Source organism: Vombatus ursinus, unplaced genomic scaffold (assembly GCF_900497805.2).
Source record: "Vombatus ursinus unplaced genomic scaffold, bare-nosed wombat genome assembly UNPS02009205.1, whole genome shotgun sequence".
Classification (NCBI taxonomy): domain Eukaryota; kingdom Metazoa; phylum Chordata; class Mammalia; order Diprotodontia; family Vombatidae; genus Vombatus; species Vombatus ursinus.
The window spans coordinates 36693789-36765877 of record NW_020948983.1 but is presented as its reverse complement, the minus strand read 5'-3'; the positions used below and the strand labels follow the sequence as shown (position 1 = coordinate 36765877).

The following is a 72089-nucleotide window of genomic DNA, read 5'->3' as shown; positions in this document are numbered from 1 at the left end:
TAATCTGCAAACTAAGGGCCATAACAGCGATGGATCATAGATGTAGCTGGAAGGCACTTCCGAGGTTATCACGTCAATTCCCTTCATTTTCCTATGACAAGATAAGGAATATAAGATACTGGTTATTCCTGTCTGATGCCAAAATAAACCAATGATTAAATTAATTCAGTCAACTAGCTATTACATTCTAAGAAAAACAGTCAAATTTATGATCTAGCATCAAGGTAGATCAAAAAGCCGGGCTGTTTCAGATATATTTTTCTCTTTCTCACCTTCCTTTCTTCTTTCCTTCCTTCCTCCCTCCCTCCCACCCACATTCCATTTCTTTCTTTCTTCCTTTTTTCCTTCCTTCTTTCTTTCTTTCCTTCCTTCCCTCCTTTCTTCTTTCTTTTCTTTCCTCTCCTTTCTTTTCCTTTCATCTAAAGACTACAGTTTGGATGCCACCATGCCTGGTCTGAATATTTTTTTAAATTGTTTGTGTTGTCATCAATTAAGCATACACAGCCTTTTAGAAGTCTAATGAATTGCAAGGGGTCAAAAACCACAAGCCAAGGACCAAACTGATTGACTGTAACTATATTTACAGATTGAACATAGGCCCACTAGGCCATAGTCTTCCTTACGGTAGTTACTATAAACAGGGCCTTTATTTCAGAAAGTCCAAAGTGTTTTCATTTAAGCTTTTAAAGTTATTGACTTCCAGTTGTTGTTTCAGTGTCTGGTCACAATACAGGAGGACATAGACAATCTCTCATGCATGAGCAAGGGTTATCCCAGACAGTTTAAAAAATATTTTTCTCCTTAGGAAGGAGGAAACCAACTTTTCCCTCTTTCTTAGCTAAATTGATCAGTAGACTGAAATGAGGTCAATTAGTCTTTCTGAGACCTTCTGATGGATGATCTGACATGAATATCATTCCAGGGCCTAATTTCAGTCAAATAATGAATTCTGTATTTCTAATCATTAAAGTTGAAATTATAATAGATAGTATTCTCTTCTACTGTTCATGTGACTTAACTCTTTGAAGGTCATAAGAGATACACTATTAAATAATGCAGACCAGACATTGCTAACTTAATAAAATTGAAATGTCACTTTGGCTTGAATTGATTTTCTTACCTAAGGGTCACTTTAGCTTGCAAATCAAAAATGCCTTGTGTTCACACATGCTAAAGAAGGCTGCCTTTTCCTGAGTTCTTTCAAAAGTGTAGATTGATGGGATTTGATTTGTATTGGGTCAGTATCTAATGGCCTCCTCTTTGGGACCTGAATTATTCATAAACATCAGGGTGCTTTACATGGTCTAACACTCCTGAAAGGTGAGTATGACCAAGAAAATTGCACCAGCTGCAAAGTCAAACCTCTTTCTTGACAATAGTTCCATGGAAAGAAATACTAAAACTTCACAAAAATAAACATGGGGAGACATATGAAGTGATGCAGAAATAAAAAAGCAGAACCAGATGAACTCTAAACTATTCTACAATAATGTAAATGAAAACGACTCAAAAACAACCAAATTCTGATGAAAAACAATGATGACCAATCTTGGTTCCAAAGGACCAATATTAAAAAACAATGCCTTTCTCTCAATAGAGAAGCAGGGTTCTATAGATAAAAATGTTTCATACTGTCAGATGTAGTCACTTTGTCAGTTAGTTTTGCTTAACTTTTTCTCTTTGTTATGGAGGTTAGGCAGGTAGAGAGATTAATAGATAGCAGTCAAATTGGAGTCAGGGAGACCTGAATTCAAATCCTCACTAAGACATTTAGAAGCTGGTGACTCTGGGAAAGTTATCTTCTCCAGTCTCAGTTTCCTTATCCATAAAATGGGGGTGATAAGAGCATCCACTTATATAAGTTTTGTGAAGCTATACATATTTAAAGTGTTTGACAAACTTTAAAACACTATATAAATGCTAGCCATTGTTAATAGAAAGAGTTCTACTTGTGTGAAGGTGTGTTGGGAACTTAATGTAGCATTAAGATAAAGGCATCAATAAAACATTTTTTAAAGCATCCAAGGACTGTCTGTATAATTTTGTTGTACAAGAATATGGCTATAACAATAGTGCTTGAAAAAAGTGAGACATGACCTGGGATTTGGCTGGGCTTTTTAAATTTATTTTGTTTTGTTCTGTTTCGTTTGTTTTTGTTTGTTTTGGGGTTTTTTGCATTTTATACAGAGATTTTAAGTGAATTTATAAACTTTTATAATAGGACTTCAAAGGGAATTATCCTCTTAAATTAAAATATTGTTTGGACATGAAATTTTACCTGCCTTTTCATATCTGGAATTAGTATACCTGCTACTAATAATTTAGTAGCTAATAGCTTTGCTTTTCACTACTTCTTGTCTGATGATTTCAAGCTAAGTGGTACCAAATACCTTCTCTCTAAAATGGTTGAAGATGTATTCTTATTCTGGGAGTCATCTTCATCTCTCTCTCTCTCTCTCTCTCTCCATATATGTGTGTGTGTGTGTATGTATGTAAGTGTATCTACATATATATATATATACATATATCTATCTATATAGATATAGATATATTCAATCAGATACCAAATCTTGTAATTTCTTCAGTCACATTTCTTGCGTACTCTTGGCTCCACTAACAAAGCCACCACACTAGTTCAAGTCTTCATCACCTTGCACCTGGATTATTATAATAACCTTCAAGTTTTTTCATTTTTCTTTGCCCAACTCATGTCTCTCTCCACTCAAACATCCTCCATTTGGCCATTAAGAAAATGATTTTCCTGAAGCATACATCTTCCCTCTCTATCTCTCCCTAATCACTGCACAGTAAATTTTAAAGGCTCCCTATTGACTCCAGAATCAAACATAATGTCCTTTGGTATTTAGTGCTTAATACAATGTGGTCCCTTCCTACTGTTCCAATCTTTTTACATTCTATCCCCTTCCATGTACTCTATGAGCCAGTCATACTGGTCTACTTGCTGTTCCTTGAACATATATGTGTCTGTGTGTGTGTACACATATATACATGCATATACACACACACACATATACATATATTCTCTTCCTTAATAGACCGAAAATTCCTTGTAGAATTTGGGGTTTTTTGTACATGTCAAACATTTAGCACAATGCAAGACACATGGTTAGCATTTAACAAATACTTATTGCTTGAATTATTGAAGGGGAAATGAAAATAAAATCACAAATGGCACTGCTCTAGGTCTACCCACAAAAGAAAGGGATTTAGAAGAGTTTAGTTATTCTTTCTTCATTCTTCTTTTCATATGTGAGGATTCCTTGCTCTGGCTTCTTCTCTCTAAGCTCAAATTATTTTTTTCTCCTTTTTTTCTAAAATGCTTTGTGATAAGAGACTTAGAATGAACCTCAAGAGAAGGCTAACCTTCCATGTTAATTAAAAAGTGGGGTACTGGAGACAGCCTTCTGTTCTAGGTGTGAAGTTATAAAGACCTGGGTTCATATCCCACCTGGCAGGTTATTCTAGTTGCTTTAAGAAGTGTATTATCTACTAAGTAATAGATGAACTGTGATCTGCTGCAGTAGAGATTTTCATGATAGGAGTTTCTCACTCTGCATAGTGTGTCTGTATAGGGGGAGAGAGGATGATTACAGCAAAATGAAACCACAAAGTTCATCTATACTATATAAATTAACAGAAAATATCATGGATAGAGGCAGCCCACAGACCTGCACCCACAAAATTAAAGGATCATATATAGAAGGGACTTCAAGGGTCATTAAGTCCAGCCCCCTTATTTGATAGATGAAAAATCTGAGTAAGGCTCAAAGACGTTAGGAGAATTGAGTGAGCACAGATAATATCTGAGGTAGGATTCAAACTTCCTTACTCCAAGTTCAACATTTTATCCACTAATCCATACTGTACCTCCCACTACTGATACTAGTGATATAATTTTCAGGAACTCTCTACTAAGTCATAGATGGCTTGAGAGCTGCTTTGGTGAAGGAAGTTTCATTTTGTATTACAAAAATGAAAGTGACACCAGATATTTGAAAAAGGAAAGCTTTAAAAAAAAACACTGTGATCTGGTCTCAAAATCACCATTTTGTTTTCAAATCATGGATCAATTAAATACACAATCCCCATAATGTTATGTTATGCCTATCGTACTGAGGTCCAATACTTAGTAATTAAATAGTCATTCATTTTTGTCTCATTGCAAAATTTAAAAAAGGGTGGGGGTTTAAATGTCTATGTTCCTAGAGTCATTAATATTCCACAGATGTTAGACTAGATTAGCAAGTGACAACACAGTGGGTTGGGATTATGATCTATTCAAAGCTCTCAGTAATGAATACAGAGCACTGTGATTTAAATGTCTAATATCAGTCTTTTAACAGGAAAGGGGGGCAGAGGAAACCTGCTGAGGTCCGACTTGGACCTGAGCTATTTATTTCTATTTATTTCTTTAAAATAGCTATTTATTTCTCTTACAATTCCAGTCATTTTTTGTTACAAGCAGTCACATAAATTGCTAACAAATATCTATCTAAGTGCACTTTTTTCTTTATTTTTAAGGAAAGCTAAAAAGTTTTTTAAACTAAATCTCAGATGGTGTCACAGGAATCTATATTTCTCTAGTTTTTCAACCACAAGGATCTAAAACATTCACAAAGTATAGGCTTCAGATACCACTATATGCCCTCAGCCCCACAGTCATCTCTCCCTAGTTTACAGCATACTAGATGTGATCATTTTGGGTCACCACTAGAAATGGCTAAGCATTCTAAATCATTTCACTTTTCTATCAATTTCTCATTGCCACTTGGTCTGAAAGAGGAATTTTGAAGAGTAATTACTGTTAAAAGTTTAATTTTCAAATTCTAAAAGAGAAAAGAAAAGAAAGGAGAGAAAAGGGAGAGAGTGAAGGAAGGAAAGAGGGAAGGAAGGAAAGAAGGAAGGAAGAAGAGAATGGAGGGAAGAAAGAATGGAGAGAGTGAGGAAGAAAGAGAGGAAGGGAGAAAGAAGAAAGAAGGAAAGAGAAAAAAAGGAATGAAGGAAGGAACCCAGAGGGAAAAAATAGAATATGATATAACCAGTAATAAATCAGAGAAAAAAATAGAAAATGAAAGGTGGGAATGATGGCTCTGAAGGACCCTCAGGGGACAGCAGCACATCAAAATACACTCATGCATATAGCTATGTATTGTATATATAGTAATGGAGAAATAGTGCTACAAGAAGAAACAAAAACTCCAAGAAGATGCAATAACTTCTGGAGAGGTGTCGAGAGATGGACTCCTCAAGGATATGATGGGACTTTAATTATAGTGAAACAAAAACAGCTTCATCAGCAATTCCATCTAAGATGATCTGAGAGGACTTGACAGCTTTCATCATTTCCTACCAAGTCAACACCAGGACACTCTGGGGAATATGAACACAGACTTTAGCTTAAAAAGCAAAACAACAAAAACAAACAAACAAAAACAAACTTAAGCCACACTGGCAAACCAAAGGTTTTTTGGTTTTTGGTTTTTTCCCCAAAAATGGACATATCCTATTTGGCATATTTCTATTCTTGTAGTCCTATAGCTAATAACTAAATAAAGTGCTTTTTCTTCTAAATCAAGTGCTTTTTACCAATTTCCTAAATTGTGTCATCAGTAAAGAACTCCTTTTCTATTAACCTCATGATTAACTCCCGAGGACATTTGGTCAAGAATTCACAAAGCATTCCTCAGTGAATGCTTTCTTGATGTGTGGGAATTCAATATACAAATTCAGCCAATGACATAGTAAATAAATCCTACTGAGTTATATGAAGCACATATAGCTTAAATCTTTGACAAACTACCAGTTTTGGCAAAAATCACACAATCCTAATAAATAGAGGCAGGATTTGAACTCAGAATTCAAGCTAAGCACTCTAGCCACTATACTATACTCTCTTCAGAATACTAATATCCATTAATAATAGGTATCAAACTTCAAAAATGATTTCTTCATATTTAATTTCATTGTCTATATCTTAACCAGCTTTTAACTGTGGTCATCTAGAACAACTTAATTTGTGACCCAGTCTCATAGATTTTTCCTGACCTACTATACAGAGATAATCCAATACTCAGTTAGGGACTGGTTAGCAAGAAAGCACTTTCATAACGCAAATTATTGCCCGCATGTTGAGGAAACATTCTATTACAGAAAGCTAGTTCTGCTTTTTTCAAAATGCTAATAATTTGGAATAGCTGAAATCCCCTTCTTTCCAGGCCAGCCAAATGAAGAGATTAGATATGCCAACAAGCCATCTTTCTCTCTTTGCCCGGCTTTGCCACTCACAAATTAATCTGTTAATATGCATCTCCTTTCTCCTTTTTAGTAAAAGAAAACTAATTCCTTTTCTCTATAAAATGTTTTGAAGATATTGAGGTGAATATGTCACAAAAATAAATACATCTAATGATTCTATTATTAATATCAGCTTTTAAAGCACTAATGAAAATTAAGCAACTTCAAAGAAAAATATTGTTGAGATTTTCCATTGCCATGAGTTTAGAGCAGGGATTCCTATCCTCAGGTCCATGAACCTGTATGCATGTGTTGTATGTATATATAATACATATATGTGTGTATGTGTGTGTAGGTATATGTGTGTATATATATATATGTACCTATATACACATACATATATAGGTGACTATATTTCACTGTAATTGATTTCCCTTATAATCTTGTATATTTGTTTTATGTATTTAAAAATATTATTTGAAGAAGGGAGCCATAGTCTTCCCCATAATAGCAAAGGGAATCAGGACGCAATAAAAATTTAAGACCTCTAATTCTTATCAAGAATATCAGAAATTGTAATACAAGGATCTAAGACATCTCTAAAGGCCTCATGAGGAAAATGCTATCCAAAAGAAAGAACTATGGAATTTGAATGCAGATCAAAGCATACTATTTGCTATTTTTTTTCTTCTATTGAGTTTTGTTTCCTCTTTCTGGTGGTTCCTCTTATTGGTTCTAATTCTTACTTATATCACTAATGTGAAAATAGGTTTAATAGGAATATATATGTATAGCCTATATCAGATTGTGTGCCATCTTGGAGAGGGAGGTGAGGAGGGAGGGGGAGAAAAATTTTAAATTCAAAAGTATATGAAGTGATTGTTGATAAATCAAAATAAATTAATAAACAAAGAATATCAGACATTATCAATACAGTGATGGACTGTGACATCAAGAGCAATGGAAAGGAGCTAATTCTCTTCCCTTCTAACCTTTTCCTTTTTTTTTTGGCTAGGCAATGGGGTTAAGTGACTTGCCCAGGGTCACACAGCTAGTAAGTGTCATGTGTCTGAGGTCAGATTTGAACTCAGGTCCCCCTGAATCCAGGGCCAGTGCTCTATCCACTGCTCCACCTAGCTGCCCCCTAACCTTTTCCCTTTTTAAAGAAGGAAAACAAATTTAACCTCTGGGGTCTTGGTTTCCTCATATGTAAGATAAGAGAGTTGTAATAGTCAACCTCAACATTTCCTTCCAACACTTAAAATTATATGTCTCCAATAGAAAAGCAAAGAAAAACAGAATGAAGCAAAGCATAGAGCACTTTTTACCCAGTCAGAAGTAATGGAAAGAAATGAAAGTTCTCTAAATAATAAGTGGAAAATCACACAGATCCCAGCTCTTGAATTAGTGACAGCTGGTAATTTTAGACAGGACAGTGGGAATCCCTTCTCTCCCTCCCCAAATGTAGGTTGACTGTGAGTGGGCTTATGTGACATTCAAATGTCAATTCAATATGGAAAGCAAAAAAGAAAAAAAATGTTGGAGGGAATTAAGAAAGGGATAGAACACCAAAAGTTAAACTATTCATTTTAAAATATGGTATATTGGTATTGGAAAGTTCCTTTCATCATCATAGACATCACCTGCTACAGTGCCCCTATTTTACAGGTAAAGAAAAAAAGGCTAGTAGCAGATGTAGGGTTAGAACCAAAGTTTCTTGCCAGACAGTTCATAATTCTTTCCATGATGTGAAGCTGCCAGTAGTAGAAAACAATAAGAAAAGAAGGAGAAAAAATCTGTGATTGACTGAATTTTTAACTTTTCCACAAGGAGGCAGAGACCATGCAAAAGACCAGCATCTAAGCTTTATGGATAAAGATCAAAACCAAATTGAAAAAAATATGTAGTTTGGCTCTCTGGAGACATGCTTCATTTTTTGCCTTTGAAGGATATCTGGATATGAAGTAGGTTTGTGGTCTATGTCTCTGTGAATTTCGTATTATTATTCATCTGCCTTTGACTTAAAGCAAACAGCTAAGCACAGCAGGGAGTAAAACTGCCTAACACTTTCTTCTACATGTAATACTGGTCAGGTCATTTCATATATTATTCACATCATAGCTTGCTGCAGCAATTTCAAGAAGTCCTTCGAAGAAATTTGTCCTGTGATTACAAGCAAAGTAGAAAAAGAAAAACAATAATAACTTTAGGTTTTTTTAATAAAGGAAGAAGGAAAAAGCTACCCAAAATCTTTGAGTTTCAGAGAATGAGGAGCCAAAGAATAGATGTCCATCAGTTTAATGAAAATGACAATTACAGTCACCTGAAAATAAGCAACTAAGAGAAAAGATTACCATCCAATTTAGAAAAAAAAAAAACTCAATTGAGCAAACATTTAACATTCATCTTACCAAGGATTGGCCTTATGCAATGCTAACACAAGCAACAATCTACATGGTATGACTTAGGAGCTTTGGGAATTGCCACTTTCCTTCCAAATGCCTTCTCCATCCCTTGGTTAATGTCTGGAAATCTACTAGTAGTGTTCTAATATTCTAAGTCCTGTGAAACTATTAAAAAAATAATTTAGACATGTGATGGTAGACATGTGATAAGTCAGTAGCGCATCAGTTTGAGTGAGTTCTAGATCCTTTCCTGGCCTTAGTTTTTGTATTAGCACAGTGGTCCTCAAACTTTTTGGTCTTAGGACTACTTCACACTCTTAAAAATAATTGAGGATCCTCCTTCCCACAAAGAGCTCTTGTTTATCTAGGTTATATCTACAAATATTTGCCATGTTAGAATTTAAAACAACAGTATTATTAGGAAAAGAATTTTGACCTCCACCTAGACCCACTGAAAAGCTCCTGGGGACCCCCAGGAGTATACAAACCACATTTTGAGAACTGCTGCCGGGCAGCTAGGTGGTGAAGTGGATAGAGTACCAGCCCTGGATTCAGGAGGAGCTGAGTTCAAATCCAGCCTTAGACACATAACACTTATTAGCTGTGTGACCCTGGGCAAGTCACTTAACCCCAATTGCCTAGCAAAAAAATAAGAGAGAGAACTGCTGCAACAGAGAACAGGATCACTGATAAGAGACAGCCACAAAAGAGAGGAGATGACAGAGATATTGAAAACAACCTATTTCACAATTTTGCCTCACGTTGATCCTGCCAGGTGTGACCAAAGGTTGGTTTCTTCCTTTTCTCCTTCCTTTCTTTATGCCTACCTTCCTTCCCTTCTTTCATCCTTCCTTCCTTCTATTCTTTTTTAATATGGTTACTTACTTTAGACAGAGAAGACTGTAATTTTATTTTTTGGATTTTAGAATATCTCACCAAAGAGAGGATTCTGGGAAGATGGTGGAGTAGATCAGAAAATTCCAAGCTCTCAAGATTTTCCCTGACAAAAGAGATAAAATAGTTAACACCTCAGGGCAAACAAAGTGTGAGTAAAAATAAATAAGTATAGGGGCACAACAGGGGTCTTCCTGGGCCAATTTGAGAATATCAGAAGAAAAATCCTAGGATGAAGTTTGGTCCCTATGAAGAGTAAACACCTTCAGGCTGGAGGGGGCAGGGGAGGTGGGTTAACAACAAGCAGCAAGCCCTGGAGTTAGTTGGTGGGGAAGGCTGCTGTGGCCACAGCCACAGGACTTTTACCCCCAGGTAGTGAGGGCAGTTGGGAGCCTGAGCCAGGGAAGATCAAGGGAACTCTGCTGATGAGGAACCCAGCTGTGCTGCAGAGAGCAGTGGGAGTGAGAAGGAACCAGCACACACCTGGTGAGTATAGAAGCAGTGGGGCAGGATGTCCCTGGCGTGAGCACATACAGGAGGCTGGAGGTTTGGCTTTTGTTCCAGGCTAGAGGGGAGAATTAAAGATCTAGGGCAAGAGGCACCATCCCTCATACTCCAAGGCTAGAGGTGATTATAAAATTAAACTATTGCTACCAAAAAAAAAAAAATGCACAGGCAAAGGAGAAAGAATCCAACCATAGAAAGTTATTATGAGAATAGAGAAGACTGGGTTTCGTCTTCAGAGGAGGATATTGAAACAAAGAAACTCTCTTCTACCCCAAAGAGCAACATCAAATAGTCATCTACTCAAAAATAATTCATAGAAGAACTTAAAAAAGACTTGAAAAATCAAATGAGAGGATGGAGGAAAAACTAAAAAAAAAGGAGAATAATCCAAGAAAAACAAGAAGATTATGAAAAGAAAGTCAACCAATTAGAAAAAAAAAGATCCAGAATCCTAAGGAAGAAAATGACACCTTGAAAATTAGAATCTGGCAAGGCAAAGCCAATGAAGTTGTAAGAGATCAAGAAATAATTAAACAAAATATGAAGAATGAAAAAATAGAAAAAGTGAAACATCTTATAAGAAAAACAAATGATCTGGAGAACAGATCAAGAAAAGAAAACATAAGAATAATTGGACCACCTGAAAGGTATGATAAAAAAAAGAAGCTTGATATAATAATAAAAGAAATAATTAAAGAAAACTGCACTGAAGCATTAGAACAAGAGGGGAAAATTGCAATACAAAAAAAAATCCATCAATCACCACTTGAAAGAGGTCCTATCAGGAAAACTCATAGGAATGTTATAATCAAATTCTGAAACTCCCAGCTCAAGGATAAAATATTAAAAGCAACAAGAAAAAAAAACAGCTTAAATATGATGGTGCCAAATTAGAATCACACAAGACCTAGCAGCAGAGATACTAAAGGACTGCAGGTCTTGGAACACTGTATATGAAAGAGCAAAAGAACTGGGGCTCTGGCCGAAAATATCATACCCAGCAAAGTTAAGCATAACCCTGAATGAAAAAAAAAAAGACATTTGATCAACTGTCAGACTTTCAAGACTTTGTTTAAAAAAAAAACCAACTGAACTTAATAGAATATATAACATATAAGAGCCAAGAGAAACACAAGGTATATACCAAAGACTGATTACAAGGGATTCAATAAGGACAAACAATTTACTTTTTATATATGTAAAATGTAAGACATATGTCTAAGATTGTCATTAGTAATTGAGTGGTTTGTAAGAAAGATTGGGGTAGACCTGGGTATGATATGACTTTAAAAAGTAAAACCACCTAGGAACATTTAAAAAGAGTAATTCTTCTATACAAATGAGGTACAAGAGGAAGAATTGATACAGAGGAATTAGAATGGGGAGGAGGGCTAGTAGTTCTGGTAACCTACTTTCATCAGGAATGGGTTTAAAAGAGAACAACATGTATATATCTAAAAGAGTATAAAAGTATTCTAAATTCAGAAGAAATGAAATGTTAAGGGGACAGGGAGTGGGGAGAGGACAAGAGAGGGAACTCTAGAGGGGAAGGTGAGGAAATAGGTTATGGGGGCTATAAAAGGTTGTTTAGATTTATAGGAATGGGAGAATAGGGGAGAGATGCTTGCAGCTAAATAATAAGCTAATAAATTGTAAGCTAAATAATAGGAGGGCAAGGTAGTGGGTGAAGTAGAGAAGTCAGGTCGACAGGAAACAAGAGATATGTACAAGCATAAAAACAAAGATCAGGAGTAGAATTTGTTGGGGAAAGTATATGTCTATATATGTATGCATATAGGTGTATATGTGTATGTATGTATCTATACGAAATATATCTGTACTTAATTGTAGCCTTCTGGGTTGGGGGTGGGGAGGAAGGGCCAGGAAAAAAAGAACAAAGTAGAAAGTGCACAACAGAGAACAAAGGAAAATTTTCAAGGAAGGAAAGAAAAGATGGAGAGCTCTCAACATAATGTGTAGTATTTAGCATACAGGCTTTCTTGAAATGAAAATTTATTGTTACATATTTTGAATCCTCTCTTATGTTCTCCTTTGCACATGACATGCTTATTTTTATTTTTTCTTACTTTGTATTTAAGTTACAATATTTAAGTTTATATTTTTTTTCTTTCCTCTATTCTATATTTGTGTTTTGGTGTTCAAGTCTAAAATAAAATAAAAATAAGAAAATTTCACCTCTTTAAAATAAAGAACTTAAAATGACTTTCAACAAATTTACAGAGATCCAATCTAATCAATCAACTAACTCCCTTTCATCAAGTTGTTGTTTTTCAGTCATTTTCAGTCCTGTCTGATTCTTCATGACCCCATTTGGGTTTGGTTTTTTTTTTTGGCAAATATACTGGAGTGGTTTGCCACTTCCTTCTCTAGCTCATTTTACAAATGAGGCAAACAGGGTTAAGTGACTTGCCCAGGGTCATACACCTAGTCATTCTAAGTCATTGGTCCTTTTCAAGAAGGAAGAATGAGCCACAATAACAGCAATATGGACAGCCAAACTACATGTCTGAGGCTGAATTTGAACTCAGGAAGATGAGCCTTCCTGACTCCAGGCCTGGCACTTTATCCATTGCACCATCTACCTGTCCCTTCATCAAGAGGATTAAAATGAATGCTGTGTTTACCTTCTAAACTCTTTCCCAATGACCCAGAGTACTCCATTTCCATTTTTAAAGGGCTTAAATTTGTGTCTTCAAAGGGCAACTAAATCAAAGACAAAGGGGAGGACCGCTGTAAAAATTTCTGTCATACTAGGCCCCTGAGGAGTCTTCCGGTTTAGAAAGTCTGTGTTTGCTCATGGCATCCATATACACAGCACTGAAAGCAGAATTTTTAGGACATATGAACAGCTGTGTGGGTGGCTCTTTCTACATGTTAAATAGAGTTCAGTAGTGCTTCCGCCTCTGGGTTCTCTGAGAAAGCTATGGAGACCAAAGTAGCCAATCACCCACTCACAGTCCAAACTTACAGTCCGAACTGTGGAAAATAGGCGGGTAAGTGGGTGGAAGATAGTCTAAGTGCCTTTTTAAGCATTGAGAAATGCCAGAAAATCCTTCTGAGCCAAACTAGACCTGATCCAGGTAAAGTCATGTCTACAATTCCAATGGCTTAATAGTGCCTTCTTCCAGGCAATCCTGCTTCGAGAATGAGGGACAAACTAAAAACTGTAAGCAGTCCCAGCTGCCCTACTTGGGAACCAGATGGCCAGCTTCTGTTGGGCAACTCCTCCTCTCACCTCCCCTTCCCTCCCCTCCCCTCCTCTCCTCTCCTCTCCTCTCCTTTCCTCTCCTCAGGTATCATGCCCTTACCTGAGAATGTTCTGCCCAAAGGAAGGTAAATTTTGATGGCAGAAACCTGCCTAGTTAACTTGGGGTTTACTGACTAGATTTCTTTCTCAAAGACCAAGCCTTAAACCCAATTCACTCTGGATCTCTCAACGATTAGACAACCATAGGTCCCTGTCCTACCCAAGTACCACTTAAAGGTTACTTTTTGGGCCCTCCTGTGGCTCAGAGTGAATGTAAATAGTAACTGTTTCTCTTTTGGACAGCAACCCTGAAGGTCTTCCCCTTCCAGTTTGATTTTTTTGTATTAAAGGAGACATCCCTTGACTCACTTCTTAAAAAGGCCTATTCACTAAATGCATGTTGCCTCACTCAAAGTGAGAATTTGAAAAGACCTTAACTTAAAAAACGCCAAGGTCTCCCACTGCATCCTAGGCTATCTCCAGTCCTCTTGATCGATATCTGGTCACTGGACCCAGATGGCTCTGGAGGAGAAAGTGAGGTTGATGACTTGGGTCCTCCCTCACTCAAATCGAATTCAATTGCAAGTCATGTCATCATCTCCCTGATGTCATGGTTCTCTTTGAAAACAAAGGACAAACCACACAGCTTTTCAGTACAAGTACTTCTGAGAGAAACTATTGTAGTTAACCCTTAACCAGACCATTTTTCTCTGAGAGACTAGAGATTTGAGTAAGTTCCTGAGGAGTACTCAAAATAATGGGACAAAGGCAAGAAGAGATAGGTCCCTGACATCAGAGGCAAATGTACACAATGTCACCATTTGTTGAATATTAAAAAAAAAATTAGCTATGAGCTCCTTAAGAGCAGGGGCTGATGTCTAATTTAATGTGATAGATAAATACCTGGGATTAGGCCTCAGGGGAACTGAGTACTAGTCCTGACTGCCACTAACCAAATATGTAAGCATGGAAAAATCATTTGGGTAGGGGGGCAGCTTCAATTTCCTGAGCTACAAAATGAGATTTCTTTTTGATATTTCAATATTCTGTGACTCTTGTTTTTTCCATCTCCCATACTGCCTAGAATAGTGATGTGCACAAAACAACATACTAACAATAAATGAAAAAATAAAACCACCTTATTAATTACATTTGTCAGGGAGGCCCTAATCCTCCTACTGCCAAAAACAAAATCATAATTTCATCCTACCTTCCGGATAAAGCCTGGAATTATTTAGTTTAAGCTTTGATCCCTATTAAAATGCAAATCAACTGAAAGTAATAGTATTCAAAGTAGTTATTTACACCTTGCTTAAATGAAAGCCATGAGAGGGTATTGATAGGAAGTGGAGAGAGAGAATGTGAAAGCATGGGGTATGTAAGTGCTAGAGTGCCTGTGTTCAAGAGCCAATATTGGATTGTGAATATCCTGGCCCAGAGACCAGAACACTTCGTACTGAGTTGTTTGTGAAAATGTTCAAGTTAATGGATAAATCTGGGGTTGGTTTTAGAAAGGTACCTCTAGGAGGAAGAGGAAGAGTTAGAGCAGGGGTAGGAAGAGAATAAATCAACCATCAATTCAGGAGCAGGAGAGACTGCAGCAAACAATCAGCTTTTCAGTGGTACCTGCTCTGTGCCAGGCACTAGGCTAGGTGCTGGGGACTCAGTCAGTCAAGAGGCATTTATTAAGCACCTGCTATGTGCCAGTCACTGTACCAAGCCCTGAAGATACAATAAAGACAAAACACAGTCCCTGCTCTTAAGGACCTCACACTCTAAGGGGGAGGCAGCATGCAAACAAGTAGGTACAAACAAGTTATATACGGGATAAATTGGAGATAATTAATAGAGGGCCGGAGATCCCCCAGCACTGAGGGGGATGAGGACTGGTTTCTCAAAGGCAATAGGATTTTAACTGGGAAGTGAGGGAAGCCAGGAGGCAGAGTGTTCCAGGCATAGGAAAGAATCAGTGAAAATGCTGGCAGTATAAAGATGGAGTGTCTTTTGTGAGGAACAGCAAGGAGGCCCATGTCTGGAACATAGGGCATTTGAAAGATGGTGACGTGCAATAAGCCCTGAAAAGAGCCAAACTGTGAAGGATTTTAAATGCCAGCTGAGGCATTTGTATTTTATCCTAGAGACAATAAAGCGTCCCTGAAGCATTTTCGGGAGAGTGAAAAAGAATGGAAGATTCTGGTGTTTTATGCAGTGTCTATATCGTACCAAAACAACTACTTGAAAAGTGAAAGGCAGCATGGTGAAAGAGAAAGGATACCAGCCTAGTAACAGGAAAGCTGGGGCTTAATCTTACCTTTGCTACTGTGTGATCTGATGTATATCTTAACATTTCTGGGGGGCTTTACTTACACTCATTTAGTGCACGATACAGTTGGACCAAATCATTTCTTAGATCTCTTGAATTACAATAATCTAATGAAATAGTTTTTTTTTTAAATGATTCCACTGAATCAGTTGGTTGTAAGGTTCTGTGTGGCCCTAGCTATATTGAATATATTGTGTTCTACAAAAAGCTTCTATATTTGGAGTTCATGGAATTTATGTACTTTAATTTGAGAAATAGGAAACATAATGAGGCCACTGATGAAAAAGAATGCTCAATTTTCTACCAAACAAAACCCATCCCCATAGACACGGAATTTTTATTATCTTTCCAATGACAAATTGATTCACTGTACAGGACTTAATAATATTTGAAATTAGGAACATGGCATTAAAGTTCACAAACTGATTATCATAATTACTATTCATTTCATCTTGATTGCTTTAGCAGGAATTCCTGATTAAATCTGTCTGCCCCAGTAATTCCTGCAGATCTTTTTAGGTATTTTTTCTGTGCTTAGAATTGAAGTGAGTCATCTTGGTATGGAGGACAGTGCACTGAAAACCAGGAGCCCTGAATTTTAGTCTTGAATCAGCCAATAGCTAGCCATGTGACATCATCCATTTTTCTTCTCTGGTTTCCAGTTTCCTTACCTATAATATGAAGGCATTGGACAAGGAAGTTATATAAGGTACCCTTATCATATATGTAGCATTGCATCATTCTAATTTTATAACCTGGCTCCATTAATAATTATAATAACTAGTCACATTTTGACTGTGACCAGATGTTTATAAAATGCTTTCCCAACAACAACCCTGTTAATAAGACATTATGAGTATTATTATTCTTATTTGTAAATGAGGAAACTAGGCTGTGACTTGCTCAGATTCACATAGGTAGTGTCAAAGATAGAATTCACAATCTAGGTTTCTTAACTCTCAACCCCAAATGCTTTCATTTTGATTATTGCTATTTCCTCAGCTCTTTCTTTCTTTTGTATGCTATTTAAGAATAATGCAATTGGAGCTTTGAAGGAAGGATCAGTACTATCCCAATTTATTGAGTTATTTCTAATGCCATGAGTTTTCTACTGGTAATTTCTTTCCAAGTTGACATAGACTTGGAAATAACTTTTCTTTTGTTATTCAACCAGTTCCTAATCTACTTAATAATATTGTTTTCTTGTCCACATTTCTCCATCTTGTCCACAAGAATAGCATAAGGAACTTTGCATTGCATAGATTTTCTGAAATCTAAACTGTATCTACAGAATTCCCTGTTCTACCAGTGTGCTAAGCCTGCTAAAAAGGAAATGAGGTTAAGTTTTGTATGATATTGTTGCTAGAAGCCTCTATAGGTCCCTGTGGTAAACATGGAATCTCAAATTGTTGGTGGGGGAAGGGAGTCAGGGAGGTTCAATCTCAGATTGATTTTCCTTCTTTGGACTGTCCAAACCAAAACCTACATAAATCTGAGGGTACCGTACAAGATTCTAAGAGGACAATGCTGTCATCAGAGATGAAAGATGATTGTATGGACTGTTCAGGCACCATTTTGAATCCTTTATGTTCTCTATATTCTGTCTGTGCATCGAAATATATACTGTCTGGTGTCTGATATACATTATGACCTTGAATGCTTCCATAGGAACTCTTTTGCTCCCATGTATGTAAACCTTTAGGTTATGGGATTTTTTCCAAGGAAAATTGTGGGTAAGGGCAATATGAATCAGATAGACCATGTAAGGCCAGAGTTTGGGGTACTGTGCCATGAATATGTTTAATAAAAGATAACTTTGGTGGTTATTGGATTTCTGCTCAACACCATTGCACAGATGAAAACTGGGAAAAACTTTTTGCATTAGGGCTTGGTAATCAAAGGTAGAGGAGTAAGATAGTGTAATATTACAAAATAAAGCAAGAAGATCATGTTAAATACAGGGTGTCTCAAAAAAGTCTTAGTATCATTTTCAATTTTAGTGGTCTAGTACTACAGTAAGACTTTTTTCTGACACCTGTAGAGCATTGCTCAAACACCCTTAATGTACTGAACAGGCATGGCAAATGAGTATCGGTATGATTATTTGACGTAAGAGCTGGCTATGAGCACCAGTCTGGAGTCAGGAGTACCTGAGTTCAAATCTGGCCTCAGACACTTGACACTTAACTAGCTATGTGACCCTGGGCAAATCACTTGCCTCATCAAAAAACAAAACAAAACAAAACAAAACTGGCTGTAAGACCCACTAACCAAAACTATAGAGGATTGAGGATCCTGGAAACTCTAATAAGATGAAATTTAATAAGAAAAATATAAAGTCTCATATTTGGGTTTAAGGCACATATCAACCATGTATAACACAGTAGTATTCCATGGCATGTATGTATTACAATTTGCTTAGCCTTTCCTCAATCAATGCTCATCTATTTATTTCCAACTCCTTGCTACTACAAAAGTGCTTCTATAAATATTTTGGTGTATGTGAGAACTTTCTGTCATTGACCTCCTTGGGGCATGCCTAGCAAGCAAATATCTGGGTAAAAGGGTATGAATATTTTAGTCACTATCTTTGAATAATTCTAAATTGTTTTCAAAGACAGTTGAACAAATTATAATTCTACCAGCAAAACACTATGGTATCTTTCCTACAAATTGACAACTCCCATCATTTTGTGATGTTTGTCAATTTGTTGGGTGTGCAATGAGACCTCAGGGTTAGTTTGATTTACTTTTCTCTTATTATTAGTGCTTTGGTGCATTCCTTCATATACTGGTAACCATTTGCAGTTCTCTTGAAAACTTTTTAAGTCCTTTGATTACTTATCTATTGTTGAATGACAATGATGAATACAGAGACAGAGACACATAGAAAGACTTATATGAACTGATGCAAAGTAAAGTAAGCCGAATGAGGATAACAATATACAGAATGTATGAAAACAATCCAAATGGAAATAACAACAAAAATGCAATTAAATGCTGCTAAATTTTAATTATTAAATTTGACTCCAAAGAAGTGATGTGAGAAAACACATCTTTTGAAGAGTTGTGCAACACTTCATTTAATGTCAGACTTTTCAATATGTTAACTAATTTTGTTGAACTTTTTTCCCCTCTTTTTTAAAAATTTGTTATTACAAAAGGGTTATCTCTCTGAAAGGGAATGAGGGACGGAGTGTGACATGGAAACCCCAAAGATAATATAATCTTAGATTGCATAAAGAATGGCATAATGGCCGGGAGAGGATATTTTATAAGTTGGATCACATCTATAGGAGGACCACCAAAATGGCAAGGGGAATGGAGATAATACCACATGAAAATCAGTTCAAAGAACTAGAGGTATTTAGCCTAGAGAGGAGAAAGAAAACTTAGGGGCAGCCTACTAATTGTTTTAAAATATTTGAAAGATTTTCATGTGGAAGAGTGATTAGACTTACTCTGGTTTCCCCATGGGCCAGAACTGAAAACAATGGGCAAAGTTGAAGATTTGGGTTTGCTTTACAGAAAACTTTCCTAATAACTCATGCTATCTAATAGAAGATGCTTCCAGCAGTGTTGACTCCCTTCGGAATAGAGAATGGATAGTGACTGGGGATATTCTAGAACACATTCTATTCCATTAAGTGTGAGATTACGGAGCCGCTAGCAAAAACCAGAAATCCCATGAGATTGCCCGGGACCATAACCTAAGCAGTGGCAGGAGTTGGAGCACTGGGCAGATTGCTGTTTCTTTCTTCCACTGGAACACTTGCCACTGAACTAACCTGCCACCCCTCAGAGCCCTGAGCCTTCATGTCCTCTTCCCTCCAGTCTGCTTTCCAAGACCCACTTTTCTAGGAGATATACATAATAGCAGAATCCTTTAGATGAGGAGAGCAGGATGGAAGAAGGAAATCAGCAAAGGGGAATGATCGATGATCGAGGAGGAATTTCCTCAGTGCCCCTCCCCTCCCCAGAATAAACTCTTAATCATTTTTTAAAAAGGGGGTACTAATATTTGCACTGCTTACCTTAACCTCTGAGTGCTTTGTCAGCTGTGAAGTACTATAAAAAGTTGAGCTTAACATGGCATACTTTTACTGATACCCACAAAGTCCCTGCACTTCTAGGGAAAGGCACAGGCCTAAGAGATAAAGAATAAGTGAATAACTAGAAAAGGGCCACTAATTTTATGAATAGTAGTCTATGCCCTGACAGTCTATGGCTGGGCCTTAGAGACTACCTATTCTAACCCATTCATTTAATAGATGAGATTGAGGCCAGAATAGCAGCAATTGCCCAGTACTAGTCTTAAGATATTGGGGTTTTAATCCTGGCTTTTCTACTCAACGATCCTAGTCCCAAACCAATGCCCTTGTCCTTTAGTCATCTTCATGCCTGAATTGTAAGTAGTATCACTGTCTTGCATGTAATAGATGCTGAATAAATATTTGATGAATGAAAATGGATGAATGATCAAATATTGTGCAGACAGATAACTCTTTCTTATAATGTTCGTGGAGTCTGAAATAATGAATCTTATCCTACTATTACCAAAGAGGAAATTGAAGTTGACAAAGAAGTGATTAGCCCTAACTGCCCTAGATAGGACATCGAATAGTACTGGGGGCTCTTCCCTCTAGCCCCTGTACAAATTATTAGAAACCTTTCTCATTGGGAGGAGAGTAGGAAATACATTCTCTTTCAAGTTTAGGACTTAGTGTCTCATGATCTAACTCTACGTTTCCTGTTTTTCTCTTATATTAATATTATATTTTTGTTCTTCCCTAAGGCACTAGGACATGGACATAGAAAATAATATCTAAATGAATGAATTATGAGAAAATTATGATAGGCTTATTAGAAAGAATATTTATGCCTTAGTATTTCTAGTATCTGTAATTTCACTGAAAAGGTTACTCCCCACATTGTCTCTAATCTGAATCTTGTTACAACTTAACATGTGGTTTTTGAAAGTTATTATTAAGAAATGTATCCCCCTACCACCACCCTGGTAATCAGTCTCTGAATTTGGACTGGTCCACAGACAGCAGATAGACAGCCTATGACTAGGCCACTCCATTATACCCTACTCAGATGCCTTATCATAAAATGAAGGTGACCCTGGATTTTGGAAGACTTTGCTAGTAGAATGCAAGCTTTGGAAAATCCTACCAAACTGGAAATGCCTCAACTGTGAACCTGGTGATGATTGGAGGGATTAGTTGATTTAAAATTCTTTAATCCCTGGGGTATATAGAGACTCTAGCAATCATTGTCTTCAACTGCTACTCCTCATTCAAAAGAGTACTCTATTTAAACTATCCAGAAAGTTGTCTCTTTTAGGTTGGGGGAATCTATACAGGAAAACATTCCAATGTCCCTTAGCAACCCATTTACATTGTGGTATAATAAACTAAAACACAAGGTAACTTGTGATACTAGTGTAAGAATGGTGTTGTGGGAGGGGGTTTAGGGGGTGGGTTCTGTGTCTATGCAAGTAAAAGACTGAGAAAGGAAATAAAGGATTGAGGAGAGAGGAATGCTAAATGATAATAAAGTTTACTTCATCTTTTTCAGCTCTTTTTTGTTTTCAGTTACTGGTTTACCATCTTTTCAAAAACTCTTTCTTCCTTCAAATACCCTACTCTCCCAGTTTCTCAACATTCTCAGTTCCCATGACCTTTGCCCCTACTGAACTTGAACTAAACATATGAGTGACTGTACCTTAGACATCTTCCCCAATCTTGCCCCATTCAACTGAATTTCACACGAGTGACAGAATTCCTACTTATGGATCTGGCTTTGACATTCTTTCCAAGTGTATGATTCTGAAATTTCGTGTTAATGACCTAAGTTCTCTTCACATCCTATAGAGTGTTAGCAATCAATTCTGTTCACAAAAACCTCTCTGCCTACTGCTTATGGCATTTCTTCTGGAATGTGCAACCACTCAGGAGCTACCAACCACTTGGGACTTCTCTACCCACTAAAAGTGAGATAAAATCCAAAATCTAGAGAGAAAATCAAGAAGAGATATCATCTGAGAATGAAACCAATGAGGACTTCTCTACCAAGAATGGGATTCACTATATCAAGGAACAATTCTCAGAAGTAATGCCTTCTACAAAGTAATTTGGTGATATCTTATCAAGGAGATAGAGTGTTTTCCTATGTGCCATCAGGAATTTACAACCTTAAAGTGCAAGTTGAAAAATATCTCAAAACTTCAGTTGTTGAAACTAGTTATGAAAAGACAACATAACATAATTCAGAAGTCTTCCAAAAGTAATCCGGAGAGTCCTAAGGGTCCCTTAGGCCTTTGCAGAGGGTCCACAAGATCAAAACTATTTTTATATTGTCATTTTAATTTCTAATATAGTAAATACCAATAGGTATAATGTACAGTAATGAAAGAGTTGAGGAAGGGGAAAGTCTTCAATAATTTTAAAAAGTGCAAAGGGGCCCTGAGACCAAAGAGTTTGAGAACTGCTAGTATGGTGGAATAAGTTTGGAGTTTTATGACCTGGGTTCAGATTCTACTGCTACTATTTACTATTAACCATGTGACCTTGGACAAGCCATTTAACCTCAGTGGGCCTCAGTTTTTGTATCAGTGTCAGTTTTGAGTTAGACTAATGGAGAGGTTCTTAATATTTTTGTATGTGTTATAGGCTCCTCAGAATGTTTTTAAATTATTAAAATGATATGCATGCAATTAAAGAGAAGCCAATTCCATTGAAATATGTTTTTAAAAATATATATTAAAAAAGTCTTAGACAATAGGTTAATTCCTGCATATCACAATGAATCTCTAAAGCTTTTTCAAGCTCTAAATCACATGGCGAGAGGTAAATATACAATGATTGCTGCTAACAGAAGTGTTTCTTCACATTTGGAAAAAAAAAAGAATTGCAGAGTAAAATAGGATTACAAAAAGAATGCACTATTTACAAAAAAATTAGAAAATCAACAGATAAACAAACTTGGTAGCTCCTTTTCTTCATGCTCTTTTCCTTCCATCTTAATCATATAACTCTCTAATCCTTTTCCTCTCTATCCGTCCCTTCCCATTGTACCACATACAACCCCAGCTTGATTTTTTACTAAACTTCCCTTCATTCTGAATCAGTTGTCATGACAACTGTTTTCTTATGCCTTTGGAAATCTGACTCTCTCCAGAATACACCATCCTTAGGCTAAGGTCCTTAGCCATCTTCCCCAGTGCTAGTTTCTCCTCTCATATTGCTGGATAGGTTGGACCTAGAGAAGGAGGTGGCATACTCCTTGTTCCCTACTGCCACTTCAAGACCTTTTCAATGTTACCATCACTTTCAGGTTCACTCCATCTGTCTCTATCATGTTGTCCAAATCCTCATTGCTCATATCAAGAATTAAGTCAATGTGGCTTAATGGGCAGCCGATCCCTATAGCAAGTAGGAGAACTATTTATTGCTATCCCCTTTTCTGGAATGATTTGTGTGTCTTTTATTTTTAGGAGTAGTATTAAAACTTCTACGTTCATTACACATTAGCCATTTTGGACAGGTATGCATTTTTTACTAGGTTATTAATTTCCCATAATAGATCATTTGCTTCATAATTCCCACTATATATCTCTCAAGAAAAATTTTGTCCTTCTTTTTGTGGGATTTACTCTCTAGGTGATCTAATGTTCAATGCCTAGATGCCAAGAATACTGGTCTCTGAAAGATTTGGGGTATAAGAAGACTTGCTGAGAATTTCGGAGGAGACGGATAATGTCTCCTCCAAACGGTCTTCTAAGAGACTTTAATAATAATTCATTTTCATAAGCTGTAGAATCAGGTTAAATTGTATTCTTAACTCTTCCCTAAACTCAGTATTTCACATATTACTTCCATGCTTCCACTCAGGCTAACCCCTATGACTAAAATGCATTTTCTTCAAATCTCAGAATCTTATCTAACTCCAAGGATCATCTTAAGTGCCACGTCCTCTGTGGATCCCTCCTTGAGGCCCCTAGTGATTAGAAATCTCCTCTCCCTTCCTAAATTTTTCTTTAATTATAGGTATCTTTAAATGAGTTATATCCATACCCCATCCCTACTCCCTGGTGGGCAAAGAGTATTCATTTCTTTATTTGTATCTCTGATTCCTGGCACACAGTAGGTATTCAATTTGTTGAATTTAATTGTTCAATTTTTCTTTCCTTTTTTTGTTTACCAGTAAAATTGGAGGATGTGGCATGCTTCAATTATATACTTACAACACTCCTCTGAGTTATCTACCCCCCCCCTACAATTTGGACTCAAAAGATGGGCACACTGTGGGACAACTACTCCATGTTCAAGATATTCAGTGTGTCTGAACTTCTAAAACTTCAGCTCACAAGCACTCATTATTGTGTTTCCTTCAATAGACAGCCAGAGAAGGTAGTTAAATCAAAGCAAAGGCATTTACTGGAATAGCATAATAACAAAAAAAAATCTTCTCCACAAACCTGGGGTGAACTCTTCCACAAATACACCTGGCATCAGCAGGAAGAATAGATACACATATAGAGGTCACAAGTAGAATGGCACACACATAGGACACAAATTTAACCAGGGTATGTGTAAGGAATTTCAAATTATACTTCCAATTCTGCAAAGTCATAGGGTTATAGAGCTGTTGATATCCTCATACTGCTCCCATTAGATTTGGTCTCACCATCTCTTCAAGATATGGGTCTGCTGGGTGTGTTATTCAAATCCCCAGCTTCTACTGTCCCCAGCTTGAGGCTCAGATGAAATCCTGAACTAGGGTAGTGCTATGAACTTTAAGAAAGAAACAGAACAATCCACTAGGACTAGTAAGGGTCGTGACTCTTGGGCCAACTATCTCCTAAACAAGATCCCAGGTCTAGGCACCAGCCTCTTAAGCCTTGCTAACCTAGATGAACCCTTTAACTGGACTTCCTCGGAGTTGATTCAGTAACCTATGTCCTTAGATTTTCCTCCCAGGTTGCCTGTAAGCACATCTTCTCTAGTTCTGTGTTTATGCAGCAACAGTCCATTGCAATGTGCTTTGGGTAGGGGTGGGGAGAGAGGGAAAGAAGTCCCCTGACACTCATCATGGTTTTTTTTTTTCTTCCATAGCTAACTCCTAAGAATGCCTTTTAAAGCCACTAGGGGCATAGCTGACCCTCAGTCACCTTCAACTAGTGGCCAATTCCTTGCAATATGCATAGATAATTTATATTTAGGTTGTTTAAGAAAATTCTTTAATTTAATCAGAGACTGCCTTGGTCTCTCTCATTTATATTTTCAAACAATCAAATACCCATAATCACTCAACTGCTTACTAATAAATGAGATATGGGAACTCTGAATAAGTTTAATGGGAATCTAGTTTCACTAAACTGATGAAGAATCCCATAATCCTGGAAGTCCCCTATTCCTCTCCTCTGAGATGCTAGGTTTTTTTACCCAAATTGTTGAGATAATAGGACCATACATCGTGAGCACTCTGAACGGAACAATGTAGGGGAGAGGGTAGTGTTCTAGCAATTAATCTGAATATTCCTAATAATATTAGCAACACCAGGAGCTAGGCAGCAGCGGCAGAAATGCAGCATCCAGGCCAAGGATGTGGTCGCCCTCCACATGCCCTTGAACAGCTGATCTTTATCATTTCCAATCAGAGGAATCAGCAAAGTCCATCATCTGCAGATTTAATTATCTTTTCTTTACTCAACTCTCATAATGAATGATTCTAGGAGCTTATTAATTTTTCATTACTGAAGCAGCATACAGAGTCTACCTGCAATGAAATTCAGATGCCTATTAGAAATTCCATTCATTCCTTGTGTTTGGGCAATGAATGAGCTGCATAGTCTCATGTTTAGCATGTAAAATCTTGCTGAAATAGTGTGATGGATGGGTCACACATTCATGTACTTAAATACCATATCTCTGTTAACCCCTATATTGCCAGTGCTATTTGAGCTGCATCTAACAACTGGACACACTTCAGATCATATCTTACTTGTGACAGTCACAGCATCTTGAGGAACTTCTAGAATCTCAGCAATTTTGTTTTCTGCAATTCTTGTCTGCACCTTGTCTTCTTTATCTAAATGCCACCAGATCAATAACTATAGGATGTAAAAAAAAAATCATAGGATCCCCCCTTTCCACTAAAAGAAAAACCTTTCAAAATGGTTGCTTGGCATAATGCAGCCCAAACTGAACTGAAGCATATACTTTTCATAGGGTTGTTTCAATATTATGTAGATGTAATTTGAATCATCTTTTATCTTAATGGATAGAGAACTATCCTAAGGCTTTAGTGATGGATGCTTATAAAAAGCATAGACCTACAGAACTGGAAGGAGCTTCAGAGCTCATCTTTCTTCAACCCTTATCCAAGGCATGAATCTTAAGTAAGATAACCCTGGCAAGCATTCAGACAGCTTCTGCTTAAACACATCTAATGAGAAGGGAACCCCAATGCCCCCAGTGAAGTTGATCACAAGCTTTCACACACTGGTCTACTTCTGACCTCTGAGGCCAACAGAATAAGTCCAATCAGTCTTCCACATAACAGTACATCAAATATCCAAATACAGTCATCCTATTAAGATGTCTTAAATCTTTAGGCTAAATAGCCTCAGTTAATTTAATGGCATCTTGAATTGCTTGATCCACCCGGATTGCCCTCCTCTCTACATGTTAATGTTTGTCAATGATCCTTATAAAATGTGGCTTCCCTATTCCCAGAAAACAGTTTCTCTTTACCTCTGCCCCATGGCATCCCTTCAAGGGATGCTTCTTTCAAGACTTGGTTCGGGTGTGACTTTCTGCTTAGGATCATAAGATCTAAAACTCAGGGAACATCTCATCCAGCCCCTTCATTTGACATTTAGGAATCTGAGATCCAGGGAGGTTAAGTGGCTTGATTATGATCATAATATCTTCATTCATTTGTTCAATAAATATTTAGTATGCTCACTCTTCTTCACATAATCATGCATTTATTTATCTTGGCACATGTTTTGTCTCCATTCTTCTGCCTACCCTAAGAAAAATATAAATTCCTTGACGGTAGGGACTGTTGTATTCCTTTAAAGCTAGTGTTTTGCAATTAGTAGGTACCTAATAAATATTCACTGATTTCAAATGAATATAGTCTCACCAGGTTAACTTACAGGGTAACTGCCTTTTCTATTCTAAATACTATACTTGTTTTTAATGTGTACCAAGATGATATTAACTTTTTGTTTGCAACATCCCACTATTGATTCATATTAAACTTACAGTCACTAAAGCCTCTAGGTAATATAAACTTTCTCCACATTTGCACAATTGATTCTTTGAATATAAATTCAAAGCTTAACATTTAACCCCATTCATTTTCATCTCACGTATTTCAATCCATCATACGAGGCTTCTGAGATATTTTAAAATCCTAATTCAGTCATCCAAAATATATCCAAAGTCTTCCCTGCCAGTTTCATGCTATCTATCCTCAAAGTTGATAGTCATGCTGACCTCTAAGTAATTGATAAAACTGATAAACAGAAGAAAATGAAGATAGCAAGATGACTATGCAGAGTAACCTTCATTTCTAGTACAACACTAAATCTATGAATGGTATGGCTTGCAACCAAGATTATGGCTTTTTTCATTAGGCTTTGCTTCCACCAGGTAAATCTTATATCCATCAAAGCTATTTCTGTGGGTCTTGCTAATAATGCATTTGAAGGTGGTATCAAAGGATTGCTGCTAGTGCAACACATATTACAGTAAGCCCTTGATAACAGCTGTTAATACATGTTATGATTGGGAATGTTGTCTCAAGATAAAAATAGGCCGTCTATAGGAATCAGCACAATCAACTTAATTTCACACATGTACAGACACTGACGTGTGTATAATAAGATTAGTCAATGCCCTTGTCGCTAAACTGATAACTTTCTCCTAATATCAATTCTCTAATTAGTTTATAGTGTGGCTTCACCAGCAACTAAGCAGAGCCAGGAAAGAGCAAATAATAACTGGTTTCAAAGGAACCCACTTGCTTAAAGGAGGCTTAGTCATTAAGAAGACAAACACTGTGTAGAAAAGTGCCTGGTCAAAGTATTTACAATTCTGTTGTTCTAATGCAGTTAGAAGTATGAAGATATACAATTATTTGAAAACTGCCGGCAGCCCACCCTTTAATGACTAAAAAAAGAAACCCATGAAGTTTTTATAGACTATTACACTATAATTTGTGTTTTCTGCATAATATTAAAGCCTTTAGCTTATCACTTCAGTGCATTTCTTTGAAAAAAAAAATGTGTATACTTTGGACAGGAAGTAGAGTATAAAAACAGATACTTCATATATATGATACCTGTGATGATAATGTGTCCATGCCACAATACAGTGTGATTTAGAGCAGAAAGTGCCATATCCTTATAGAAGGCAACAGGATGTAGGTGAAAGCAAGATCATCATCATCATCTTCATCACTTATCTGTTATATTACATATTTAATCCTATATTACACATGCAGAAAACAAAGTTTATAGAATTTTAAATTATTTTTGGGATCCTAGCTTTAGAGCTAGAAAAGACCTCAAAAGCCTTTGAGTTCAACTTCCTCATTTTATTGATGAGAAAACTGAGGCCCAGAGAGGTAAAGGGATTGACCTAAGGATACTTACTTTGTCACTGGCAGAACGAGGATTTCAACCAAGGTCCTCCGACCCTAAATCCAATACAGTTTTCACTATACCAAAGTGTCGGATCTAGACCTAAAATTGTAGAGATTCTGCCTCCAGTGCTCTTTCCACAACACGACACTGTCTCTCACAGATAAAAAATAATGGCAGTCATTAAATCTGGGGTGTCAATTGCAATATTGATAGGAGCTCCTAGCCTATAACAGTGACCTGGGCATCTAGGTTAGAGATCTACCCCTGGCCGGAGGAGATAGAGGAGGTTTAAGTTGCTTCTCAAATGAGATCTTCAGAGCCTCATTTCCTGGGGGGCTGATAAGCTTTCTGATTCAGGGGATTATGGGGTCCAAAACTTAAACTAGCTCAGTTTAGTAACTAACAGACAGATAATCCTGAACACCAAAGTACTGGTTTATATCCTTGCTTTTGCTGATCTGTTGTGAAATGTGTTTTCTTTGATATGAGAGTATGGCAGGTAGGGAATAACCCCTGTTATTAAACATTTATGCCGGAGTTTCTATTGCGTTTACTATCAATATGCTCTGGCACAACGAAATGCACAGATAATCATGGCAGGCTCCCAAATTGAATCAAAGGGAGCTACATGCAGGAAAGTGAGAGATACCAAAAGAGACTTTGACTTCTCTTTGATGTGTCCAGGTCATTCTCTTTCTGAATCCTACACCCATTAAGATCATCCCAATGTAGCTCTGAGCCTTTTCTAGAAAAGCCTTTGCAATTTTCTAATGACACTGGAGAATCCCACCATATTATTATCATGTTTTATAACTGCATTTACTAATAGTGGAGAGAAGGCTTGCAACCATAATTAATAGCCATCCATACATATCTTCAAATGCTTGGTAATCTCTAAGGGGCTTACTTCCCATTAACATTTCTAGGAATAGCTTATTTCACATTAATAAAGTGCTGTACCAGATTTTTTTTTTCCAAATGATTCCTAAGCTAATTATTAAAAAAGATGATTACCAAAAGAGCTTTTTCCACTTTAAATTGTACCTTTAAGTGGTGTGCAGTAAATGGAGAGATAGAGCTGTATCATATTGGACTATTCTCTACATGTTATATAGACAATTGCCATTAACTCAGTCTCTAGTGTACTCTAAAACATGGTTTTATTACAAGTTATGGTGTTAAGAACCATGGGAAATGATATGCAAATTAGCAATAGTGTGTGTGACAGTTAAAACCAGCCAGACTAATCTAATGAGGGTGATCCAGCAACTTACAGGGCTATGTTTTCCTTTTTTAAGGTTAATTAGGGCTGCCTAATTATCTTAGCCAGAGAGAATATTATTCTCTTGGAAAGCAAGCATAATTAAGTTAGAGTGACTTCCCCAAAAAGTGATATAAGTTAATAGAAAAGCTGCAATACAAAGTAGTTCTGTGCTTTTGAGATTCTAATAATGACTTGATGCTTATGCAAATAAGAGGGAAAATAATAACAGTTGTTTGCAGTAAAAATAGAAGACCTGAAAATTAGGGTATATAGAGGAGAGCTAGCAGAACATAAGTGCCCTCATGTTTCTCAATTAATACAAAAGGCTCCAAAAAAGTACCATGCCAATCTTTCTCTGGGAAGATGTTAACTTCAGTATAAATGCAACTTGTGCCTGCAAATTTCTCATCTTGCTGTCCTGTGGATAGCTTATTAAACAATGTTAATGTCTCCCTCCTATTTTTAGTAACCCCATTACCTGCTAACACATTTCCCAATTCACCTCTCCTCCTTAAAAGTATCCTTATGAATTCAAGACAAATTCTTCACCTTCAAAAGTGCTGCAATTTCTTTGGTGGGGGTGCACGCGCTGCCAATGCTGTCCATACAACCTTGGTAGGAGGTCTTCATGAATTACTCTGACAAAAAACAAATCATGGCAGCCAATGGTGGCCAACTTTCTGGAGATAAGACTCTCAAGGTACCAAGCTGTACTATACCTAAACTGTGCCAGCTTGGAGATAACTGCCAGAGCTCATTCCCAGAAATTATAGCTTTTAAGAAACTAAACTGACATCCGTAGCATGAAGATGTACTGCAGTAGGATTTTAGTATAGGACAGTTACATTAATACTTCACCAACCAATTATACCTATCCCTCCATTGTAGATAGACTTTGGGACCTGCCGTGGTCCCACAATATTTCACCTGTGGTCAGTTTAATGATGACATTCTCCACAAGGGAGTGTGCTGGTCCTCAAATGATAGACGTATAGTCTAATCAGAAAATTGAAAGCCTATCCTCCTTGACAGAAATGGTTCTTCAATGACATGGCCTTCCAGAACCACCTCCCTTTCCACTATGAGGCAGCAGAGTAAGATTTTTGTGAAAGAAAACAAATCATTGCAAATTTTTCAGATACATTAATTAATTGCATTCATATATATTTATCTCCTTCATTAAACTGTATAAAACAATTACATGACCCCAAGCTCAGCTTTCTAGTATTTGACAAGATAACCGCAAGAGTACTTGTTGATTAATTGCTAAAAATGATGAGCAAAGCAAAAACTCATCATTGTTAAATGGGACCTTGGTTTCAAGGCAAATTATAGGCAAATATTCAAAGATTTGAATAACAAAACTAGCAAAAAATAAAATTTGAGGGGAAAATAAGATATGGGGCAATTAGGTGGCACAGTGTATAAAGCATTGGGCCTAGAGTCAGTAAAATCAGAATTCAAATCCAGCCTCAGCTGCCTATTAGCTATATAACCCTAAGCAAATCATTTAACCTCTATTTCCCTCAGTTTCCTCATCTGTAAAATAGGAATAACACTATACCTATCTCTCAGTGTTGTCATGAGGATCAAATGAAATAATAATTGTGCCTGATACATAAAAATGTTAGCCATCATAATCATTATTTTGAGACTGACTCTGAACTTCAGTTTCCTTATCTACAAAATGAGCATGATTGGGAAGAAAGCTTGCATTGTCAGCTAGGATACAGCCAGTATGTTTTCTTAAGAGGCAGACTGATGCCTTCCTTTTCTGCATGCTACTATATACACAGGCACTTTACACTGCCTAGATACCTGAATACAAACCCTAAAGCATGCCCAGAAAAGAATCAGTTCTTGTTACTATAAGCCTCTCTAAGATACCTTCACTAATTCCCTTCCTTTCTATAGCAAAATGCCTTTTTCACTCTTTAGTTTGCCTAAGAGTGAAATTTAGGAGGTGGAAGGAAGGAAAATTTCTCTCCTTCACCCCACTGCTCTCCAGCCTACAGTGCCCCAGCCATCCGCATTCCCCACCCCTGCCTCTTTTGACACTCTGGCTCCACAACCTCAATTTATTTACCTTAGTTAAGTAGAGTTGGAATCAGAAACTGAAGGAGTCATAATACTGTAAATATAGATTGGTACAAAACCATTTTTATAAAAACCCAACTAAATATTTGAACAAAGATTTAAAATGTAATTTATCCCCTTCACCTACCATTCCAACAAAAATGAAAAACTGGCTTTCTTACTGTCAGAGGTCAGAATCAACGAAGGCCAAATGTAAGAATAGCATTTGAGGGCAAGAAAAAGCCTTCTCTTTCATAAGACTTTTAAACTTGCATTCAAATGCATTCATCCTATTAAAATATGTCAGCTTGTCCTACCTGTGCTTCGTGACCTCCTCCATCAGGACAGAATAGCAGAGCTCCTACTAGAATTAAATAGATACAGGCTATGTTAGTTCTAACATCACTCCTGCCTAGTAACAACAATGGCATATGAAATTAATCAAGCTATACATCATGGAGCTTGCATCAGATGAGAGGTTGAGGAAATAATATTTCTGGATCATATCCAAGTCCAGAAACAATTTCTCAGTGACTTCTGAATGTCAAAACAAACTCTAAGGGCAAATTCAATAAGAAAGGAAATCAACAAGCAGGAAATAGAGAGACCTTATGATATTGCCTTCCTTATCTTATACCTGATCCGCACCAAACAAATGAGTCCATTTCAAAGAAGGTGAAAAATTCTCAATTAGCATATCTGCAGCCAAGGAACATGGCCAGAATATTTTCTTGGTTAAACAGTCTTATCAGCTGGACACTGGAAGTCCAGTTAGTGAAAGGCCTATAATTATTTTTTATCCACTATGAAGACAACAGACTGGTTAGAATGAGAAGCAAATTGATTTGTGAACAATGTTTATCCCGTTTTCTTGTCATTGTGCAGACAGCCAATTAATGGCATTAAAGATTAATTAACATGGAAGCTCAGGCACTACCTGCCAAAGTGATGATTAAACTTGGTATTATATGTTTTCTCCCTAGTCAGGCAGGGAAACACGTAGTAATTAAATACTCTGCAGAAGCTTTCAGAGTGGGCACTACTAGTGTCACTGAGTCCTTCCAAGTTATGATGAGAAAGAGCTCCTACAGATGAACATAAATGAAGACTTGGGGCAATAAATGTTTCAGCCCTATTGTGGCACCAGTCAGTGTCATGGATGTCACAGTGTACTTCTGATTCACCACAGAATAAAGAGATGTTGAATAATCCCTTTATTGTCAAACAGGCTAAGTAAGTGTGGACTTCATTAAATCCATAAGAAAATGAGATGAACAATTGGCCTGGATCCTAAAGGATCAACATTCTGTTAATTGCCTTTCATTTGAAATCATCTCCCTTCAGAAGACTATATAGGGACTGCTCCGTTTTTTCTCAAAAAATTAGTGTCCACTTTTGAGGAGGGACAGAGTTAAAGGAGAGAACAGAATAAATGGGGGCCAGGATAGGATGGAGGGAAATGTAGTTAGTCTTTTACAACATGACTATTTTGGAAGTATTTTGCATGACCACATATGTGTAACCTATATCGAATTGCTTGCCTTCTCAGTGAGGGTGGGTGAAGAGAGAGGAAGGCAGAGAATTTGGAACTCAGAGTTTTAAAAGTGAATGATAAAATTGTTTTTACACGCAACTGGGAAATAAGATATATAGGCAATGGGACATCGAAATGGATCCTGCCCTACAGGAAAACAGAAGGGGAAGGGGATAAGAGAAGGGGGTGTGGGTGAAAGGAGGGCAGATTGGGGGAAGGGGTATTCAGAATGCATACTGTCTTGGGGTTGGGGGAGGGGAGAGATGGGGAAAAAATTTGGAAATCAAAATCTTATGGAAGTTAATGTTGAAAACTAAAAAGTAATTAATTAATTAATAAAAAGAGAAAAAATAATCTCAAATAAATAAATGCTAATGGAATGAATGAAAAAAAAATTAGTGTCCAAAAAGTGAAGTACTTCTAAGAATACAAATTATTCCTAATGTGGATTATCTTTCTCTTTTCTCTCTTCCTTCCTTCCTTTCTTTTTTCTTTTCCATTATTTTTCTAGTTTATTCTCATCAGACCTATTACTCAAAGAGTCTGAACTGTTCTTCCCTCATAGTCCTTTTTGTTATAATAAAATAACATGACCGAAACAGTGTGGCATAATAGAAATACACTCTTGGACTGGGAGTCTGGACTCCCAGTGTTTATTCCCAGCTCTGCTACCAAATCAGTGTGACATCTGGCTAGTTACATCCCCTTAAAAGGCTTCAGTTTCATCTTTGGTAAAATTAGGAGGTTTGAGGATATTGTTTCTAATGTCCTTACCAGCTCTAAGTCTATGATTTTCTCATCTAGGCAGTAAAGTTTCCCTTACTATGAAAGTGTTGAATCAGGATCATGTAAGAATGAATTGTCTGGGCTGTTCAAATATCAACATAAAACCTATTCATTCACAGCAATATTGCTATTAAAGACTAATAACCCTGGGGAAAGAAAATGGATGGTGATTTTTTTTAAGTTTCTCCCTGAAAAGATTTCAGAAGAAGAAAAGAGAAGAGGATGATAAGTCTATTACTTTCAGTTACTCATGTTTGATTACAACAATCGTACATGATTGTGTGGTATTCCCATGGATTGCCAACAACCTGGATGTCCCTAAACCCATCAGCTTAAGTTAGCCAAATATGTGAAGCTTGCCATCCTCAAACAGTAACTTTCCTTTTCTTGCCCAAGAACAAACGAACACAAATTCTGCAGTAAGCTTATTAAAGCACCGCGTCATCTTGTTCAGCATGGATAATTATAGGAAGAAGTTAAATATTTATGATGTTCCATCTTATTGCTCAAATGATAAAATTTGCTTTAATTTCTGTTCAGAATAAGAATTGTAATGATGATTTAAAAGGCCACTGGCAGCAGTGCTTGATATTTTTTGATGTAATTATTGCTAAGGTTACTGAGCCATTAGAAGAAGCAGCAGAAAGAAATGGGTTAGAATTTGAAATAGTCTGGAACCTATTGCTATGGTGCAGGAAACAGACTAAAAACAAAGGGATTACATACAAAACGCTAGCTCAAATCAATAGATGACAACCCTTTTCTGGTTCCACAAAAAAAAATTTAAGGAGACCATATTCAAAATCCTTTTGACAACTACAGCTTATGGCTAATATAGAAATATGCTTTGCCTGACTTCACACGTAAAATTTATATCATGTTGCTTGACTTCTCAATGAGTGGGGAAGGGGCAGGAGAAAGGGAGAGAATTTGGAATTCAAAGTTTTTGGGGGTTTTTCTAAATAGGTGTTAAAGACAATTATAGCTTATAAACCTTGTTGGATTGTCACATTTTCAATCTACCTGTTTATCACTACTGCTATGATGTTATTGCAAAAGAAACTTCTTAGAATTTTCTCCATTATGGTAGGAAAACTCGGACCTTTTGGAGTCAATTGCTGGATCCAAAAGGATACTTCAGAAAATCTATACCAAAGATTGAAGTGCTTCCTCACAAGAGCATATGGGTGAATGAGTTAATGTGGTCAGAACATTTATTGCCTGGTGATGACTAACCTTTTAGTGTTTATCTTCTCCTTGTTTAGTTATTTTGTCTTCAGAAGATAGTTTATCTCCATACCTCCTATGCAAGCCCCTGCCAGTTCAGTAGGACCTGCCGGATCTTGTGCTTTTCTGGAATACTCTTCAAGAAACCTTGGTCTCTTCTGCCATGATGAGACTTGAGAGGAGCACTTGGTGAAAGTGACTAGGGAGGGTAAAGGGTGAAGCATCATATGCCAGAGCTGTAAAGAAAGCAGAAATTGAAATTGTTAATCAATTCAAGATATATAAAGAAGTACTATCATGTTTGTAAGCAGAAAGATAGATTCAAATTCTCCTAAAAAGTAATACAAAATCTTATCTTACCTTATCCCTTTCTCCCTACATTTGATGCATAAATCAATTTTCAGGGGCTTCCTCTGCCCTGGCTTGATATCCCAACTAATTAACTTCAACTAATTGCCCCTTTAATAGCAACAATGGTGGCTGGTTCTCTCCAGTCCACCACTAAAAATTTTTTGCCCCAAAGAATCCCATTAATAACAAACAGAAAATATTAATAATGGGCTTTCTGTGTATAAGGTATCTGGCAAAACACTGCAATGTTGAATAAGATCTCAAAGCAGATAAAATATATATTAAAACTACAATAAAAGATGGAATATTATGAAGTATGTGAAAGATATAAATATTGCACTTTGTTTAGAGTACTTTAGTATTATACTTTACTCACAGTACCATGTGAACAAAGCAAAAGGAAAAATTGTTTATTGCTAGGGAATGAGGGAAGTCTCCATAGAGAAAGTGGCATTTGAAAAGATCATGGAAGGATGAATAGGATTTCAATAAATAGATAGGAGGTGGAAGTTATTCCAGAAAGAATAGACAACATGATCAAAACATGAAAATGTGAATGCTCATAAGGTGTTTGGAGAATGGCAAGTAGGTCAGTTGGTTAAAATGTTAAGTGCATGAAAGGGAGCAATAAAGGAAATAAGCAAAAAGGGAGCAAGAGGGAAATAAAAGCAGAAAGTAATAGGAGGTCCTTGAATGCCATGCCAGCAAACAGAATTACAGTCAATTCTATATTTTTTTTGAAATCCCTAATATTCAGAGACTTTATCCTGTAGCCAAGAAAGATACATTTCACTAGTGAATTGTCTTTTGCTATTCAAATCTAGTAGAAGGGAAAGCAATTGTAGTATGGAAAGGATATGTTGGTGGTAGTCAAATATAATCAAGCTAGCTCTTTTTCCCCAAGTCAGGAATTCAAGGTGGGCTGATCTCTTCTCTTTGAAGAAGAGAGTATCAACAGCTCCCTGATACCTAAGGCAGAAAACTGAAACTAGTGGGATTTTAAACTAAATATGGAAGAGAGGTAGTAGCAGCTATAAATAAGGAATTGAGAAAGGGAATTGAGTCAAGAAAGGGAATTGCCTGAATGAGAATGAAGAAAAAAGTGAAAAAGAAAAGTAGGTATTAGAATATGAAAAAAATACAATAATTCAGGAAAGCAGTGTGTCAGATAACAAAGTTCTGTCCAACACCCAAACTACTAGCTACCCTTTTGTGCTAAAAGTCTACAATTAAATTAAAATATAACTTTTGCCTTTAGTATCTTATAACATAACAATTCTCATGCCTACACCAATCTAATTCAACTCAAGAATCATTTATTAAACATGTATTGTGTGCAGAGCACTGTGCTAGGTGTTGTAGCATATAGAGACCAATAAAACAAGGTCCCTCTTCTCACAGAGCTTACAGTGTAGTGAAAGTCAAGGTACAATACAAACGTGCATGAAGAATGTTAATTCAAGATGATATAATAAGTACAAAAGAGAGGTGTAAGCAAAGTGATTTTTAGTTTCTGAGGAGGAAAAATATTGTTATCCAGTTGGCATCATTGAAGAGAACTAAAAAGCATATAAGAAGCTCCCTGTGAGAAAGGGGGCTTGAAATTTCCCATCTCCATAAAGGATCACCAGTTAAAAATTATGTATGCCTTTTGCCAGAGAGTTCTCCCTGAAGTAAAGGGCCTGGATACATTTTGGAGGACTTCTCTGGCTTATTGCCCCACCTGGATAACTAGGAATTTTAGTATTTGACACCTCTATAACCCTCACAAGGGTAGTAGTCAACTCCCTTTACATAGACTCACAAGGATCAATGCTTCATTAATAAAATTTTATTTAAAATTAACATAAACAGATAGAACTAGGAGTAAAGAGAGTAATGACAGACATATTAGGCAACCCTCCACCCAGGGACTTTCGTAACTTCAGTGGCTTGAAGTACTGTTTAGCAATGGATAGTCAGGTGTGCTCCTCCACATCCTTGGACCCCTTCCATGGGCCCTTTGTCCATCTACATAGTGCTATCTCATAGATAGAATTGGAAGGGCCCTAAGAGGTCACCTAGTCCATTCCTTTCATTTCCAGATAAAAAAAAATTGAAGCTAAAGGAGGCTTAATGAATTGCCCGAGGTCAGACAGATAGTACATATCCCTGGCAGGATTCATTAGACTCTAGTCTCAAAGCTCCTTACATTGGACCATAGGTTCCCAAAGTAGGCGATACTGCCCCCTGGGGGGCACTAGAATGATTGGGACAGAAGTTTGGTAGTAGCCTCAGGTACAATTGGGGGGCACTGAATAAAAATAAGGTGGCAGTGGAAGCATAAGGAAAGAAGAGAAGAGAAGAAAATTTGGAAAAACCATTCACACATGTTTCATCTATTGTGTAACAAAGTTAAAGTCATAGTGATTACATTATTTTGAAAATAAACACACAAAATGCAAGTTATAACTCACCAGTGGTCAAGTCTGCCAACAGGTCTCAACAAACAAGAGTTGGCAAACAAGCTTGTCCCACATTCTAGGGAAGTCCAGCATGCATTGGCAGGAATATATGCATGTAATGACTTGTTTACAAGATGATAGTATATGGTTACATGATGCAATATTGCATCATCAAAATTTCAATGCAGAAAAAAACAAATTTACAAGAAATTACTAAATTTAAGATGTCATTTAAAAATGTTTTATATTTTTTAAATGACACAAATTTCAAAAAATAATATTAAAGGGTTAAAGAAAGTAGATTTCCAGGGGGGTACTGAGTAATTTTTTTTTTGAAAAAGGGAGTAGTAGACCAAATAAGTTTGGGAACCTCTGATCTAGACTATATTGGAGTTTTTGTTTTGCTTTGTTTTTAGAATAAATTCCTCCTGGGAATGTACTGAGCCCAAGAGAAAGTGAAAAAGACCCTTTGGGGTTTAGCTGACAAGATTGGATCTGGTCTGTGTGAACCATATTGGGATGCCTTATATCCCAAATCACAAATGCATTACCAATGAAAGGGAACAAAATCCGTACTTACCAGAATGATTCCCAACTGCCTATACAAAATTGTTACTTTGCAAAGTGGATTATCATGGGAAAAACAGCAGTTTATCAAATTATAAGACCATTATTTCTTTTTGTTAAAAAAAAAAAACCTAATATTCCTTCAAGAATTAAGCAAGGGATTCCTCATTCACTCTAGGGGATAGCACAGATATTTACCTAAGGTTAAAAAGCTTTGCTTAATTTTCAACCCAGTCATTTAAGCTAAGTAAAATCACTTTTCAAAAGAGCTAACCTCCTCCTGGCTATCCTCCACATACTGCAATTTTCTCTATGCACTAAAATTTTTCCCTGTTTAAGAGCTGTCTTCTGGCATAGTAATCCCCAATGTAATCTTCTTTAACATGCCTTTTTCCATGAACAAAAATCTTTTTCCAGTCCATTGGGAATGTTTCAAAGAACTCAATTCATTTGAATGGAATGAAAAAGTAACTTTAACAAAAATCATGATTTTCAATGGAACATTTCAAAAACATGAATTAATTAGACCTTACAACATTATTAAATATTAGTAAAATTTCTTCTCCCCCCAAAAAGCTGCAAATTTGAGGGAGATAATCCCATTGAGAGGACTGTATTAAAAAGCTTTAAAAAAAAGTTATGTGCTTAGGGAGGTTAAGTTAATGGAAAGCTATGGAGATATTATAGAATTCTATTTTTTATTTTAAAACTCAATTGGGGGAACTTTTAAAAGAGAATTTATAGTTGAACTAGAGGAAGGAAACACTCCTGACTCTCGTAAGCAGATTACCCACAGAAACAACATTGGGAAGAGTTTGAATACATGGCTATGGCAGTCATACTGAATAGGCTCAGATACTTTCCTTGCTCCATTTAAAGCACTTATTCGACCTAATACCATTCTTTTTTCTATGCTTTGTCTTACTTTCCTGCTATTTCTTCAACTACTGAATAGTATCAGTGTTTGGTTGTATGATCACAAGTCTAGTCTCTTTCCATTACTGTCCTGTATGTACACAAAAGGATTATAGATTCTATGGGGGCAGGGGGAGAAATATCTCAAATTTGTTCTATCCCATACATGCCTCTTCCTAAATTATGAGATGTTTATTAAAAGCTCATAGGATGCCAACTGCTATGCAAAATATATGAAAATTGAGATACGTTTTCTATTCCAAGTGTTTTTACCAAGCAATAGTTGTCCCATTTTCTTCATTTTCCCATTGCAAATCCGAAACTCATGTTTTTCTCCTTCTTGAGCCTTAGGAACTCCCCTCAATTTATTCCAGAATGATCATGTTGCCTATATCTAATGGAAGGTTTGCAAATGTCTATCAACACCTGTATGTGTGTGTAATCGGGATCAGGTGCTTAGTTTTCTTTAGTTATTCTCTTTTCCATCTGTTCAGTACCTTACTCCTCATCTATCATCGTCAAGAAATTGATCCCAGACTTAGATGAATTTCTCTAACCTCTTCCCTGTGACTGGCAGACACAGAGCAACTAGTTACCTCTCTGGTGTTTGTTTAGTTGTCCTTTCACAGCATGATTGCTGTGCTCTTTTTTAGCCAAATTGAATATGATAATAATTTGGGTTTTAAATAACATGGAAAGGAAATTACTCACAAATGATTGCTTAGGGGAGCTATTGTGTGTCTATTGCTGTATAGAGTTGTGTCAGTGAACTGTTTAAGAATCATAAGATCCAGCCAAAAAAAAGGAACCAGGCTTAAAAAACTTAACTTGCGACAGTTTTGTTGATTTGTGCAAAATAAATAGAGATGGCATTTAAGAGAAAGGAAATTTATGCCTAGTCATGATCAAGAAGTGTGTGATATTTTTTTTTAATTCAGATTTGGGAGAAGGGCAGGGATTTGATTACTATAGAATTAGTTCTGGGGTATAATAAGGATTCATTATTATAGTTACCAATATGTTGTCCTTAGAAGAAAAGAGTATGAGTAGATCCATTGTGATGCCCACCCAACATGGTAGAGCAAAAGTCAGACATCATGGGTAGAAAGTACACTGGTCTAAGTGTGCAGAAGTTGCTTAACACAAATTATAATTTCACCATTAATCACTGCTCCCCTTCATAGGGTATTTCCCTAATCTCTTTTGTATTTACCTTCCCCATTCTTAGGAACACCTTTTCATTTACCCCCTTGACTGCCACAATCTGTCTCTACTATATGTCATACTATACCATTCATAGGCTCATAGGACCAAAGACTTAAAACTGGAAGGGACTCTGAGGTCATTTAGCCCAATATCCTCATTTTACAGAAGAAGAAACCGAGGCCTACAGAGGTTAAATGACTTGCCCAAGATCTTAGAGGTAGAAAGTAGCTGAGCCAAGATTCACCCACACTTCTCTTGACACCAAATAAGAAAAAAAAAGTTTTCCACTACTTACATGTCATTAAAAAATTCCTTGCACATGTAAAGCTCACTAAAGTTGATCAACTTCAGGGTTCCATTCTTGGCAAAAATCAGCCAAGAAGTAATTCCTCAACATCTCTAGTAGATGATTCAAGCACAGTAAATGTTGTGGTTGTGCACCTTTATTTTTGATCCTGGAATTATGCAAATGTGTGTAAATTAGTTGTTGCCTCTAGGCTTCTGGCACATTGCCAATCTATAGCCTGCAGGGTTTCCATGCTTAGAGATACCCCCAGCATAAACATTATAGAGGATGTGTATCAAATTACCTCAGCACAACCTGTTCTAAAACCAGTGTATCCCCACCAGAAGCTGCGAAAGCCCACCAGCAGCTCAATTTATATGCAGAGTCTAATAGATCGCAGAGAGACTTGGGAGTCAAGCCCATAATGTCCATTCCCAAGCTAGTCAGTCTCTGGTAGGCTTTTACATCAGGAATGTGCTAATTCCTTGTGGTAAGTGGAAGGTCTCCTTTTCTGTAAAGTGAGAATAGTATCTTCAAAACCTCAAGAGTATATAAGGGGTCTTATTTAGCATTCATAAAAGACTTTGAGACCCTTGAGGAAATAGTTTAAACAGCTTTAAAGCACTGATCTCCTTAACACTGAATATTTTAATTTTGTGATTATTGGCTATAAAAAGACTTGACTACTGTAGGGGTTTTACAGCTTTAAATTGTTTATTTTTAGTTAGGAAAAAATGTATTTTTTTATTCTCACTACTATTTTATGCTTGTATGGTAATAATATAAACTGGCATATTTCTTTCTCATTGAGCATCTTTAAAGAAAATGGGAGAACAACATGTTTACAGTTTCTCTGTTAAGGTTTTTGGGTTTTTGGGGGGCTTTTTTGCTACAGTCCTAATTTATTTGTTGGATAATTTATTAGGCAATATCAACATTGTGCAACCCATGTTATCTCTTAGGGGTAGAAATCAAATACTCCCTTGTCACTAGGAGGGATGGCTTAATTAGAATTTATAACATCTTTAGCATGAGGGATCATAAATACCTGCCCTAACTGCCAATATTAAAAATAGATCAAGTTTAACCCAAATCACTGCAAGCTACTACTATAGTAGTCTGTGATTTCCATAAGCTTACAAAAATCCATTACTTTCTTCTACTGTAAAATGAGGGAGTTGAGCAGGATGACCTTTGAAATCCTTTCCAGCTCTGGATCTCTGATCCTGGGATCCTAATTTCCAGATTGCTAAGGTGCCTTCCAGATGTCCTGTGTGACTCCCCAGTCTAATAATAACAACTCACATTGACAGTTTACAAGTCATTGTTCTTAGAATGAATCTGCAAAGTGACTCCTGACAACACTGTGAGATAGCTACTTCATTCCCACTTTATGGATAAAGTTTATCTGTGGAAATGACAATAAAGAAAATGCATTACTATCTACTTTGCTACTGCACCCTAAAGTGGTGGAACTTTTTATTTACCTTGCAGCTGAATGAACACTCCACCTATTAGAATGTGAGCTCCCAGAGATCAAGGACTATCTTGGTTTTTTATTTGTATCACTAATGCTAAGCACAGCATTTTGTATATGGTAAATGTTTAACCTATTCTTTTTAATTCACTCACTCCTTCATTCATGATGATCACACTGAAGCACAGGTGGGTTTAATGACTTGCCCATGGTCACCCAATTTGTAGATGAAACACACAGGATTTGAACCCCATTCTCCTGGTCCAGTGCTATTCTAAAATGAGCACAGCTACGAGAATGTGTTGGACATCACCATGAAGCAACATTAAAGTAAAAAAGTTCTTTTCAAATGGCCAATTAATGCCAGTTTATAAAACAATTCTGCCTTCCAGCCTTTGGGGGAGGGGAGGGAGGCTTTAGAGCCAAACTGAAACTTTAGAGGATACTTTTCGAAATCTGTAGTTAAATTGCTCTATGGAAGACTTCTATTACCCCTTTCTCCTTTAACCTTGGCTGGTTCACCCACTGCTTTTTTGGGACTTCTTATCACTTGGCTATGCAATCTTCCAGGTCAAAATCTTGATGACTGAGAAAAATTAGACACCTCAAAGATTTCTTATAAAATTTCCCATGCATTGGCTCTGAATGGATTATTGAATAGCCTACCAAAAGAGCTAATCATTTGAATTTTTAAACTAAGCTATGCAGTAACACTAAGAAGATAATGGGGATGATCCAGCTTCCCTCCTAAAAATTTTTTTTCCTTTTCTTCTTTGTGTTTCATTCTATAAATGAATAAATGAAAGAGCATTTATTAAGCACTATGTACAAATCACTGTGCTAAGTGTTAAAGATATAAATAGAAAAGCAAGACAGTCCCTACCCTATGAGAGCTCACATTCTAATGGGTGTGTATCATAGAGATGGGGGAAAAACAATACAGAACACAACATTCTAAGCAAAGATGCTGATTGTTCACATTTTAGTAATAGGTGGCTTCACTAAGCTACTATAGCTGTTCAATGTATAGTTATGCTGTTATAAAATGTCAGGGGGAACTAATCAGGCAGATGAGGCAGAGCTTAGTAAGCTTTCATCCAAATGTCTGGTTAGAGAAACTCTTGGTCCTGTGGCTTTATTTTTAAGAAATGAGTATGCTATTTAAAATTGTATTTGTATAGGGGAAGGGTAGAAACATTTTCTTCTGTGTTGAGTTTGGGTTTAATAACAACGACCCAGTAAGGATAAAAGCTGGGTCTTTAAAAGAGAAAAGTGTACCTTTAAGAGAGAGAAAGGGACACCTATTTCTAGGTAGTAGAACAAGAATCAAATATAAATGCCTGGAAGAGGAGGAGTCTCTTCATAGTACAATGTACTGTGAGAGTACCACTCTTTTCATAGTATAATGAAATCCAGATAAAAAGATAATCTGTTGACTAAAAGAAAACCACTCCTGAAAAAGTTTTATTTGGACCTTATCTGGTCAAGAACTCAGTACTATCTGTCAGTGGATAGTTTTAGAAGGTTTAGAAGGTTTAGAATGATTTGTTGTTGTTGTTGTTGTTATTGTTGCTTAACCAGACTTGTGAATGGATTAGTATATGGAATGCGGAAACTTCTTCCATTGATGTCTATTGGAAACCCATTTGGTTTTCATCTTCTCATTGTTACCTCAGAAGCTATGTGACTTGTCCATGGTCACACAGTTATTATGGATCAAATGAAGGACTTGAAGACAACATTGACTTTGAGTCCACCGCTAAGGTCCCTTCTAACTCTAAGTCTTTGATTTCATGAACCAGGTGTTTCTGACTTCAAGGCCAATCCTCTTTTCAATGCATCACACAGTTTCTCTTACAGATTTTTTGAAGTGCCTCGTAGTGTTCCATCCCTCTCAATTGGAGCTTATTTTTTGTCCTCTGATTCCAAATCTTGTATTATTTCCACCAGGACCTTGGGACCACTGTGCATGGAAGAAGAGTACCGAGTTGTGCAGTAAATGGGTATCCTAGGTATGTGGATATGATCCCCCAAAGTAATATTCATGCCACTGACTGCTGGCTTTGGAGTCAGGAAGACTTGGTTTTAAATCTCACCTCAGACTTCATCTAGCTATGAGGCCTTGGGCAAGTCACTTAACCTCTTCAAGACAGTTTCCTCATCTATAAAAGAGTAAGACAATAAATGAGTCAAGAAGCATATATTAAGTGTCCACTATATGCTAGGCTCTGTGTTAAGCACTAAGAACACAAAGAAAAACCAAAGATATTCCCTGCCCTCAAGGAGCTCACCATCTAACGGGGAAAGACAACACATAAAAAGAAGCTGAAAAAGGGAGAGGGTGAAATTGAGGCTGGTTGGATGGGAAATTATGAGGTGGCTGCTCTGGACACCCTCCTCTCTGGTGTCTACCTTTTGTTGTCTCCAATCAGAGGAAGAAAGGGAAGGGCCCCAGGGGCAGGGACTACTGAGGGGGTATGAGTTACAGAGCAGATGTAATTAAAGAGGACTGGGAAAGGCTTCTTGGAAAAGGTAGCATTTTGTCAGGATTTGAAAGAAGCATAGAAAAAGAGAGAATTGCAGGCATGGAGGAACAGAGGCAGTCAGTGAAAATACCTGGAATCAGGAGTTACAGTATCTTGTTCAACAACCAGTATCACTAGATCACAGAATGCATGGTAATAAATAAGGAATAAGGAGATACAGAAAGATAGGAGGGGGCCAGGTTATGAAAGACTTTGTTCACCAAACATAGAATTTTATGTTTAATCAGAAGGTGATAGGGAGCCAGTGGAATTTATTGAAAGGAAGTGATATGGTCAAACCTGAGCTTTAGCAGTAGGCCATTGCAATAACCCAGGCATGAGGTAATGAGGGTCTGTATCAAGGTGGTGGCAGTGGCAAAGGAGAGAAAGAAGCTAAAATGGAAGATGTTAAGAAGGTAAAATTAATAATATTTGGCAACAGATTAGATATGGAGGGAGGTGAAAGAAAGTGAGAATGTTGAGGATGACACCTAGATTATGAGCCTATGTGACTTGCAAGATAGAGGTATCTTGGACAGTAATGGATAAGTTTAGAAGGAGGAGTGTTGGAGGGAAAGATGAGTTGAGTTTTGGAGATGTTGAATTTAAGATATTTATGGAACATCTAGTACAAAAGGTTTAATGAACAGTTAGATATGTAAGTCTGGATGTTAGGAGAGAGGTTAGCAAACCTTGAACAAGCAAATTTGAGAATCATCAGCATAGGGATGGTGGTTGAATGCATAGGGGTTGATGAGATCACCAGACAAAATAGTATGGAAAAAATAGAAGAGGGCCCAAGACAAAGCCTTAGGGGAACATTCTTCGTTATTATTGAGTGACCTATATGAAGATCCTACAAAAGACACGGAGAAACAGAAGATGGGTAGGAGGAGAACAAGAGGAGAGCAGCACCATGAAAATTCAGAGAAAAGAGAGTGTCCAGGAGGAAAAATTATCAAAAGTGTCCAAGGCTGCAGAGACAACAGGAAAGACAACAATGGAGGAAAGGTCATTAGATTTGTCAATTAATCATTGTTAACTTTGAAGGAAACAGTTTTGGTTGAATGATAAGTTTTGGAGCCATCAATTATAGATGGCTTTCTCAAGGAGATTAGCCACAAAATGAAGGAAACATATGTGACAACATATAATGGGAATTAAGTGAGGGTATTTTGGGGATGGGAGAGATATGCACATGTTTGTAGGCAATAAATAGTCAGCTGGTAGACAGGTAGAAAATGAAGCTAAGTGAGAGAGTAGAAGCAATAGGAGGCAATCTGTTGGAAAAGAGAGAATGAATGGGATGACTAGTATAGATAGAGGGGTTTGTCTTGGCAAGAAGAGCCATTTCTTCATGTAAGATAGGGGTAAAGGAAGTAATAGTGGTAAAAGGCATCTAAAGAATGTGAGATCAAGAGGAGGGGAGAGAGAACTCCCTGCAAATGATCTCATTTTTTTCAGTGAAATTTAAGGCAAGGTTCTTAGCTGAGAGGGTGGAGTGAGGGGAAGTCATGGGAAGATTGAGGAGGGATGAATAGATTTGGAAAAGCTGCTGTGGTGAATGGGATAGCAAATCAATTAAAGAGATACAAAAGAGTTGGCTTACTACAATGAGGGCTTAGATGAAATTATGTAATTTAGTTTTGTAGTGGACCCAGTCATCACAATATCATGATTTTCTCAAGCTTTGTTCAGCAGCACATGAGTTAGAGGGAAGGCAGGGGATAAATCTCAGACTGAGGCTTGGCAGAGCAAGATTACCAATAGGATAAGAGAGTAGACTAGGGAATAGAGAGAAGAAGACATCCATCCTATAGGTGAACTGGTTCATCAAGTAGTCAAGATGGGGAAAGGGGAAGAATGTAAATAGTGCAGAAATGATAGCATAGAAAAGAACTGAGGGCTTAAGGGACTGAAGATCATAGTAAGGATAAAGAACAGGATTAAGGGGTGCAAGGCAGAGGGAGAGGTATAATGGTGACAGATTGTTATCAAATTAGTAGATTTCAGAGTTCATGAACATGGAAGTGGTGGATTCATGGTTGATGGCAAAACCAAGGGTATTACTATAAGTGTAACTGAGGTAAGGTAGAGGGGTAGGTCATGCGAAATTAGTAAACTGAGGAACTGGGAAGTTAGGGTGTTTGAGGGAATGTCATTGAATAGGTTGAAGTCTCCTAGTGTGAGAGAAGGAGGTGTGGAGGAGAGAATGAGACTCTGAGCCAGACCGAAATCACTGACGAAAGAAGAGGAGTATTCTGAAGATCAATAACAGCAATTACTATAATTTTCATTGGGTCATACATATGGATTGAATAAGCCTAGAAGAAGTTCCTGAATGATGGTGGTAGAGGGAACATCTGGAAGTGCCAATGAGAAAAAAGGAGTATTCCAACTCCCCCATGCAGACCAGTGAGTCAGGGGATTGAGTGAAAGTGCACCCAGTACTAGAAAAGGGAGTCCATAAAGTGTCTGTCATCGGGAGGGAGCTAGAGCTGAGAACCAAAAGATGGAAGGAGTGAGAAAGTAAAAGATTTAAGATGAAAACAAGTTTGTGACCTGTGGAACAGGCATCCTAGAAAACAATGGAAAGGGTAGGTAGCTTTTAGTAAGAGACATTGGTGGAGGAGGGGGGAGGTTGAGTGAGGTGAATGGGAGTAAGGGATTAGCCATTGGGTGATGGAAAATAGGATTTGAATGATAATAGTGGGAGTTCAGAATCACTGGGATAGGGAAGTTATGACCAGGGTGGGAGTTTGTTCATCACTGAGGAAAATTAAGGTAGATTATTAAAATCCCTAGGGGTTTGACCTCACAGTAGAGACCTCTTCAGGAAGTAATAATCAAGTTGGAAAGGGGATCAGTAAGGGAAGCTGATGAAATGTCATTTCTCCCCTTTCTCTGAAGGCAGAAGGAGGCCAGACAAAGAAGACCAGCCTGAAATGGAATGAGTAATGGTAACTCCTCCCTCACAGTGTTGTGAACAAATGAGATAATGTATGAAAAGTATTCTGCAGACCTTGAGGGACAATTTAAGTGACGGTCATCATCATCATCTTCATCATCATCATCGCCAATATCTCAAGGGTTATACACCATGGGAACTAAAAAGCATTCTTTCATTTCTTAATTGATTTGATTTGATTATATTTTTTATTTACATAGTATCTTAGTTGTTATCTCCTTTATAAAAATAATGGTATATATCGTAACAGCATGAAGGATTCAAAATTGGTTTTTAAAATACATGGAAATGAGTTTGCTCAGAAGCTAGAGATCACAGAGGTAGAAGAGATAACTAAGCCAAAATGAAGCCCGTTTTTTAGCTAAGATAACTGGTTCAAAGTGTGTATAATCTAGATGCCAGACTTACCTTCATTTTTCTTTCATAACTGTCATATTTCTAAGTACACCAGGATGTCTCACACACAAATTAAACAAGAAAATGGAGGTCATAATTAAAGTGAATAGACTGAGAGAAAAGCCTGTTAACTAAATTCCAATTTGCATACTATTATGCATGGCATTCAGGCTTGAGAAAGAACAATGGACATAATTGGAGGATTATACTAAGGCTTGAATTTCATATGGATCATTTGATAGTCTATTTGGGCTGCTAGCAAGTCATGTTGCATCAGATCAAATCCTGATTTCATCCCTGAATTGCTTAAAAAAAAAAAAACCTATTGTTACCCCCTCTCCTCTTGCTTCTTCATTACAGGGATATAATCTCTGGAAGTGGCCCCGAGAGCTTGATGCCTCACTGCCTGTGTGCCTGTATTTTATATCATTCCATTGTTACAGAACAGTACCTGTTAATAGGAAAATAATGGAAATATGCAAATTAAATTTACCTGATAAGGCAGGAAACACTATTTTCACCCAACTGCAGAATTACTAATAGACACACTGTGGAAATGGAAAAACCTCCATTGAGGAAATTCATGAAACATGCTCTTGAGACTACAGAAATTGTCCTTCTGCCCTGAGAAATAAGCATAATGGAATTTTTCTCACTGTTTACAGACATCTGAGTGTGGAGAGCTGAAAGGGCCAGGGGAGGGCCAAGTTTAAAAATGTGTAAATTAAACTATAAAATAAAACAGGCAGTACACTGTGAGGTGATTATAGAAAGCCCTGGCGGCATTATAAAAACATGAGGGCAAAGTCTGAACAACTTCAGATGTCCACAAAGGAGCAGAATGTTGCTGAAATTCACAGGGGGTAAGAGCTGAGGTGACTTAGTCCTGGAACCAAATGGAATAAAGAGAAGAATTGGATATTTTAAAACAGCATTCAATTCCTTAGGTATATTTCCCAGCCTCTCCTGGGTTTTACTAACAGGGTATGACATCATAGCAGGTTATCCAATCTGCTGAGCTTTCTAAAGGCTTTTTCGAAAAAGTCATCTAAAATCATATGAAGCTGAAAGTTCAAAAATAGATTGCAAAACTCCTTTTTCTTCATGGTTAGGAAGATGAATTAAAGTAGCCAGGCAAATAGATTCATTCCCATTCCTCATGCATCCCACTTTCTATACAATCTTACCTGCCAAAATGCATCCAGCTGGTAAAAAAAAAAAGTGCACATTCAAATCTGGTCCCCCATTTCTACTATTGTCAATGCCATCAACTCCTCTCCTCTCCTCTCTTGTCAGTACTCTCCTATTATGTGCTCTCTCATTCTCTCTCTCTCTGTCTCTCTCTCTCTCTCTCTGTCTATCTCTCCACACCTCTCTTATATGTGTGTATATGTATTTGTGTGTGTATGTATGTAATGTATATATGTATATATGATTAAACCTACAGAATATATACATCTGCCTGTCAGTAACTACAGAAAGTTAGTTGCAGAAGCACTGAAAGGCCCAAAGGTTGTAGCAGCAGAGTGGCTGTGAGCGGAGGGCCTCTCGAGTTATATAAGGAGGTCCAATGGTAGTTCTGAGAGTCTGGAATGTGTAGAGACAGGGCAAATGGTTAGGCCTGGAAGACCTTAGGAGATGTGGACAGGGCAAAAAGCTGGAATTTAATAGAACTATCATGAATGAATATGTTCTCGCAAAATATTGGAGAAAAAAATGTAAAAACATTCCTGGAGCTTGAGTATAAAATGTGATGGCCAATGCCAAGGTAAAAAAACTATAGGAAGAAAGGAAGCACTATCAAGTAATGCTCCTAGAGATGCTAAGCACCACCATGGCAGAAGTGAATTGAGAAAGACATCCAGGACCTGGGGAAAGTCAATAATAATAATAATAGCTAGCATTTATATGAGGGCAGCTAGGTCGCACAGTGGATAGAGCACCAGGCCTGAAGTCAGGAAAACTCATTTTCCTGAGTTCAAATCCTGCCTCAGACACTTACTAGCTGTGTGAACCTGAACAAGTCACTTCACCCTGTTTGCCTTAGTTTCGCGTCTGTAAAATGAGCTAGAGAAGGAAATGGCAAACCACTCCAGTATCTTTGCCAAGAAAAGCCCAAATGAGATCACAAAGAGTCAGACGTGACTAAAACAACTGAACAACAATAGCATTTATATACTACCCACTATGTGCCAGAGAATATGCTAAGTGCTTTACTAATATTATCTTATTTGGTTCTCACAACAACCCTGGAAGGTAAGTGGTATTATTTTCCCCATTTCAGCAATGAGAAAACTGAGGCAGACAGAGGTTAAGTGACTTGCCCAGGGTCATAAAACTAGTAAGTGTCTGAGGCTGGATTTGAACTCAGATCTTCCCAAGTTAATTCCTAATTAATAATAATGATAATAATAATAGCTAACATTTATATAGTATTTATTATGTGCCAGGGACTTTGTTAAGCACTTTAGAGTTACCTTTTCACAATAACCCTGAGAGGTAGCTGTTATCATTATCCCCATTTTATAAATGAGGACCTGAGACAAATGGAGATGGAGTCACTTTTCCAGAATTACATGCCTCTCAAGTGTCTGAGCCTGCACTTGAACCCATGTCTTCCTGAGCTAATTCCTAATTAAAAGATTAAATCAACATCTAGTTGGTATCAACAGTAGAACACATGAATACCACAACACCCAATGGAAGGCAACAAAAAAAGAGACACACCAAACAGAATTCATGACGGAAACAGTTTCTAAAAGTTCATGTAAGGAAAGGAGCTGCTCATTAAATTCTAGCCCTGAGGGTCCCCAGATGCAATCTTTCCACCCATCTACTCTTACATTCTCCTGGCAAGCCGTCTACAAAACTCCCACCATTGTAACTGATTCCTGTCCTTCTGTTGACCCTCTACTTTCATATCAAATACAATTAATCAAAACAAGCATTTATTAAGAGCTTACTACATGCCAGGCTTTGTGTTGGGTACTGACAGTAGGAATCCAAAGAAGGAACCAGTCCATATTCTCAGCGAACTTATATCTTAACCAGAGCTGGAGGCCTCAGGTTCCCCAGCCCTGTGACCTAAACCATGGACTCACTCTCACTATTGATGCTGCTGCTCCTGCTTCCTGACACATCACTCAAGAAAGCCTCAAGCCACTTAAAAAATCACACTATACTAGCAGTGTTTTGGCTATTTGTTTAAACTCCTAAATATTCCCAGATAGAAGTATGGTCATTCCCTACCCTTCCAAGCCTCCTTGATAATGTTTGGTTTGGGGGGGGGGGGAGAAATCTTCCCATGCAAGGAAGAATATCTAAATCTGTCTTTCCCTCTCAGTCCTCCAGAGTCCTAAGTATCTAACAGAATTCTCTTTCTATCATGTTATGCTGCCTCTCGCTCACAGACGTATTGCCTCATCTTGTCACCCCTCTAGAAGTGCTACTGATTACCAGGGTATTGTAGAATTCTTCCACAGGTCAATACTACCTGACCACCTTAAACCTCATTATTCATACCTTTTTATTTTTCTTAACATTCTACCTAGGATGTGCAGGAACATGATGGTACACAGATACCTAAATGGGCAGAAAGTACCTTGATAACATGGAGACAGTGATATAAAAGCCAGAATGGGCTGTTTCCCAGTCCCATCCCAGTGACATCCAAAGGGGAGAGGCAGACCCAATAAAACTCTTCCAAAACACATCCCTGCTCATTTTCATTCTATAAGGGCACAATTACCATGAAGGGGGAAAAATAAGAAAGAAGAAATCCCTATTCATGACCACAGGGGCCCTAAGCATGGATGTATCCTAATGACATAGCTGGATGTACCCTGGATCTGCCGGATGATAGCATCTCCTTAAATAATTACATTTGTCTGAAGGAGAGTCTGATTTTGTGGATAATAATCATTCAAACAGGATGCCTAAAGTCTTTAATACTGGTTGCAATGATCATTTCTTTGGTCATCTTTGGCTCCTGGACTTCTCTCTGCAGAAACTAGAGAACAGCAGGATGAAAACAATAAGGACAATAGACACTAATTACCCTCCTGATTTTAACTTGGAGATAAATGTTTGTGAAAGTTAATAGGCTGAGTCTGGTCACTATCACAGAATCACAGAACCTCAAAGTCTGAAGGGACATCCCAGGCCATCTAGTTCCTTCCATAGTAGAAAAAGGATCTCCTTGACAGCATCCCAGGTGACTGATCATCCAGCCTTTGCATGAAGACCTCCAAGAACGGGAAATCCATGACCTCCTAAGTTTACTCAATCAGTCATTAGGTGACTTGAATGAGTTACAAGTTTTGCCTTCCAACAAACTTAAATTCGACTCTTCACAATTTATACCGAACCACTGCAGTGAGATCACAGATTCATTTTACCTTCATTCTTATTTATCAGCACTTCGTTAAGTCATTTTTGTTCTTCTTTTTCCAATTCAAAGATCATTCTCCCTGGAAGGGAAGCATTCAAATAGTTCAATCAATTTGTGTTCCCTCCAATATGGTTATTCCCACCAAAGATGTAGATCACAAGCCATCCTTGCCTGTCCACTCCGTGTGATTCTTGTCCATGTCCCCCAAGAGTTCAAAAGAGGAAGACCACCCAAAATGCCAGGGGACCTCTTTGAGTTCTTAGGACATTTTGCAAATAACAATGGTAACTCTCTTCCCTCTTGCTGCCTGCCTGTATAGAGAACCGGTCCTGAAGGCAAGAAGGATTGGTTAAAATTCCATCTCTGATACATCTAGGATGTGTGATCCTGGGAAAGTAAGATACTTTCCTTTTGCTGTCCCAAGTGACTCTTAAGGCTATAAATTTCAGACCAGCTGCTGACCTACAATAGTAGAAGTTCCTTCAACAAGTAGTTCTCAATTTTTTTGTTCTCAGAGCTCTTTTATACTCTTAAAAATTATTGAAGACCTCCTAAAGATCTTTTTTATTTATGTGGCTTATATCTATCAATTTTATCATGTTTGAAATTAAAATGTCTAAATATTATTATGAAAATAATTTTGACCTTGTGGTTTCCTTGAGGGAGTCTTTGATGATGCTTTGAAAAGAACTGCTGCCTTATACCACTGAAGTTATGGGTTCACATACAGAAAGAGAGAGAGAGAGAGAGAGATTCAGTGATGTGTTTTCTTGAAAAAAATTGTTTCTACTTCTATCATATCGCTATCTGAATGCCTAGTGTTCCTGCAATCAAATTTCAGTATAGGTGATGGAATAGAGAAATGAATTTGGAGTTAAGAAAGACCCAAGTTCAAATCCTGCTTGCTAGCTGTATGATACTGGGAAAATCATTTAACTTATCTCATTCTCAGTTATCCCATTTGTAAAACAGGGATAATAACTATCTCATAGGATTGCTGTAAGGTGTGTATATATAGGTGTATGTATGTGTGTATGTATAAAATATATAACTTTAAATCATTATATAACTGTTAGCTATTGGTATTATTATCATTAAATAAAAAAACTGTTCTTCCACAAGTGGAATAAGTATGATTCAAATGTCATCAAAGAAGATAAAATAGTTGTATCTAATCATCCCCAGTCCTGGGTTATACTCCTGAGGCTAACAATGAGACCAATTAGCATTAGTCTGGACCACAGTGAGGTATGACCAATGGAACACTGTGAAGGGACAGGGGAAAGTATGAAAGAATGGTCACAATATTATACAGAGCTATATCTATCCATTTTGGCACCTGAGTCAAGTAGTATTAATGAATGTTAAGGAGATCCTGTGACATCATGAACCTATTGGTGAGAAAACTACTACCTAAGAAGGAGTTCCCACAGCTTATAGAGACATTATAGGAGCATGGAAACATCATGCTCTCTAAGAGCTTCCTAGTTAAACTAATTATTCTTGCTAATTTTCTAGCCACTGAATAAGTTTATGAATTTGTCTAAATGTAAGTGCCATATCCTTTAAAATTATGCAATCTTTCAAAATCATCATTTTAAATTTTGTCTCTATAAACTTCATAGTCCGAGGACAAATCTCTACTTACCCTGTCCTAGTTATAGTTCTAATACTATGTCTCAGATAATTGGAGATCACAGGAAATACTGAACTTCTCTAATTAAGGGCCATGAGGAGAAATAGGGAACCTTTTTCAGCTCAGTGAAGAGGTGACTTTACTATCACCAGCTCTGAAAAAAAACAAAAGTCATCCTAGACCTGATGATGGGTGCACCCAGGCAGTCAGCTCTAAATGTAATTCATCCACTCCTTGTTTCTCTCGTACCTGATTATCTATTCTGACACTTCTGAAATAGAATGCACCCCTCTCCTGGCACCTTTTTCATGGCTCCACTGGGTAATCTTGATTGCTGCTTGATTGCTGGTTAAATGGTTTTAGACTTTTAAAATTCCTGAACAGGTGTGTTTCTCTTTGCACAAGAGCACTGTAGCTGTCTAGCAGGGTTCCCATCCATAAATCATTACTTGCCTGCCAGAGTTTCCTCCTCATTTAAATTGAGAAAGAATCTGAAGAGCTAACATTGAGGCCACTACACACTTGTGAAAGGTCTTTTTGGAATAATTTGGAATAATTAAGATTAATTGTGAAAGTACTTGAATACAGGCTTAAGAAATCCTAGATTTTTGGGCTGTTTTCCCACATCTAATTTTGGAGGCCTCCATTTGGTGTCCATTAAAGACTGGGTCCCTAAGTCACTAAATGAAAGTTGAGGAGTTAATCATTTGCATCTGGTGGGAGGTGGAGAGAACAACCCAAGACCTACTTACTTGCCATCGATTAATTTGAGAATGCAATAAAATGGAGCTGGAATACTGTCCCTGCTTTCCTACCCTTCTTTCTTTTTCCAATCCTCCACAATGAAACACCCAAGGCAAAGAAAATAGAGAGAGAAATTAATCCAGGATCAGATGTACTTCTATCACTGAAATTGTTTTAAATTTGTGCCTTCAAATCTATACTTTCCCTTTGGGATTTCCCCTGCTTGTTACTTCTTGGACTAAGGTTGGACATAGTAATTGGATAAAAAAAAATACGTTTTTACCAATAAGCAACAACATGGCATTTTTTATGATGATGCATATGATGTCTATGGTCAGATGAAAAAGTGAGCAGAATAGGTAGATGGCTAGAGGGCTGAAAGAAAAACTGGACAGAAATATTCCTCTTTAGGATGCTGATCTAATTCCAGTTTAGTAACATGAGGAATTTCAGTTGTTTTTCAGTCATGTCTGACTCTTCATAACCCCATTTGGGATTTTCTTGGCAAAGACACTGGAATAGTTTGCCATTTCTTTCTCCAGCTCATTTTACAGATGAGGAACTGAGGCAAAAAGGGTTAAGTGACTTGCAAAGGGTCACCCACAGAGCTAGTAAGTGTCTGAGGCCAGATCTGAACTCATGAAAGATGAATCTTCTGACTTCAGGCCCAGCACTCTATCCACTGCACCACCTAGGCATAAATAACCTCAAATAGCAAAGTGCTACACAAATAAACTATTTTTATTTTATTTTAGTCGAGGTTTTATTTAATTGGGGTTAGGAACTCACAATATGGAAATTCTTCCACAGATCAGCACCTCAAGTAACTTATAATCTTAGAGAGTTGCTTGGAGCATTGAGAGGTGGTTCTAACAGCTGGTATTGGTCAGACACAGGACTTGAACCCAGGTCTTGCTAATTCAAAAAAATGGCCTTTTATCCATTATGTCATGTCATAAATATGATTATTATAATATATAACACAAATTGTTATAATAAGCAATATAAATTATAATATTATACTTACTATTCCAATGGGAGAACTCAAATCTCTACCTCAAAAATCCTTATTCAAAAAAGAAAAAATATTTTAATACGTTGTCATTCTCAAAAAGAAGAAAAGGTATTTAAATTTTACTGCATAATTGGCTCAGAGAGATATTCTGCAAACAAAGTATATTCCCTTGGTCTCATATATCAGCATTAGTCTTTAGAATAGCCTAAAAAGATTAGACTGACACATTGAAACCATTCTCTTCTCAGTAACACAGCTAGACAGGCCCATATTGAACACTAGTTAAGGAAGACAAGAAGAATTGGGAACGTTACCCTGTGTTTTCTAGATAAATTAGGATTCTGATACTAGATCTTTGTGAAATGAGAAAGCATCATTTACCCTCATTCTTCTATACTGCGGAAACCTTAATGAATATAGATGGCTAACCTAGAGCCTGAAGCAGCAAACCACGATCCACCTCAAACAAGATGAATGGTCCATGTTGCAGAGGTGGAACGTTCAATTTGTCGCAAAGAAGAACTCAGTATCTATTGAAGGAGGAGTGGTCCTGCCACTCCCCCTTTTGTTCAGGTTCAAGTCTAATTTTCAGTGTGTGGCTTTAAGAGTCTTTCTCCCATTCCAGATTTCCACTGCATGCTGCTGTAGTGACCTATAGGCTGCATAGGGATTTATCTGTGCTGCCATTGCATCTGATAGCATTTATTTTATAAAATGGCAGGTGATGAGGGCTAAAACTGGGCTAGGATGGGAGGGTGAGAGAACAGTTATTCTGATAGCTCCACAGGCTAGGAATACCAAATAATCAGGAGGACATAGTAATTTTATGAACACTAAATTCCTTTTAGGAAAAATACTTCTTTATACAAATGAGCCTCTTTTCATAACTTAATAACTAAATCATATTTCACCTTCTGGGGATAAAGTAACAAAAAACTAGATGACTGAAGCAGAGCATAAATGAACAGGTGGGTAAAATTTACAGTTCAGAAATCAGTCATTTTAATCCTCTCCATTTTGTAAGAAGTCAACTGAATACTTGCTGTTTTATATGACTGGAAGGAGCTGGTGCTCCTACTGCCAGAATGGGGTTGGAGCTTTGGATATGAATAATAATAGGTAGCATTTATATAGAGCTTTAAATTTACAAAGTGCTTTACAAATATTAGCTCTTTTAATCTTCACCTTAAAAGTGGGTGCTATTATTATCCGTGTGTTATACATGAGGAAACTGAGGCAGACTGAGGTTAAGTAACTCACCCAAGATTACACAACTAATAATGTCAGAGGCCAGATTTGAACTTGGGTCTTTACCATTCCAGGTCCAATGTGCTTTTTTTTTTTTTTAAGCTAGGCAATGGGGTTAAGTGACTTGCCCAGGGTCACACAGCTAGTAAGTGTTATGTGTCTGAGGTCACATTTGAACTCGGGTCCTCCTGAATCCAGGGCCGGTGCTCTATCCACTGCGCCACCTAGCTGCCCCTATGCGCCACCTAGCTTCCCCCTTCCAGTGTGCTTTTAACTGCACTATCTAGCTGCCTTTACAGGAACCAAGAATCCATCTCCTCATCCTCCCATTTCCCCCCCCTTCCTAAAGTAGATCTTTATGAAGGTGATGACCTAGCTCCTTAGAATTAACAATCTCCACCTGTTTTCAAATTTTAGAAGTCACTGAGTATCTAAACTACCTACCCGTTACCCTCTGGAGCAATAATTCACCATCGTGACTTCATAGGTTTAAATGAAAGCTAACAGAAGCCCATTGGAGTATAATAAAAACACAGATTTAGAAACTTATGGGGCTAAATGAGACATTAGGAGACTCCTGGGAGAAACAATGGAGGAGAAATTATGTTTCTTGCACAGAGACGTGGTGAGATAAGCAAGGGGGGAAAAACATCAGAGTTTTTGCATAATTCCTAAATATGTAAGATTTCATATGAACATTCTAATAGCTATTGGGCTCTGTGAAGATCCTGAGATTGATTAATAATTTTTTTGGGGGGGAACTACAGTACCACATACCTGTTAGTTAGTGGTTAACATTTGGCAGAGTCATGCATGGCTGTTTTCTTGCTGAATGCACAAGCAAGAAGAGGTCAACCCAAGCAAATAACACTATTCAGTTGTTTCTGTAATTGTTTACTTCTTAGGGTGGGTGTGTTATCTCCCTCAGACAGAAACATAAATACATGTTGACTCAGATAGAAACTGTGGCATCGAAAGCAGAAGCTGTGTATTTTGAAATTAATTAATTGCTGGCACCATTTCCTACAAAAATGATATGCGTTCCACTGAAGTGTTTCTATGTCAAATTAATTATGCTGGAGGACCAACAATTAGGTCATGCACAATAGAGGACTTTGGTTCAATGTTCAAGTTCAAGACAGGCTATTCTGGTCACCATCTTTAGAAATATGATAGGATAGTACTTTAAATAATGAGTGTTAGGACAAGGTAGAGGCAAAATAGTGTGTAAGAAAAATTTTTGATCAATGCCCTGAGATTCTTCTTTTTGTATTCCCTTCTACCCTAGGTAACTGTCTTCTTTTGAAAAAAACAAAAAACAAACTACTCTTAGAAAAAGACCTGATACCAGTCACTTATATAATAATGAATTTAACATATCACTTCTCTCAAAGTGTTGTGGGCCAACTAGAGGCACTGAGGTGGCTAGAATTAACCCCCACATCCCATACCACCAAATGTGTTGCCAAGATGCCATAAACCAAAATTCTATGGAACATAATGAGGGTAGTTTGGTCCCCAGATGGATTGATCTAGGACCCAGCTATGGGTCTTTTGTGCCAGGAATATGTAGAAACAACTCATGAGACTCTGATGGGGGCATTCCTGAAACCCTAGGGAGATTACCTTCTGATTGCTCTTATCGTCCTTGTGGACTACTTTCATCAGCTTTTATTGCCCTATGGACTACATTCACCTGGGGGTTACTAACTGGTTTTATTAAAGAAATTGCATTTCTCAACCCTCAGATTTTGAGTGGTCCATTGCACAAGATAAGGAACAATGACCAGGACATAAGGGTAGGTGCATTTAAAAGATGATCCCTAATTTTTCAATGAATGTTTTTCTTTTCCTTCTCTTAAAGGCATTCTAAATATTGGGGAATAAGTGGGAGAGAGTTTCTTAGAGGGTAAGATAAAACAGAAAAATGTGTCTTACCTCTGAAAATCCACCATTTAGGCAACTACCTATAACATCTACTCATAGGACTGACCAGTTGGTGAAATTTGGCTCACAAAAATTTGTCAAAACTTTCCTAAGCTTATTCTGTCCTCTGTGTCTTTCCATCTATAGGAGTAAGGGATTAAAATGAATCAGAAACATCCTTAGAGGGTATCTAGTGGGATTCTAGCCCAACCCCATAATTTTACAGATGAGGAAACTGAGGCCCCAGGAAGTTAAATGACCTAACCAAGGTCACACCACTATTAACACTTATGCCCTTTGACTCCAAATCAAGCTCTTTCCCCACTGAACCATGCTGCTTCTCAAACTTCATTATAATCACCAACCTGATAGTGAAAAACAGACTTCTGTGCTCACAGAAAATCAGCCATAAGAATTCTCTGAGCATGGTAGTGGGAAGTGTTTCTCCTTCAGAAATCATGACAACAGATTACTGACAACCCCATTTTATTAATATAGTGACAACAATCCAGCTCTTTATTTTGTAAGAAATCAGTCTGACCTTATGATTACTTTACATATAAACATATAAAAAACATATTACTTTACATATAAAGAGTTGTCACTCAGAGTCACTGCTCTGGATTTGATTTCTCACCCATAGCACGCTGGAAAATAAAGGAAAGCAATGAACTGAGACATGGAAATGACCATTTATTGATGATTAAAGCGTGGTATAATGTAATGAGTACTGTGAACTGGGGGGAGGGGCAAGAGAACTGGGTTTGAAACCTACTTCAGATATATTAGTTATGTAACAATTTCTTAGTGCCTCAATTTCTTCAATTGTAAAATAAGGATGTTAATAACAAATGTTCTGTGAAGCTCACAGACTTGCCATGAAGCATGTTCTTTATAAAATATTTAAACACTATATAAATGTGAATTATCCATGCTACCTGTTTTACAGGATTGATTCACACAGCATATCCAAAAGGGATCAAATATGACCTCTTTAAAGTAACATTCCCTGACAGGAGCAAAAGTCAAATAATTCCTAATAGAAATAGTAATGGCTTACATTTATATTTCATGTTAGATTGCAAAGCACTTCATTCATGAAAATCTGGCCTCAAATCTGGCCTCAGACACTTACTAGCTGTGTTACCCTGGGCAAGTCACTTAACCCTGTTTGCCTTAGTTTCCTCACCTGTAAAATGAGCTGGAGAAAGAAACAGCAAACCACTCAGTATGTTTGCCAAGAAAACCCTAAATGGGATCACAAAGAGTCAGACACAACTGAAACAACTGAATGACAAGAATAACAACAACATTTACTGAGTGTATACTTAGTGACACATGAGCAAAAATCCACTTCACAATTATATTTGTTCATGTTAACATATTTTCCCACACACCTTTCTAGGTCTTCCAGAAATTCCATAGTTACACTCCAATCAACCAGATGCATTCTCCACTGGACTAGTGGTCTCCAAACTGATAATTCACTCTACTCAGTGAATTTTTTTAAACCTCACTCTTCCATATGTGTGTATTTACTTATTTATAAATTATATATGTACTAATAATTATTTACAGCATACAAATATAGAAACTAAAGGATAAGATAATATGTATGAATCATATTTGATCCCAGAATAAAAGAGGAAGCCACCAATATTTATCGAATACAGAACAGAGAAGATCAGACCTGCATTTTAGGAAAATCACTTTGGCAGCAGGGTAGAGGACGGATTAGTGAAGGAATAGTCTTGAGGCACAGAGACCAGTTGGGAGGCTCCTTCAAATGTCCAGGCAAGAGGTGATGGGGATCTGAACTGTAACGGTGGTCGTGGTGTACAAAGAAGAAGATACATAAGAAAGATGTTGTGGAGCTAAAAAAAAAAAAAACAAGAGTTGGCATTTGACAGACTAGATGGAGTGAGTGTGAGTAAAAAGTTAGGGATAATACTGAAATTTGGACCTGAATGTCCAGAAGAACGGTGCCTCTGAGAGCAATAGAGAATTTCAGAAGTGTAAAATCTCTAATGAGGAACATAACCCATCCATACCTACCCATCCTGTGCAATTCACTCCTTGCTGCCAAAAATGGATAGAAGGATTTCTTCCTCACTGGTCATTGCCTGGCATTCCGAGCTCAACCTCAGAGGAGGACCACCTACTATAGCCATAAAGTGATCTGAAGGACAGGGATAAGGACGGGAGGTAATTTTCCAAGTGGTACCTATACAATAGCTGCTGTGGATTTTCAGGAATGGGTTAGGTTATTACTGGGGGAGGGGGAAAGGGAATAAAGTAAGCCCTGAAGTGCCAAAATTTGGATCTTGGACATTAGAGGGTGGGGTCAGAGTGGGGAGTGTTTTGGAAACTAAGGGTAGTGGTTATGTTGATGATAAATCTCATAATCGTCTATTTCAGGGAAAGTAAGACACAACCCATCTTCCCATCCTCTGATTGGTTGATCAAAGCCTTTAGGGTCAGGCCTTGGCTCCTTTGAAATTAGGCCATGGCTTCCCACAGAACATAGGTTTCCATTTTGAAGCCCTCAGCACTGGACAGTGTTGCCTCTTAGAAAGAGAAAGAAATCTGTGTGGTTCATGCACGTTTCAGTTGAAAATTAACCATTTTCGTAGATAGTCTTTTCCAATTCTAAAGCATTAACTACCTCTAAAGAAAACATAAAACTAACAAAGCATAGTGCATCAGCAGATGTTTTCAAGAACTTAAACAAAAACATTGCTTCAGTTTGTCCTGTGATGACCTTTTAACTGCGTGGAACAAGATAACATGAGAAATTAGCAAGAAAGTGTAGTTAATGAAAAAAATTTTAAAATAATTACCTCCTGAGACCAGTCTAAAGGTCTTATATCCAAAAAAAGTATGGAGAATTGCTAAACAAAAATGACAAGCCTATAGGATTAGCAAGCATCCCCTAATAGACAAAGCAATTTAGCCTTGTGTCTCTGTGTGTATGTTTTTAAGGGAATAGAAATCAAAATAAAAATTCTTGCCAGTTTGAAGTTTCTCCCTACTTTGTGTATTTCAAAAAATTCCCTGGGATTTAGAATGATATACTTTAGGTATCTTTCTTATATTGATTGCCCTGGAATCTTACCCATCACTTGTATGTACTTTTCAAAATAAAGTTCATTTTAAAGACTGTTTTTCAGGGGGAAAAAAAAGATGTTGAAACTTACTTTATTTCATTCTTCCCGAGCTGGCAGAAAACTATAAGAATATTACAATTTGTGGGGCAGTTAGGTGGCGCAGTGGATAGAGCAGAGGACCTGAGTTCAAATCTGGCCTCAGACCAAACACTTGACACTTACTAGTTCTGTGACCCTGGGCAAGTCCCTTAACCCCAATTGCCTGGAAAAAAAAGAATATTACAATTTTCACTTTTTAAGGTACTTTACTGCCCTAACACATAACCCCAGAAATTGCCACATACCTGCAGCATCCAACCTACATGTTGGCCTCTAACTTCTAATCTACCATATTGTTCTTCTGGCTTTGGTCTTTGTCTTCATGCTTGGTAGTTTTTTCCCCTTGTGAGACAAGTGTTTGAGAATTCATGTGAAGGAAACTTTTGCAACTTTAAGGCAAATACTTTTCAACATCTAGAGATTTAAATAAACCATAACCAGACTTCATGCATGCTTGGATTCAAATTATTCATATTAGAGAGTAAATATAGCAGCATTTCCGTTCCTGTACAAATTGTCTGAGATCAGATCTGTGGCAAAAAGCATTATTAATAAGCATAAGAAATAAGCAGAGAGAAGCATACTACATCTTCGCAAAAATGATTATTCGATAGTCATCTCTGAAAGGCATATCCTCATGGGAAGCTCTAATTTTAAAGCTAAAAGATGAGCTAGTGACTTTGGAAAGGTGAAAAATGTATACTGAATCTACACATTCTGAATCCTTTCAGAGAGAAAAAACTGGATTTCAAATGGATTTTAATATTATTTTAATGGTCTACATTTGTGAATTAGCTCATTTGTTCTACTGCTCCACAAGGCATATAGCATCACTGTTTGTGGCTAACAAAAAAAGTTAATTTTCTTTCATTTCTAAATAGAATAAAGTATGCAATTATGGAGTAGTCTGTGAATTAGAATTGTTGTTGCTTCTAAATGATTAATCTGAACCTGATAATCCTTAATTTTTATGAATTATTGCTGTCTTCTATAACATGTTTTATTTATCCCATTTCTTCTCCCTTGCTCCACTAAGCAGGTCCTTTCTGGCCATTGGGAGTATAGCCAGGGAATCGTAGGCAAAGAAGTTCCTAGAACCTCTCATGGTTACCCTAAACATATGATGAGCTACAGTTGATCCCTCCATCCAGGCAGAAGGTTTCATTATTGTCTACCCCCACCCCAGGAATCTTGTTCATTTATGCCTTTGTTAATCCTATGCCCTGTCTTGCCCTCCAACCCACAGCAAGAGAGAAACAGAGAGACAGAAACAGAAACAGAGACAGAGACAGAAAAAGCTGTAATGCCCTCAGTCTTCTTTCCTCCTACCTAAATCCTACTCATACTGCAAGGGCTATCTGAAGTCCTCAACTTTTATATTAAGTCACTTCTAGTTTCATGTGCTAGGCCTTAGAAAAGATTAGGATGAAAAACAGTCCCCAAGGTTCTGTCCTGAACTTTCTTCTTTTCTCCCTGTATATTATTTACTTAGTAATTTCATCATATGGGTTCAATTATTGTCTCTATGTAAATAATTCCCAAATCTATATATCTAATTTTATTCCCTGACTTCTAGTCTCACATCACCATCTTCGAATATCTCAAGGCATGTTGGAGTCAATATGGCCGAAACAAAAATCATTTTCTTTCTCTCTAAACACTCCACTCTTCATAATTTCTCTATTTCTGTCAACATTACCATCCAAAACCCAGTCACTCAGGATTACGACCTGGTTATTATCACCAACTTCTTGTTCACACTCTCTCCATGTATCTACCCTCTTATCAAAAGTCTTGTCATGTCCTCTTTAACAATATCTCTTTTATATGCCCTCATCTCTCCACTGACATAGCCTCTACCTCAGAGTTCATTACTTCACTTATAGACTATTGAAATAATATTCTGGTTGGTCTCCCTGCCTTGAATCTCTCTCCACTCCAATTCATCTTCCACTCAACTGTCAAAGTGATTTTTCCTAAAACATAGGTCACTCCCCCTAATCTCTGGTGCCCACCCCTATTAATGTTAGAATCAAATACAAAATCCTGTTTAGAAAGTATGGTCCTTCTTAACATTCCTTTCCAATGTTCTTAGTCTTTATCTTTTCTATGAGAGGCAGTGACACTAGCCTTTTTGTGTTCCTTGCACAGGACACACAGTCTCCCAGTTCTATGCTTTTTCACTGACTGTCTTCCATACTTTGCACATTCTCTCTTCTCACCTTCACTTCCTGGCTTTCCTAGCCTCCTTCAAGGCTCAGCTAAAAGTCCACTTTCTGCAAGAGGCCCTTCCTGTGCCTTGAAAAGATTATCTAAAAGACGTGTCTCTACTTTGTCTCCTCTCACTCTCTTCTTAACCCTTTACAATCCAGCTTCTGACCTCATCATTCCACCAAAAATGTTCTCTCAAAAGTTACCAATGACTTCCTTATTGCCAAATCTCTCTGTAGTCTTTAACACTGCTGGTCATTCTCTTTTTCTTGATACTCACAGATCTCTAGATTTGGGGGGGGGGGCTTATAACTCTCTCCTGGTTCTCCTTCTACCTGTCTGATCACTCTTTTTACTAGATCCTCATCCAGATCAGGACTTCTCATTCTAAGCATCACAAAGTTCTGGACCCTCTACTCTTCTCCCTCTATACTGCTTCATTTAGTGATCTCATTGCTTCCTATGGAATTAATTATCATCTCTATGCTGATGATTCTCAAATCCATCTTACCCTAACCTCTCTGCTGACATCTAATTGTGTATCTCCAACTGCCTTTCAGTAGACATCTTAAACTCAATGTGTTCAAAACTAAACTCTCCTCCATCTCCTACCTTTTCTATTAATGTTGAGGGCCACAACATCCTCCCCAGTCCCTCAGGCTTGCAACCTAAGAGTCATCTGAGATGCCTTACTATCCCTCAATCCCTATATCCAATTTGTTGCCAAGGCCTGTTTATTTCACCTTTACAACATGCTGTAGGCCCTTATTACCTCACACCTGGAATATTGCCATAGCCTGCTGCTGAGTTTACCTGCCTCAAGTCTCTCCCTACTACAAATACAATATCCATTTAGCCACCAAAGTGATTTTTCTAAAGCACAGATCTGACCATGTCACACACACACCCCAACTCAATAAACTCCAATATCTCCATATTGCCTCTAGGATCAAATACAAAATCCTCTGTTTAGCATTCAAGGACCTACAGCATAGAAATGTCAAAGAAAGAAGCCAAACCAACATGCAATATAATAATTACATTGTTATTTATTAAATCTAATTTCACCCTAGTGATCTTAATTCTTAACTATTTGCTACCTTAATTCACTATTTCCTGAATATTCATAAGGTCCTAGGTATTCCGTAGACAAAAATTAAATACAGGGTACATTTAAATTCTAGGCACAATCAGCTTATAAAAATGTAATCTTGTAACATATCCATGTATATGTATATGCATACATACATGTATATATGTGTGTGTGTGTATGGAGACAGACAGACAGACAGAGATAGGGACAGAGACAGAAACCAAAAGAGAGAGGCAGAGGCAAAGAGAGAACTTCCAGGAAGGGTATCATGATAAGATAGTAAAGCATAAAAACATGTAGTTTTAAGACTTCCTTCAATTCACCTCATATGTATTGAATATGTATTGAATGTCCATCATGTACAAGATTCTATTCTAGATACCTTCAGGGATAATAAAATGAATGAGATATGGCCTCTTTATCTTCTTTTGATTTTCATATTCTTTTGACCTTTTACATTATAATATTTCCAGATAACTATGGAGCATCCTTTATTACTATGGCCACCTTAATAATTGGGATTGCTTTTACCATAAGAACTTCAGGTGCATGAGATAAAATTCACTCAAAATTTTGTTGAACTAATACAGAAAAATATTATCATTTTATTCATGTGATAATAACTGAAATTTATATACTTCATGGTTGTAAAATGTTTTACATATATTAGGAAATACATACATGGGGAAAAGAAAACATTGTCTTTGAACTCCACCACACAAGGTTTTAAGGTATACTAGTTGAAGACCATATTATAGTTTAAATACTCACCTGCCCCAGATCCAAAATTAGACCAAATTCCCTTGAATCTTTTCCAAATCTAAGATTTTTTTTTTATTCTATGATATTTGGGTTGTTTCTCTCCTCTGCCATAACAAGTTGAAGATGATAATTCTAAGTTGATTGCATAAGGGACATCAATCTAAGTCAGTTGCAATTTATGTCCTAACAAAATTGATCTACCTACTATTCTCCATACACAGCATCTCCTTTCTTGTCTTTAGGTATTTGCACAGGTTGTCAACATTCTTGGAATGTTCTTCCTTACCTCTGCATCTTGCCAACCCTGGACCCATCCAAGTCTCAAGTGCCACCTCCTAAATCCCTATTCTATACCACCATTTGTTAGTACTCCCCCTAAATTACTTTGTATTTATTTCACATATATTTTCATTTACATTTCTATGTACATGAAGTTTCTTCCAGTAGGATGTTTTTTGAAGATATTTTCCTTTTTGACTTTGTTTCCCCAGTCCCCAGGAGAATGACTGGAATATAGTAGACGTTTACTAAACCCTTGTTGAAATGCTTCTGAAGTGGCCTTTATGTAGTCAGTTAGTAGAAATCATTGTAATAGTTATAACACAGTCTTGCCACCATCTTGGGGAGTCAGCTCTGAGCTGGAAATGCAGCCTTGTTAACTACAGAAAGGAGACAATATTTTTAAAGAGCTACAAAGAGACTTTTGAGTAAAAGCAAATGCAAAAGTAAAGAAGAATAATGTTGACCTTTCTATGACTGAAGAGGCATTAAAAAGAACTTCTCAAGGAATTTAGTCATCTTTTACTAATTCCTTTCCCTTTCCTCCCCTTGTTTCATTTTCAGTGGCTGTACCTCACTGCTTTTTTTTTTTTCTTTTTCCCCCAAACAATGATAATCAGCTTTAATTCCTGGACTCTCTTTTTGTCTCCATGGGATTAGTGACTCAAACATTCCTTGCAGGCCATTGCTTAGGAAGAATGAGGGTAAGCTTCCCAGATACAATACCTGCCTGCTCCTGGGTAACGCCTACTTTAGTCACCAGTTATTTAGACTGGCAGCTGTGGGACATGATGAGAATGAATGGAAATCTTTTCAAACACCTTTGTTGGTTTAGCGAGGTTGGGTTGCCTTTCTTCTCTTTTTAATGCAATATATGAATGGCAATTGGCATCACATTTGCTGAGGAGGCACACTTGTTCAAGGGGCTATATCACGTCTTTCAGCTCTGTGTGTGTGTTGCCTAAGCCTTAACATACTGGAGTTCACCCCAGCTGTCTTGGTAATACAGTGTTTGCTTACCAGAGAAGACATTCATGGGTTGGCTGTTCATACAGCTAAACAAGGCATTGTATTATTTGAAATTTCAAGCTCTTCTTCCCAGGGAACTCGACTCACTGTTGCAATCTAACTCATCCCTCAAGAAGGAAACTTAGCTCCTTCCTGATCACACAAATATGCAACCATTACTTTTGTAAAACCAAAGATCAGACCCTAACCACATCATGTAGACAACTGAAGGTGGTGACAGAAATGAGAGAGTCAACTTGCTTTCATTTCATACCACCTGCCACATGCATTTTAAAAAGGTAAGTGTAACTAAGCACCCAGGTATCAATAGAGTGATATTATCTGGTTAGAAAACCTAGAGCAGCATTAGCTTCTAAGGTATATAGAAAACCTAATCCATTGTTCATAGTTTGAGAGTCATGCCAACCTAAATAGATGACACTGTGTTTGTGCCCAGTGGGGGACAATTAAACACACTTTTGTTATTGTTGTTCAGTAGTTTTGATGAGGCCTAGAGGTTTGGGGGTTTAAGGGTTCTGGGACCCCAAAATCATGACATTTAGATCCTACCCAAAAGAATTCGACCCAAGCCTTCTTTCAGCCAAAGACAAATTAGAACATCCGTCATATGGGGCAGACTCTTAAGGAATCTGAGCAGTGGCTAGATTTTAAGAATCTGAGCACTTTAATAGAGACAAGATGGACCTTATATACAGAAAGACTGTGGGAGGGATCTAGGAGTGGCCAAGTAGTTTGGGGTGGCTGGAGGAGGGGTCTTCTCCCTCCAGGTGACTGGATGGGAGTGGCCAGTAAGCTGCAGAAAGCTTGGAACCTGGACCACTTGGGCAAGGGAGAATGGAGCCTAGCTAGGATTAAAGGTGGGGAATGGCCAGGGACCATGGGGAGGTAAGACAATGGAGAGCTAGGCTAGGTTAAGGGTAACAGAATTGGGAGATTGAGTGTAGTCACAAAGAAAAATCAGTTGATGAGATTATGGCCTCAGGGAAAAGCTAGAGACCTCCTAGATCAAGTGGGAGAATTCAAGGAGAATCCTTTAGACAAATGAGACCCAAATTCTTTTGGGGGTAAGGGACAAAGGTCTCGGCTTGGGCCCATACCCCATCAGTTTCAGTCATGTCTGACTCTTTTTGACCCCATTTGAGGTTTTCTTGGCTAAGATTCTGAAGTGGTTTGCCATTTCCTTCTCCAGCTCATTATACAGATGAGGAGACTGAGTCTTCCTGACTCCAGGTATAGCACTTTATCCACTGTGCCATCTAGTTGCTACCTTGCATTCCCACTGTCACAACTCTAGCAGAGGCTTTCATAACCACTCTGATACACTCCTGAAATAACCTCCTAATAGATCTTTTCACCTCCATACTTTTACTTATCTAATAAATTCTTCATACTAATACTAAAATTATCTTCCTTACCCATCGATTTAGTTTTGCCATTCCTCTGTTCAACAATCTTCAGTGACTCCATTGCTTGAGTAAAGGCCAAACATCCTTTCCCAGTATTTATGGCCTTCCACAATATGTTTCTATCCTGCCTTTTCAGCTTTAGCCCATATCACTCCCTTCTATAGACTCGATGCTATGCTCGTGATTGATAGGCATTTAATATATTTTTATTGAATTGAATCAATCCTATGAATTTTGTTTTATGCATTTGCATACATTATTCTGAGAAAGGACTTCCTTAGGCTTCAGCAGACTGATAAAGGGTTCCTTCCTTCCTTTTTTCTCTCCCTCTTTCTTCCTCTCTCCCTCACTCCTTCCCTCATTCCTTCCTTTCAAAACCAGTCTCAGACACCTACTTGCTCTGTAACCCCAAACAGGTCATTTAACCTCTGTTTCCCTCAGTTTCCTCAAATGTAAAATGGTGATGATAATAATAATACCTATCTTGCAGGCTTGTTGTGAGGATCAAATGAGATAATATCTGTAAAACCAACTTAACACAGTGCCTGGAACATAGTAGGGGCTACATAGATATTTATTCCCCTTCCTTCCTTCCTCTCCCTTTCTTTTCATTAAGGAGGTGAGAGGAATTTTTAAAAAGTAAATGCTTGATGATTGAAAAAAATAGCATTCTTTAAAGAGTGAAATGGGCTTTCCAAGAAGGTTGTAAGTTCCCCATCACTGGAAGTCTTTAAGCAAAGGCTGCATGACCACTTCTTGAGAACATTATAGGATGATTCTCTTTCAGGTGTGGTTTGAATTGAATCACTTCCTACTCTGAGTTTCCATAATTCTATCTTCTTCTACTAACCTATAAGTTCATTTTATGTAATCTTTGCATCTCCCCCAGCACCTACTCTAGTTGTCTATGTACAGAAGGTCTTTTAAAAAGGATACATGGAATTAAATTGAATCTGTGAATCTCAAATCAATTGTGATAAATGTTTCCTCTGGTTGAGGAAAGAGTACTGGACAATGTTGGAGCCAAAACACCAAGATTCTAGTGCTGATTCTGCCACTTATTATCATTTAGACCTAACTACTGTGAGCTTTATTTTTTTCATTATTACTCCAGAGAAATGAAATGATGTGTCAGGTTGAATTCATTATACGCACACATATGTATATATTTGCCTGAATACATGTACAGTGAATTTGTACATATAATATAAACTTATAAAATACAGGCATTTCTATAAGGAATCTCACAATTCTATACTTTTGTAAATATTATCTTCTTTGTGTGTTTCTGTGCATGTGTGGTAGATAAAGAGGGGGATCAGGCCTGGCAGTGATAATCTTTTCTGTGTTAAAATGTCTCTCTCAACAGATCTAAAATCACCATGACCTTAGTAAGAGTTGGAAGGGCTAGTAAAACTTTTTACAGGCAAATAAATTTTTAGCACTCATCCACATGAATTCATAACTCTGAGTGATGCAGTGAGCTATGGGTAGATAAGAATTACTTCACTCCCACTTCCCACTGGGAAATTTTAAAATGGCAATTTACTCCTAAGGCTTAGAAAAGGAAATGAGAACTAAAATCAAGCACAACTGAAATTATTTCAGTAGAATCTTTGTGGCCTGACCTGCAATTTGGCTGAGATAGCTCTATTTATGTCTGTCCTTTATTTATAGAGTCTTACTCTGATTCATATATCCTCTGAGAACAAAAGCGATACGAATAAAATTACTCAGGAGAAATAGTATCTATAGGAATTTCTACAAATAATAAATAAATTTGCCCAATTAAATATTTAATATAATTCAAAAGCTGAATTTCAAGTTTAATAGAAAAATAGGTTTAAAAATTACTATATATATTTCCTAACATAAAAAATGACAGTAAACTTTAAGGTATTCTTGGAAAAAAACTGAATAAGGGAAATCTACAAGTAAACCCCAACTTTTCTTCAAATAACCTTTCAAAATGCTTACTCACCAAGCCTGTATTCTGATGCTAGAAATCTCAGCTAAAAAATATGCCTTCAAGAAAGTGAAGAATGAGACTGGGCCAAGATTTGAATACTTTTTGCAAAGTTTGCCAAGTCAAGTTCTATCACACAGAGCACAAGAGAACAATCTCAAGGATTGTTGTTTGTTGTTCATTCTTTGTTCTCAAAGAAGAACAATAACATCACAACATCACAGTAGCAATGTCTTAACTTGTGAGTGAATTGGATTTAAGTGAGGCAGGGCTGCGAAGTCATCAGCTTCACTCTCTCCTCCAGAATCATTGGAGTCCAGTGTCAAGACATAAGTCAAGATGACTGCTGATGGCGCAGGATACCGTGGGAGACCTTGGCTTTTTTAAGCTAAAGTCTTTCCCAGGTCTCACTTTCTCTGAGGCAAAACCCATTCAGTGATTAAGAGCTAGGTAAGAATTAAGACAAAAGATGACCTAGTTAAAAATCACAAAAGAATCAATCTGGGAGAGGAAGATCCTCAGAGTTTCTGACCAGAAAACAATTGCTATTTACACTTACTCTGCAGTCATCAAAACCCAAGCAATAAGCAAGAGAGGCTTGGGCTGAGAGCTTATTGGTTAATCAATGAAAGCCAGAGTGATTTGGGTTTAAAGATATAATCAAGTAGCTCCATTTGAATCACAATGGACTTTTTCAAAGCCTGTTTTTCAGAGCTATATTTCAAGAAATCATAAACGAAAACTACAGGAGACAAAGAAATAATTGTCCCAGCTTTATGAAAAAATAATGATAAAATAAATAAATACGGGGAGAAAATCTATCCCCCAAATCCAAAG

General features: G+C 37.4%; 1 long non-coding RNA gene across 1 annotated transcript; it reads left to right on the top strand.

The window, feature by feature from the left end:
* The first annotated feature begins 14907 nt into the window (after window positions 1-14907).
* Window positions 14908-48110, top strand: LOC114035397. Its single transcript, XR_003568219.1, has 3 exons — window positions 14908-15130; window positions 44403-44464; window positions 47888-48110. It is a non-coding gene; the product is annotated as an uncharacterized LOC114035397 (long non-coding RNA).
* Window positions 48111-72089: the final 23979 nt, after the last annotated feature.